The 72,089-nt window shown below is 37.5% G+C and overlaps 1 protein-coding gene and 1 non-coding gene across 3 annotated transcripts; one reads left to right on the forward strand and one right to left on the reverse strand.

The window, feature by feature from the left end:
* The first annotated feature begins 22,689 nt into the window (after window positions 1–22,689).
* LOC141589226 (small nucleolar RNA R71) lies at window positions 22,690–22,796 on the forward strand. The gene has a single exon (XR_012520176.1). It is a non-coding gene; the product is annotated as a small nucleolar RNA R71 (small nucleolar RNA).
* An 8,948-nt stretch (window positions 22,797–31,744) lies between these two features.
* Window positions 31,745–34,253, reverse strand: LOC141658832 (uncharacterized). 2 transcript variants are annotated; one of them, XM_074465619.1, is made up of 4 exons: window positions 33,897–34,253; window positions 33,018–33,319; window positions 32,510–32,632; window positions 31,745–32,425 (listed from the first exon to the last, which is right to left on the reverse strand). In XM_074465619.1, exons 2-4 carry the CDS (start codon window positions 33,054–33,056, stop codon window positions 31,895–31,897), a joined length of 693 nt encoding a protein of 230 aa, XP_074321720.1. In that variant the 5' UTR covers window positions 33,057–33,319; window positions 33,897–34,253; the 3' UTR covers window positions 31,745–31,894. The 2 variants fall into 2 exon arrangements, with proteins under 2 accessions (XP_074321720.1, XP_074321721.1); XM_074465620.1 differs by lacking the exon at window positions 33,897–34,253 and adding an exon at window positions 33,608–33,623.
* Between the last annotated feature and the right edge of the window lie 37,836 nt (window positions 34,254–72,089).

Here is a 72,089-nt window from a genome sequence, read left to right on the forward strand (position 1 = left end):
TCATGGTAAAGTGACGGAAGGAATAAGAAGAAGAATCAACCGGAGGCTCTACATACCTTAGCCTCTCCAATAGCCACACTTGGAGGATCCTTGGGGATCCGAAAGAGGGAGCTTCTCCAGAAGAGCCTTCCTTGTCCAAGGCTTGGATAATCTCTCCAAGCACCAACCATGATGGATCTCTACCATACTCCATTTGCTCAATCACATGGATAAGGGTCATGCTCCCATGACATCTTTGCCCCTCCTTCTTCAAGACATCAACAAAGAGGTACACATGGACAAGGCAAAATGCAAGAGCCCTTCTCATAGCCACCTCCGAGACATTAACATCTAATCGGTTTGAAAAGATGTTGATAAGAGCTAACATATCCACACCATGTGGAGCAAGACGAAAGTAGATTTGGCTTGTTGATAAGCCCAACAAGGAACGTTATTTCTCCTTGTAGCACAACCGGGTCGGAGGAACCACCGGAACACAACCCGGCCACCCACCAATGACTCCAACTTCTTCGGCAAGAGGGCAAATTTCGCCTTTCGGGAACACGAAAACATGATGTTTCGAATCCCAAAACCGAGAACATGCTTCAAGAAATGAAGGTTGCACTTTGACTTGACGAAGCACCAACAATTGACCAACTCCCATGCAAGCGAGTTGATAATTTTCGGGAGGCGACAAATCCCGGCACCATTGTCAGAATGCGTTCTCGAAAGCATCCATGAAATATTTTTGTGGAAGAAGAAGAGGTTTTGTAGAGATGTTTTTGTGTTTCAGATGATGAAACAATGAAGCGCAAACGTCCCTATTTATTCAAAATTATCAGCGCATTTTTCAGAAAAAGGGGAGAGCTGGCTTCCAACGCCAGGCTGCTCGCGCCTCTTTGAGGCTTCCCCAGGATTCCCGCGTTTGACTTGTCTCTTTCAACTTGTGCTTTCTCCTGACACCTCAAACCTCCCCCCGGGAAGCTCGCGCCTCTTCGGGATGATTCAGGATATTTTGTGTTTCCTCACACTCACATTTCCTTGTTTTCGCGTTTTACGAAATCCGACACGGTTTTCATGACGCAGCTTTAGACATACGGATTTTTCTTTCTTTTTTTAAGGGGGGAAGGGCTAGTCGCCTCGATCCGCGATGGATCGTTTCCATGTCAGTCGAAATTCCGAAATTGTTTTCGCTTTTTCGCAATTTTCCGGCAAAAATCAAAATCGAAGATTGATAACACGACATCAATTTTCCTCAAAAATTCAAGAACTCACAAATTCGAGTCTTGACCTCAAAAATCAAATATACTCGCAAAAATCCTTTTCTAAAAATTCTTTCCTGACGGTTTGAGTTTGAATTTTTCGAGTCAATTTCAATAATTTCGATGCAATTTAATTCACAACACGAGTTAATTGCTCAAATTTTCAAATCATTTCCTTTTGAATTCCGAACGTGACGATTTGTCACGGAATTTTCAAAGTTCATTTCAAATTTCAATTTTAACTTCAAGTCATCTTGGTTAATTTTGGTTTTCAATCAAATGCTTCTACGTGTTTACATTTATGCGTATGTGCTATCTGTTGCTTGTTTTCTACACTAACGACGCAGGAACTAGTGCAAAGCAAAAAGAGAATCAACAGCCAACAACGCTCCTCCGAAACACAACACAAAAAGCCAAAAATCACAAAATGAAACACAATCAAAAAACACATATATACAAACCGCCTCACGTAAAATATAAATATGTACAGATAAGAGTCCAAGACACGGACAAACTACAACAACTACTCGACGTCTCCTGTCGGACCAGTCCTGGTCTCACTAGGAGTCGCCGCCAACGCAGACACCACCACCTGCTCAGACTCCCTCTCCGGAGAACTCTCCAGCGTCTCCTGCTCCATCACGACGCGAAGCTCCTCCGCCGCAGCCAACTGGGCCCTGAGAGAAGAAATCTCCGCATCTCGGCACCGCATCTCGTCCTCACGACGCCTCAAATCCTGGTCCCGACGAGTGATCCTTAATCCCTGGGCCTCGATCATCGACCTAGCTGCTCCAACTCAGCACGGACCAGAGCAAGCTCCGCCGGATCCGCAGTGCCCTACAAAACACAATAACAGATCCTCAAGATCTAAAAACGTGAAATACAACACCAAACACACAAAAACAGCACACAAAGCGTACCTGAGAAAGTCGAGCCTCCCTCGTAGCTAGGTCACCAGCAAGCGCCCTCCAGCTGTTAGCCATCCGCCACAAGTCCTGGTGACTAACAGTCGTCACCTACAAAACAAAAATGTCCTTCAATACAATGTAAGGCAAGGTATAATTGGAGAAAGTGTTCTAGTCAGGAACTCACCCTCAGAACAATCAACCTCCACTCCATCCCGGCATCGGTCACCTCGGCCGCCGCGGGCTCCGGTAAGCGCAACTGAAGCTCCTCGCCACCCGGCCCCTGAAAAGTGGTCTCCGTCGGGAAAGCTGGGGGCTGACTCCTCATCAGCAGGTCGACTCCTACCATTTGGATCCACATCAAAGATGACAAACCCTCCTATTAAGAGAGGCAATAGAAACAAAAAACAGAGGAAAACATACCTCAATCAGGTACCAAGCAAGCCTCGACAACCGGAAGGTGTCGTAGTCAACGCCCCGCAGCAACAGCTCCTCACCTCCCCGGCCGTGAAGGTGCTCCTCAACCTCGTCAGAAGTCGACTCCTGGAACAACACCCTAGGCGGGTCAACCGGCACGACGAAAGTCTCGGTAAAGCACTGTCGAACTAAACGCTCGCCCAAGTACCAAACCGGCTCAATCGCCGACTCCAAGTATAGAAGCAGGGAGCTGCGATGCCGCAAACGCTCCGTGATGGCAGCCGGTACACCCGTGTAGTACTCTCAAGGCCGCCCAACAAACTGCATTCAAAACAAAGCTATTCAGCTAACTGGGGGCTTCATGAGCTACCTAATCATCCTATCTCTATCTATTTCTATAAAGGAGAAGGGGAAGCGAGCAAGAACTTACATCAGCAACCCGAAGCTTGTTCACGCGATGCCTGCAGTCCGCGTAAGTCGACTTAATCGACTTCTTCCGAGCCACCGTCCAACCCCTCACAGCAGGGTAAGCCGAGGGAACACCGTTTGTAGTCCTCGGACGCAGAGTGGTGAAGTAAGCATACAACCAAGCCTGTAATCAAACACAGCAAACACAAATCAGCCAATTTCCCAAAAATTGCCAAAATCAAAATCAAAATAAAAAAAAAAAAAAAAAAAAACTCGTACCTCAAAGATGAGACCGGGACCAACCAAAGCAGGAGCACTACCCGCTCCCACTGTCTCCGGACGCACCGCCGCGTGCAAGTACTGGGCAAAACTCGCCAAAGCCAGCGTAACCCAGTCAAACCGACCCAAAGTGTCAAGGTCGGTGAGGAGAGGAAGCACCTTGGTCGACAAGCGCTCACCCTTGTCACCAAAGTACGTGGTACCCAGGAAGTACCACAACCACAGCCGCGCCTCCTTCGCGACGGCCTCAACCTCTGCCTCCGGACTCGCCAACGGCGCCAGAGTAGCACCCGCCAACCTCCAGTTGAAGTTGTCCGTCACGTACGAACTCACGATCAAGTACGGAGTGACGTCGGAAGGCTCCGGCAAAGCAGTACCGATCAAAGCAGTGACCGCATGAGAGGACACTCTCTCTGGCGTCTCGGTAAACTCAATGGGCAACTCGCCACAGGGAAGGCCGGACACCATGGCAAAGTCCTCCAAGGTCACGCCAACCTCCTTAAACTCCATGTGGAACGACGACGTCGTATCCGAGTACCGATCCAACATGGCACGGATCAAACACAGGTTCGCCCTAATCGAAGACCTGTGAATGTCCCGCCGGGCGGCCACCAACGGCCCAAAAGCCGACCTCTCTATCAACGCCCTCGTCCCAGCTCGAAGAACGTCGTAGAAACCCAAGCAGGTAGAGAAGCCCGAGAAAGTCCTCATGGTGCCAATCTCCTGAAATTAAAAAAAACAACGTCGGAATGCCTATTCAGGCCCGACACTTTAAATATGATAAAATTCAATCGGGGAACACGACTCACCAAGCCCTCGTGAGCACGGTAAGAGAGGTGTCTGTCCGGTCGAAACAACAACTGGCTGCCGTCAAAACCCTCGGCCCAGTAAGGCGCCGCCCGTAAAAGCAACCTCCGCGGGGCCGTAACTCGCCTGGCTCTCCAACTCGCGACGTCAGCATCGTCCTCGGTTGTCTCCGCTCTCTCCCTCTTATGGCCACGAGACTCAACGTGGTGGGTAAGGCCCATCTCAACGACCCTGGCCATGTTCTGTAACGACCGTCTGGTCGCCCGAAGACGACGCTCTCTCGAAGAAACCCTCCTCCCGGAGGTACCAGCCTCAGACCCAGTCTGAGCTCTCCCAGTGACAGTAGCCCCAACAACGGGCACCTCACACTCCTCGGCGGCCCCTGTGGCCCCAACAGTCTGCTCAGGAGGTCTCTCCTCCTCGGTGACGTCCTCCATAACTACGGCAGGCGTGCTAACTGGAGTGCTAACCGGGCCCGTCCCGAACAACTCCTCTAGAGTCGCAGCAACAGACTCGGTCTGTCCCGAACACTCTCCTACAAATAAAAAACGTCAGCCGAAATTTCGGCATTACGACGGCATGAAATGGATAAATCCAAAAAACACAACCTGCAATACAAAACAAGGGCAATCCCGCCCAAAATCCAACCAAACAAAACCATTCACAACAAACAAACAAAAACGACTCGCCCATTTTTTCAAGCAAAAGACGAGTCAAAACCAACAAAAAAAATGGCATTTCAAGACCCCTACAGGGCCTGCCAACAACCCAAAATACATTCCCTACACAATGGGGTATTTTTCTACGGCTCAAAAAGGTAATTCATACGCTAATTTGAGCCCAAACCGGTCAAAAATTCAAAAACGACCGCAAAAAGGCAGGCGTAATTTTATCACGCCTCAAGGTGACCTAAATTACCAATGAGGTCTATTTCAAGGCAAATTGACTGAATTCAAGCCCAAACAGACGCTTATTTTGGCAGACGTAAGACCGTCACAAAAGGAAAAAATCCAATTTTGCCTACAATACCCAACGAAGGTCCATAAATGGCGAATACGGGTTTTCCCAACTACGATGCAACCTAGTGGGACCCACTACCCAAGCAAATAAACTTGGCGTTGTGAAATGAGACGGTTTCTCTCCTCACTCACGTTTTTCGAGCATAGGGAGTGGGAACGGGGACCAAAATGCAAACTAAAAGCACCCCTATACTCCTAAACAGGTTTCTAACCTAATGCAAGCATCAATTTCACTCGAAATGGGCTAAATCAAAAACGCCCAATTCAATTTTTTAGGGTGAAATACGCCCTAATTCAATCAAGCTAAAGATCAACAAATTTGAATGGATTCAAGAGGAAATATTTACCTTGAGATGACATGGTTGATAATGGCACAAGTGGAAGGTAGTGAAGGTCCTTCAATGGCGATTTTCGCAGGTTTTTAGTCGAAAATTAAGAAGGCGGAATGATGAATGAGATGCAGTCCAACCTCGCGTCTTTTTACAGAAAAAAGGGAAGCCCCTTTGGTTCGCCAGGTGGCTCGCGCCTCAATCAGGCGTCCCTTGCCTTTTCAGCGAATTTTGGGCTTTAGCCCAATTTCCACATAACAAACTTCGAATTTTCATTTGACGATATTGAAAGATCATCATTTTCTCAAATTCACTATTTTCGGAGGCTTTAAACGACGGCACATAAACCGTCACTCCAATAAAATAGTGAAAATTTAAACTCGCTATTTTCAAGCAAACGGCAACCAAAACCGCCAATTTCAAAAATAACAGTGAAACCAAATTCACTATTTCCCTCCAATTTCGGAAATAATAGCGGAGATTCAAAAACCGTCATGCTCAAAATAATAGTTGGAAATTGAATTCCACTATTCTTATCAAATGTCAACGGCGGCACATAAACCGTCACTTCAATCAATAGCGAAGATTCCAAATTCGCTATTTCCATCAAATATCAACGGCGGCACATAAACCGTCACTTCAATCAACAGCGAAGATTCCAAATTCTTTATTTCCATCAAATACCAACGGCGGCACATAAACCGTCACTTCAATTAATAGTGAAAATTCCAAGTTCACTATTCCAGCAGGGGGCTTCCTCGCGGAACCCGCTCATTCCAAAAACAGTGATGATGAAAATCCAAATCCACTGTTTCCACGGCGGCATCGTGAGTTCGCCACTTTCAAGACAAGCCCTTTTAACACGGCTATTCTCATCCAAATTCACTGTTTCCACGGCGGCATCACGAGTTCGCTACTTTCAAGACAAGCCCTTTTGACGCGGCTATTCCCTTGATCCATTAATCGACTACCATTGGTTGGCGAGCCTTTGTCCGCAAACATTCAAGGGCAGATCCCGAAGATGCCTCGGGTACATTTCCTTACCATTGGCTGGCGAGCCTTTGTCCGCAACCTCTCAAGGACAAATCCTGAAAATGCCTCGAGTACATTTCTTTACCATTGGCTGGCAAGCCTTTGTCCGCAAACATCAAGGACAAATCCCTAAGATGCCTCGGGTACATTTCCTTACCATTAGCTGGCGAGCCTTTATCCGCAAAAGTGCAAGGACATAGCCGAAGATGCCTCAGGTATGACTCCTTCCTATGGCTGGCGAGCCTTTGTACGTAGTCTAATGGACTTTAAACGACCCGCACGGACAGTCGACAGACTCTAAACTGTTCCCGACACCAGGTCCTTGACTCGTACACTCGAGTCGCCTCGGCGTCGCCCTTCCCGACGGCAGGTCCTTGGCCCGAATCCTTTCGAGCCGCCTCGACGTCGCTTGGGTTTCCAGATTGTAATCTTCGATTGACCTGGGGCCTCTACTTTGACTTTCGCCCTGTCCAAGCCTCAGCCAAAGTGGGGGCTCTATAGATACCCAGTATCTGCAGAGACTCCAACAAACACCCGATCATTATTGGACTACAACATGTTTTGGTATCGCAGCGTTTGATCGACAGTTTGTGTACAACTTTACGTCGGAAAACTTAAAACGATTTCGAAAATAAAACATTTCAAAACATTTCAAAAATACCTGGAGTGTTTAATGCACGATGACGGGGTCGCAATGACACTAACTAGAGTCAAAACCGACACCGGACCAAAAACCGACTCAAAAGTTCAAATCCCGACTCCGACAACGAGTCAAACCGAGTCAACCACCAAAAACAAAACATTTCAAATCTTCTTCCTTAATTTTTCCCGGATTCTTGTTGGTCAAGTACCAAACATGTGACTACAAAACCTAGGATAGAACAAATCATGATTGCGTTTGTTGTGAAAGTGACAACACAACTCGAAGAACCGCGACGTGGCTCGCGCCTCTTTGAGCAGCCCAAGTGGCCACGTCGCTCAAAACTCACACAACCACTCATTTCCCTATAAATACCCCACAAATGCCACCCATTTGAGAGTTACGCGACTGTCCGCCCCCTCTTTTCTCCCTTAAAATTCTCGACTCGACTTCTTAAGTCACAACCCGACGCGTATTTACGACCTACCAATCGTAAACACGAGCCTTACACATTGTTTGGTACCGTCATCGTGCATTAAATCACTTGACCGACCATTTCGACCACTACACCATCACTAACATTAAAACACTCTTTTTTACTTACCAAAACGGTTTTAAACCGAGTTTTTTCCGGTCAAACGAGTTATTACACTTACGTCGGTCACTCGCCATAACCAAACATGTAAGTATGAGGGTGTAAAAATCCTATTTTATTATGTTTTCATTTGTTTCATGACTACAACATGCTAAAACATGCATAACATGAACCAAAACATGGAATAAACAAGCCAAAACTGATTTTTGGTCTGAGGCAGAAGCCCCTTAGGTCACCAACTGGCCCGCGCCTAAATGGGGTGCTCAGACCAGAGATCAACTGTGTTTGTTTTCGTCATTTCCCTTTAATCCATCTTCATATTTGTAATCGGTTTTCACCATTTCAAGTATTTTTGAACCCTTTTTATTTTATTTCACTTGTTTTAACCATAAAGCATTTTTCACCCTTGGTTCCTCGTACCATGACGGTTAAATCCGTGTTTCGGTGATAATATTTGATTAATGACATTTAAAAAGTATTTTAAAGCCTTTTATTTCATTTCTTTACATTTTCAAACAAACATATTAGTCACCAACACAAAGTCATCCTTGGTTCTACATACCATGCCGGATTTTAACCCGGGTACGATGATGAGTATCGACTAATTACATTCAAATGGACTTAAAACAATTAGTCCATAATTATTTTCAAAACTATTCATGTCAAGTCTGTCAAATCGAACCCGACACCGAATATTGTCAAAATAATGATGATTATTCGAGTCTAGTTCTTCAAATCAACAAATGCGGTCTAAACAGCCCCTTCAAATCAAACCGGGTTCAAATACCCATTTTCAACACGTTTTACAACGTTTTCAAAAAGGTCAGAACACGGCACATAAACCGTGGGCTAACCCGCGCCTAAACAGGCTCACAATTTCTCACTTTCAAAACCAGAGGGAGGCCCCTTGTATCGCCGGCTGGCCCGCGCCTCATATAGCCGTCTGGTACAGGGCCTGTTCCCTTCCAGTATTAGTCTAGAACGATCCCGACTCCGGTTAACCCGGATATAGGACGGATCAGATGACTATTTGGTTATTCAAAACCATATTTGCAAAATGACTTACTAAGACAAATGGATCATGTTATGCACCCTAAACCTAATACGGTAAATGGATGTTTAATTTCCGTCTTGCATGCAAATCAATCATTAATCCAACTCGACATCTTATACTTGATACTTGGATTAAATCAACCGACTTAGAAAGATCTCACATGTTAGGTTTAAATCATTGGATGCGCATTCATGCATTTAAACCGTTTTATCAACTTTTGCATTCAACCAACCAAGATCGATCAGTAGAGGCCACTAACGCGGGCGGGATTGGGTGTCTGATTAAAGGGCTTCCCAATACGTACCTTCACTTCTTACTCAGAAACTTTGGATAGTGGACGACCTTATCCAGGGCGTACGAGAGTCATTCTAGAGATAGGATGCTAAAGAGGGACGATTTCCTTATCTTTAGTACCTATGTCAAACGCTGCTTTGTGCTTCGATTTGACTGAGGTATAAAGTGGATTTCGAACGGGTTCTAGGCATACCACAAATGCTTGGTGGTGACTATGAACATCTCTAATCATTTCGAGACCCTTACCGAGACGAAACCGACCGATCTAAAACGATCCGGTCGAAAGCATTTTTACGCCGCCGAGCGTGGCTTTCAAAAAGACCGCTGTGCGTCCACAGATCGAAGTGGGCTCGCAGGTGGGCCGTGTCTACACTCCCCTATAAAAGCTCCTTCATAATAAGGCTTGATACGTTGACCATTGACTTTTAATCGATTTCCATCTTCGGACGATATCTCAAAATCTCCATATTTCCCAACATTTGTGATCACAAAGGGACCCGTCCATCGTGAATTCAACTTTCCGGGGAAGAGCCGATATCGAGAGTTGAATAGAAGGACTTTGTCTCCTCTGTGCAAGGCCTTTTGCTTGATTCTCTTGTCATGAATTATTTTGGTACGTTCTTTGTAGATCTTTGCATTTTCATAAGAGTGAAGCCGGAATTCCTCCAATTATTTAATTTGCAAGATCCTCTACTCTCCACTTAACTTGAGATCAAGATTGAGGGTTTTGATTGCCCAAAAGGCTTTGTATTTCAATTCAAGTGGCAAGTAACAAGCCTTTCCATAAACTAACTTGTAAGGTGAAGCTCTTATGGGTGTCTTATAGGTCGTCCTATAAGCCCAAAGAGTGTCATCAAGCTTCATGCTCCAATCCTTACGAGTCTTGTTAACAACCTTCTCAAGAATTTGCTTGATTTATCGATTTGAAACTTCGACTTGACCGCTTGTTTGAGGATGGAATCCCAAGCCGGTCATATGTTGAACACCATACTTTGCCAAGAGAGATGTAAGTTTCTTTTCATGGAAATGTGTTCCACCGTCACTAATAATAGCTCTAGAAACTCCGAACCTTCGGGAGATTACTTTCTTTAAGATCTTGGTCACCGTCCTTACATCATCGGTTGGGGTAGCAATTGCTTTTATCCACTTGGACACGTAATCAACGGCAACTAGGATGCACTTGTTACCTTGAGATGATACAAAGGGACCTTGGTAATCGATTCCCCAAATATCAAAGATTTCAACCTCTAAAATGCCTCGTTGTGACATCTCATTCCTCCAAGATATGTTCCGGGTTCTTTGGGAAGGGTCACATTGAAGGATAAACTCTCTAGCATCTTCAAACATGGTGGGCTAATAGAAGCCCAATTGTAGGACTTTGGCAACCATCCTCCTAGCGTCGTGGTATCCTCCATATGGGGATGAGTGGCAACCTTCCAAAACTCCTTGAACTTCTCATTATGGCGCACACTTGCGGTAATGACCATTACTACATGCTTTGTAGAAGATGGGAGCATCCCAAAAGTATATCTTCAATTCGAACAAGAACCTCTTTCGTTGATTGTAGTTCAATTTCGGAGGTAGGACTCCTCCTACAATGTAGTTTGCAAAATCGGCAAACCATGGTGTTTAATGTTTCTTAAGTTGTGTGTGGATGGCCATTAGAACATCATTGGGAAAGGAATCATTGATTGGTGTATCTTCATCATTATTGTCAAACCGAATCCTTGACAAGTGATCCGCTACTACATTCTCGGTTCCTTTCTTATCTCTTATCTCTAAGTCAAATTCATGGAGTAACAATATCCATCTTAAAAAGCGTGACATTGATTATTTCTTCACCAAGAGATATCTAAGAGCACGGTGGTCTGAGAATACTATCACCTTTGATCCATGTAGGTAGGAGCGGAACTTGTCCAAAGCATATATTATAGCAAGAAGTTCATTTTCCGTGGTATCATAGTTGACTTGTGTTGCATCAAGGGTCTTGTTTGCATAGTATAGAGCATGTAAGGTTTTCCCAACTCGTTGGTCAAGAACCGAGCCAATGGTGTAGTTGCTTGCATCACACATTATCTCAAAAGATAGCTCCCAATTGGGCGGTTGAATGATCAGTGCCGAAATTAGAGCCTCCTTGATCCTATCAAAAGCTTCAACACACTCATGAGTAAATTGGAACGGGGCATCCTTAAGCAAAAGTTGAGTGAGGGGTTTTGTAATTTTGGAAATATCTTTTATGAATCGTCGGTAAAACCCCGCATGACCGAGAAAACTCCGCACCCCTTTCACATTCACGGGTGGCGGTAATTTCTCTATCACCTCAACTTTAGCTTTATCTACCTCGATGCCCTTTTCCGAAATCAAATGACCCAAGACAATGCCTTCATTTACCATGAAATGACACTTTTCCCAATTCAAAACAAGGCTAACATCTTCACATTTTTGCAAGACAACAGATAAATTATGCAAACATGATTCAAAGTCTTTCCCATAAACACTAAAATCGTCCATAAAAACTTCCATGGTCTCTAAGTAGCCGGAAAAGACACTCATCATGCAACGTTGAAAAGTAGTGGGAGCATTTCATAGCCCAAAGGGCATTTTCCTATATGAAAATGTCCCGTGAGGGCAAGTGAAGATGGTCTTATGTTGGGCATCCGGGTGTATCGGGATTTGGAAGAATCCCGAGTACCCGGCAAGGTAGCAAAAGATTTTGCTAGAGGCAAGCCTCTCAAGCATTTGATAAATGAATGGAAGGGGGAAATGAGCCTTTATTGTAGCGGAATTTAACTTACGATAATCAATACACATTCGCCAACCGGTGATCTTCCTTGTGGGTATTAGCTCATTCTTGTTGTTTTTCACCACCGTGGTACCTCCTTTCTTGGGTACCACTTGAACGGGGCTAACCCACAAGGAATCCGATATAGGGTAGATGATTCCCGCATCAAGCAATTTCATAACCTCCGCTTTGACAATTTCTTCCATATGGGAGTTTAGTCTTCTTTGTCCTTGGATGGTAGGTCTATGGTCTTCCTCTATATGAATCCTATGTATGCAAAAGTCAGGGATTATTCCCTTAAGGTCATTTAGAGTATAACCTATAGCCTTTTCATGTTCTTTCAACACACCAAGCAAACTTGCCAATTGACTATCATCAAGTTTTTCATTGACAATCATGGGTTTGGTTTTAGACTCATCAAGGTAAGCATACTTCAAATTAGGAGGAATGGGTTTTAAAGATGGAGTTTGTACCTCAACTTCTACCGTTGATGGTTCATTGAGAATACTTTCCACCTCCATTACGCTTTCCTCCTCCATCATACTTTCTACCCTCATTGCTTGTTCCACCTTGATGGGTTGTGATGATTATTTGAGGATGCTATTTATCCTCATGTCTTGATCATAGGTGAGCTCTTTGTTGGCTAGAGCGGCCTCAAGAAGATCTACTTCCAATGCCCAATGTTTACCGTTGGTCTCACTTGCTTCCAAGGCCTCCAATGCTTCCAAAGGGTCTTTGAAGAGAGTAAAATTTGCATGGTCCTCTACACAACAATCTATAAGGTCCATCTTACAATGTAAACTAAGAGAAAACGGTGAGAAATACCTTGAGGAGATGCTCTTCCCAAAGGCAAAGAAAGACACAACTAAAAGCAACAAATAACAACTCAATTAAACACCGTCCCCGGCAACGGCGCCATTTTGATGGACGTGTCGTTGTACGCCCTCAAACAATATTTATAATCTCGATAAACTACCCTTAGTAGAGTGGTAAGTAAAGGTCATATCCCAAGGGACGGGTATTGGATTAAGTTACTGATTGCAAGTAGCTATGTCTTAAGGTGTCACAATATAGTTTGGGTTGAGATGGTTATCTAAACTACTAGACAAGTAAAATTAAACAAGCAAGCAAAGTAAATAAGGATGTAAACAATTGAGGAAAGGCACTAGGGTGTCATGGGTTCATAAGGGAATCATGGAGAGATCACATAAATAAGTTTTATAGATGCAAGCATGTTATTGTTGTAGTGGAATCAAGTTGGTAAGGATCTTACTATTTCTAGGGAAACTTAGGTCTCGAGGCCTAGTGGGTCAAGACTTTACAACACCTACAAGTCGATTTGATTTTCCCTATTCATGGTGAGATAACATCAATGAGTCCTAAGAAGGTTTGGGTCCCAGAGCCGAGTCGATCAAGACTTTACAACACCTACAATCGACTTAGTCCTTCCTAATCAACTTATAAGCAAGGTCTAACAAGTCTTGAGTTGGTTTATATCTTATAAGTCTTGTTGAATGGGTAATAGATTCATGCTAGGTTGTCAATCAAGCAATTCATCAAACATGATATAAGCATAATTTGAACCTATAACAAGCAAGCAATATTATGAACTCATTAAGAAAAGATCTTCCCCATGATTCATTCCCCTAATCCCCAATTAACCCTAGTTAAGGAACTACTCACTCATGACCATGGAAAGCATGCTAGCAATGTTGTCAAACATATTAACAAGCTTGAACATGATGAAAGAGCAAAATACTAAACAAGGATTAAGTAAAGAGTAAGGAAATTGTTGCAACTTAGCATGATCAAAATAGAATGCAAAGAATAATATAAGAAAACTTGATTGATGATGAAGAGTTGTCAATTCTGGAATAATCCCCAATATAATCTTCAAAGTACCCAACTAGATCTAAAATTCTTGAACAATAATTAGGAAATAATTAAGATGTAATTAAGCTAATTGATCTCTAATCTATCCTAATGACTTGGTCCATAATCCCCTAAATACAATGGGGTATTTCTACTAAGTACAAGTATTAGGTTAACTAAGGGCTTAAATGGCGATTAAGTCCCTAAGATGAAGATTAACGCCTTGCAAGTCCCTAAGGAGCCTCACGACCTCCCTATGTTGGATGCTAATACTGCATAGGAAAACGCTCGTCTTGCTTGTGGGACGCTCATTCGGAGCCTCGAGACGCCCGGGTTGTTCTTTAGGACACTCGGGCTGCTTCTCCGGACGCCCGGATCATGGGTCAGCTTGGCTTCCTCTTCTCTTGACTGCCTCAAGATCCATGGGGATCATTGAGGGGTCATGGGGGTCTTCATCATTGCCTATTCTACTTGATTTATTGACTTAGGCCTTTAGTATTGGTCTCCTCTTTGATGCTTGGTCGTTAAGTGAGATCAATTTTGTTAGAAAATCATATTAATCTCATTAATTAACATATTCATATATGTGTCATTTTAATTTAGTCATAAAATTAAAACAAGATCTTATGCATGCAAACATAAATAGAAGTAGAGAAGAAATCATCAATCCTTACTATGATAGTTTCGGATTTTGGGCACAAGTGAGTTCTCCTACTCACTTGTTCTTCAGCTTCCTAATATTGGATGAACAAGGATTCAAGCTTAGAATCCCTCCCAAAGACTTATACCCAAGATAACCTCTTAATGGATTAATATTACTTGATCTAGAATAATAATAATCTTCACTAAAAATTGACCCAAAACTTGTTATTGCTCTCTTGTTTATTCGGCCAAGAGAAGGGGAGAATTGGAGTATTTTTTTATCTTATATTTCTATAAGTTTTATGATGTCTCTTGAATGAATGTTACACTAGCATATATTGTAGTGTAAGAGTAAAAATTAAGCAAAAACCTTTTGCTCTTTCTTATGGAAAAACCGGACATGGGGGGGGAAGCCCAATGCATGCTCTCCTTTTCTTCCCAAGATAAAGCTATGCATGCATGGCTAGGTCTAGATTATTATTATTGTATTTTCCACTTATAATACAACACAATAAAAACTCTAAAAGACCCCCTCCATTTCGGTACACACATAAAATGAATGAGTCCATTTTATTTGTGATCTTATCAATATGTCACATGTGACATATTACATGACATCTTATAAATATAAAATTTATTTTTAACAATTAAAAATAAAATATGTCACTTATTAAAATAACCTAGTAATTCATAATTACTTGTACCGAAAAAGTGTTTCCGAATTATAAACTACAACATTCTGTATTTATAATAATTTATTCATTTTGTTTCGATTGTTTCTGTAAACAATAATTTTATCTAAGTAATAAAAAAAATTTGATTACTTAGACCGTATCTTATTATAATCAAATTACAATAAGACACGTAAATATTACTTCCAAAATCGTCCGTCAATTTTAAGCAATTTAATTAACTCGTATCGACATACGATCAATTAAATAAACAATTAAGAGTGTCACCCTTTAGGTATGACCTAAGGGGATCAACTAGTCACCACCGTCGCACGACAGTAATGTCAAACTCTAGTCAGCCAATCATTACCGATATGTGTGGACCAGTTGACATTAAAATATTACTTCCCACGTGTATTCTTAAATATGAGATTTAAAAATGTGATCATCATGATCGACAGTTGTGATCGCATTATTGTCGGAGGATATTTATTCCAACATTCTCCCACTTGTCCTCGACAACTGCGCGTCACCAATTCTCTTGTCCTATTACTATCTCCTACTCAATGCAAGGTGTCTTTCGGGTCGTACTTGCAAGTGATCATATCGAGAGTGGTTTCCTCGATCTGGAGAATAACTGACTGACCGGAATTATCTACCATAGATAACTTCCGAGCGTGGCCACGCATTTCCAGTTCATTACTCCTCGAGTGGCCCTGAGATATTGTTTTAACCCTGACAAGGGGTGGACAATTTCTATCGCACTATTCCCTTTGACTAGCCACAACCATCATAGCCCAAAATATGCCCATGGGACCCCATTTACGAAGGTCGTAGTAACATAAATCAAAGCTAATCTGAAACTGTGCCGCCTCGGGCGAACAGTCTTTAGTCAAAAGAATCGACTCATTAGAATACTATAGTAGCTCTCGCCACGACCAGGCTATATAAATTTGCCAGAACTCTATAAGCGGTCATTGGCCCGACAAAGTGCTCCTAACAGTCTACCTATGTGATCGACTAGTCATCTCACATGACTCTATGGCACTTGACCTTGCCATCAATCGCATCACACTCTAGTCACTTCGAGACGTCACCTCATACAAGTGACTATGGGCGAATACTATGTTAATTCGTGTTCACTTTAACGGGGTTCAATTGTCACTACAACCCGTTTGGATGTAACAATGTATAAAGAAAATATAAAAGACAAATGTGATTATGAACATGAATAAAAACAACACTTTTTATTTCATTTCAAAATCTAACACAAACTAGGTACACGTTTAAGACCCATGGATACCATATGTCCATTGTGTTTAGCCTGCGATAAAGGCTTGGTGAGCGGATCGGCTATGTTGTCATCCGTCCCAACCTTACATATCGCAATTTCCTTCCTTTCAATGAAATCTCTAATTACATGATATTTTCTAAGTACATGTCTAGATCTATTACTAGACTTTGGCTCCTTAGCTTGGAAGATCGTCCCACTATTATCACAATAGAGAGTGATGGGATCATTGGCGGTAGGTACTACTCTTAGACCTGTTAGAAATCATTATCTCATTAATTTACATATTCATATATGTGATATTTAATTTAGTCATAAAATTAAATCAAGATCTTATGCATGAAAACATAAATAAGATAAAAGAAGAAATCATTGTTCTTACTATATGATTTCGGTTTTATGGGCACCAACAAGATCTCCTTCTTGTTAGTTATTGAGCTTTCCAATAATGGATGAACAAGATTTAAGTTTAGAATCTCTCCCAAAAGCATATACCCAAAAAAATCTCTTAATAACTAATATTATTTTGTACTAGAAATAATATAAGTCTTATTATGAAATTGACACAAAAATTATAATTTTGCTCTTGAAAACCGGTTCAAGAGGGAGTATTTGTGAAGTTTATTTCTCTAGAATTTTCATAAGATGTAGAGAGAATAATAGTAATTTCTTACACTAGAAATTCTATGTAAAAATGAATGAATAATAGAGAGGAAAAACCCTTGCCTTTTCCTCATACAAAACCGGTTGGAGGGGGAAGAGTGCCCTATGCATGGGTTTGTTTTTCTACCCAAGAAGATAGGCATGCAAGGCTAGTCCCTAGAGGTAATAATCATGTTTCTATTTAAATAAAAACACAATATTAAATCCTCATACTCCCTCCATCATTTCGGTATATATAAGATAAAATGGGTTCCATTTTATCTTTGTCAATTTGTCAATTTTGTCACAATGTCACATGTAAAATGTTACATGTTTATGTCCCACATTTATGCATTTTTAACACATTAAAAATCAACATACTAATAAAAATATGTCATATACAAAATCGACTATTAATTCGTAATTACTTGTACCAAAATGGTTTATTGAATTATAAATCACAACGTCTTGTATTTATAATAATTTACTCATTCAATTTTCAAATTTTTATGATTTTTGAAATTTTTCATTTTTTTTGGATTTTTGAATAAGAGTTAAATGTTAGAATTACCATCCCCACACTAATATGGGCATTGTCCTCAATGGCCAAAATGATGGAAATTATGCAAAGATGATGCATGATTTCTACACTAAATGCAATCTACACTAAGTTACACTACATGATGCATGGTTTTTGTTATGACGGAGAGGATAATTTAGATTACCTCCCGTTGTGTATGTATTAACTTCCCCAAACCGAGTGAGACACTATTGCTAATGTCCAAGGATGGGTGTAGTTCATGCACACACTATGCAATGCATGAAACTAATTTGTCATTTTGGATTTTGAAAATGGGAACAATAAAATGAGAACACCTCAATGGTACCGAGGTGTGAGTCCTCTATGGTGCTAGGACTACTCCAACAATGATCAAAATTATAATTAAAACAAAGAGATAAATAGACAAACCATGAGAGGGTAGGAGTCTCCAAGGCTTGCTAATCTTCCATCATGCTATCACCATCACTTTCCTCATTAGAAGTGGCCACATTGCCACTTCCCTTGTCATTTGCTTCTTCACTTTCTTCCTCATCTTGCTCATCATCATCTTCACCATCCTTTACTCCTTCTTCACTTGCTTCTTCATCAATGTTATCATCAACTTCTTCATCATTACCAACAACCTCATTGTCAACCAAAACGACCCTAGATGCACCCGGAAATAGGACTTCTCTATCCGCCCAACTAGGCAAAGGACAAGATGGATCAAGTAGTCCTTTCCTAGCTAAGTGTAGGAGGGGTGGATATTAAGCCAAGTACGCATTTTTCCGATCTTCAAAGGCTTGCTTGTGCATTGCTTGCATGAGAGGAGTCACATAATCATTCCTAGCTTCAACTCCTTTCGGCTTGAACTCTTCATACTCAAAGGGGTAAGGTGGTATGACAATGGAAGAGGAGGAAGTTTCAAGATCACCCTTTTGTTGTTGAATAATATACTCGGCCTCTTTAGAAAGGGGAAGTAGATAATTGGTCCGGTGGACGCTTAGACGACAAATCTTTGAAGGCAAGGTGAACGATCTAGCTTCACTAGTGAGCCATCCATACTTAGTGTCAAGGGGGTTATGGGCAACCCACTTGTACTTGTGTATCATAGTATGCAAATCAACAAGATGACCACCCTCCTTTGCTTTGTACTTGTTATCCTTATTGAAGTTAGGATCAAAGTGCTTAGCTAGGATAGTGACTAGGCCGCCATTGACAATAACGGTAGTGCCCTTCTTCCCACAATTAATGTTGAGCCATCTATCTACCAAGAGCCTCAAAGAATTGTAAGGCTTGGTGTGTACTCTTCCAATGTTCAAAGCCGATTCAAGGAGAATAAAATCAAGTTTGGTATAATGGTTGGTATCTTTCCTTGCAATTATGGTGTTTCCCACGACCTTGTGCCATACTCTTATGCCCGGATGGTGGACCAAAAGAGCACGACTCGCATGAAAGTCCTCAAATTTCCTCCCGGAAATTGCCTCCCAAAGAGGTTCGGGGTCATACTTTCCATAATTCTTAAAATAACGCGGTTCATCACTAAGACCCAAAATTTCACTCAATTCCCTAAAGGAAATGCGTCTACTAACATTAGCTAGACGAAACTCGAGATTCTCCCTATTCTCAACTTTGGTGACTTTAAAGAACTCAAAAATTCCAAGGTAAGGGAGGGGTATGTCAATTCCTTTGTTTCAAACAATTTCTTCAACCCCATGGCATTGAAAAAGGCTCTAGTTTGCTCAAGAACACCTAATTTTTCTAAGGTATCTTCACATATAAATTTGGTGGATTGAATTGACTTTCTAGCAAACTTGACAAAGGTATTTCTATGGGTTTTGGAAATAAAAGTTACCTCCGGATAATGCAAAAGTTGATCGATTTCCGGAGTAGAAGGTGTTGTTGCTCCCATAGAAGGTTGTTGTTGTTGCACTTCCAAGTTTGGTGTTGCTACCACCATAGCCAATGCTTTATTTGTTTGAAGAGTCTTTTGCCTTTGTGAGAGTGCCTTAGCCTTTGGTGCCTTTGTTGCCTTTGTTGCTCCCTTAGTCCTTGCCATTGATGAACTAACCAAGAAAAGAATGAAAAATCTTCACTTTGTAGTTTATCCAAATCGATTTAAAGGTGAAAGGCTTTGCCTTTATGAAATCAAAAATCGACTCAAAGGTTGAAGATTTTGTGCTTGGTTTTGATTTTCATTGAAGAAGGAGTGATTGATTTGTTGTTAGAAGGATGATTTGTTTATTTTTGGTGAATGTTGTTGAGGGATTTTGTTTTTGGGATGGAGAGGGTGAGGGTTTTGATGTTGTGGGTAGTGTTTATGAATGAATGAATGAATGAAGGAAGGAAGGTGGGGGGGATTTTATAAAGACCGAAATTTTCGAACTGCAGGGGCAATTCGTGCGGATTCTGCCCAATCCGTGCTGATTCTGCTCTTTCTGGGTTGTATAAAACTCGCCTAAAGACGGGCGGATTCATAAGAAGACGCTCGGATTTTCTTGATGCGGGACGGGCGGATTAGCCTGAAGACGGACGGATTTCAGTCCAGGAAATTTTGCTTGTTTTCCTCAACTACAAAGACGGACGTCTTTCTTTCAAGACGGGCGGATTCTTCAAGATGGGTGGATTGTTGCTCAGGACGCCCGGATTCAGTCACAGTCAAGAAATTTTCAAAATTCAGCTCAGTTCAGGACGGGCGTCTTTTCTGCAGTACGCTCGGATTACTGAAGACGGGCGGATTCTCCTGAATCCGCTCGGATTCTTCCCATGTGTACTCGGATTCAGTTCCATCCGTGCACAATGCATTTCCCCTACCATTCTTCTATTCTTTCTTCAAATTTTATGTTCTTCATTGTGGGGGCACTACTAGGCATGGATAGCCTAGGCAATTGTCATCCCCACACTAAGGTAAAGCACTACACATCAATTGAAATTGTTAGTCCCTCCCTCACTTCTCTCAAACATGACAATTATCTTGATCAAAGTAAATAAAAATCCAAAGATGACAAAAAATGCAATACAAGAATTTGAAATGTAAGTTAGGGAGTAAGAAATATTTACAAGTGGTGGTTTAGGGAGGACTCCACCAAACTCTCATTCATGATGAGTTGTCAAGGGGGCATGTCCAAGGTGTTGTTGATGTTGCTCAACACCTTGAAAAAGTAATCAAAGGCTTGTTCATTATCATGGTAGAGGTCTTCAATAGACCTTGGCCCTTGTTGTCGGTCTTGATCGATGGCATTACCAATATAGGGATTAAAAATCCCTTCAAATTCGTTGTCCCAAAGATCACAAACTTCATTAAGTTGATCATTGAAAATCTCTTGCTTTGATGGAGACAACTCTCCCAATTTCTTCTCTTGGCCAATGAGGCCATTCTCTTCTTCCTTGATTGATTTTGATGAGCTTTGCAAGCTCTCCTTGTCACAATTTACTTGCTCTTTGAATGGAGCATCTTCAATTTTCTTCTTCCATTGGAGTTCCGATTTTTCCTCTCATCCTTTCGGCTATAATGATCAATCATGAAACATGGTTCATGCAAACGAGGAGCTCTCATAGTCTTGTCAAGATTAAAAGTTATGCTTTCATCTCCCACTTCTAGAGTGAGCTCACCATGTTTCACATCAATCACCGCACCCGCGGTGTGTAGGAAAGGTCTTCCTAGAATAATTGGAATGTTGGAATCTTCCTCCATATCAACAATGACAAAGTCCACCGGGATGAAAAACTTCCCAAATCGCACGGGAACATCTTCCCATATCCCTAATGGTGTCTTCGTCGATCTATCGGCCATTTGGAGTGTGATGTTGGTGCATTTAAGCTCTCTCATCGCCAACCTGTTACTCACCGAGTACGGCATGACACTCACACTAGCCTCTAGATCACATAAGGCTTTGTTGATCGTCGTGTCGCCAATGGTACACGGTATTGAGAAGCTTCCCGGATCCTTTAACTTTGGAGGTGAACTCCCTTGAAGTATTGCACTACTCACCTTAGTGAAGGCGATAGTCTCAAGCTTCCGGATTAACTTCTTCTTTGTGAGGATATCTTTCATGTATTTCGCATAGGCCGGAACGTGATTGATTAATTCCGTGAAAGGAATTGAGACTTTCAAATTATTCACAATTTCCATGAACTTTCCAAGTTGATCATCAAATTTGGGCTTGGCTTGACGACTTGGAAAAGGAAGTCTAACCACAATGGGCTCCTTCTCTTTGACCTTGTCTTCATTTTTCTTTGAACTTTCTTCTTTTGATGATTCTCCACCTTTGGAGCTTTGCACAATTTCTTCCTTTTCACTAGCTTCCACAACTTCATCCTTAACTTGCTTCTTCGATGCTTCATACCTTGTACCACTTCTCAAGTGAATGACACTAACCGTTCCATGTCTAGGGGGATTACTTTGAGGTGGTAATTGCCCCTTTTGTCTTTGTGAGCTTGAAGATGCTAGTTGAGTCAATTGTGTTTCCAACATCTTGGTGTGAGCTAGAATGTTGTTGATGGTGGTTTCCTTTGCTTGGCTATCTTTTTGCATTTGAGTGAAAAATTCTCGTTGATTCTTTTGCATTTGGAGGACCGCTTTTTGGACATCAAAACCTTGGTCATTTTGGTGATTGTATGGATTTTGATTTTGGTAACCTTGGTTTTGATTGTAAAAGGGTCTTTGATTTTGGTTTCTCATGGGTGGTGGAGTGTATGTTGTTTGAGGGTTTTGAACATTTTGGCTTTTGTATGAGAGATTTGGATGGAATTTGGTGTTTTCATTGTAAAAATTGGAATAAGGGGTACCACTCTTGTATGCTTGGAAAGCATTCACTTGTTCATTTGTTCCCCTACATTCACCTTGGTCATGTCCCAAAGTTCCACAATTCTCACATATCCCACTTGGGATTGATGAGGATGCCGTCATGGCATTAACATGATGCTTTGATGATTTTGAGTTTTCTTCAAGTCTAGCCATAGCTTGTTCAAACTTCAAGTTGATTGTGTCAATGTGAGCACTAAGTTGAGCACCCAATTGAGTAACGGAGTCCACTTCATGCTTTCCTCCTCTAGTAGCCTTGCGAGGTCTACTATATTGTGAGTTATGGACCGCCATTTCCTCAATCTTGTTCCATGTTTGATTGTCATCAACTTCGGTGAACATTCCATTCGATCCCATATTGAGAATGTTCCTAGAATCTTCATATAAACCATTCCAAAATTGTTGTACCAAAAACCATTCGCTAAGTCCATGGTGAGGACATGAGCGACAAATTCCCTTGAACCGCTCTCAAGCTTCATACAAAGACTCTTCATCCCTTTGCTTAAAACCCGTAATTTGAGCTCTTAGCATGTTAGTCTTTTCCGGTGGGTAGAATTTTTTGTAGAAAGCTAGAGCCAACTTCTTTCAAGAATCTATTCCGAGGGTGGCCTTGTCAAGGCCCTTCAACCATTACTTCGCGGTGCCGATTAAGGAAAAAGGAAATAAGACCCATCTAATTTGGTCTTGAGTCACGCCCGTTTGAGAGATTGCATCACAATAGTCGCAAAAGGTTTCCATATGAGAATGAGGGTCTTCACTAGGCATCCCCCCAAATTGGCTCCTCTCAACTAATTGGATGAAGGCGGACTTGGCAATAAAATTTCCGGTTAGATGTTGCGGTGTAGGAGTACCATTTGGTAGATTCTCCTCGGTGGGTACGGAGTGTGACGAGAATTTAGGCATTGTAGGTGGATTTTGTGGGGTATTGTGTAATGGGTTCTCCTCTCATTCTATTGCGAAAGGATTGACGAACTCACTAGTGGGTTGAACAACTTCACTAATACCTCTTAAATTCCTCCTAACAAGTCTCCTATTGTTCGTCAAGGTTCTTTCGATTTCACGGTCAAAAGGTAACAAATCACCTTGTAACCTTCTAGACATGCAAAATATCAAACAACTCGAAAAAAATTAGAACAAACCTTGAGGAGTTTTACTTCCCCAAGGCGAAGAAAGACACAACTAATAAGAATAAAAAGAAATTTAAATCAAACAAACACCGTCCCCGGCAACGGCGCCATTTTTGATCGGGTCCGTTTCGTGTTCACAATTAAAGATGTGGTCGTTGGGTCACGGTCAAATCAAAACACAATTTATTACTTCACAAACAACTCTACAAATAGTAAAGAGGCAAGTAAAAGTCGGATCCCAAGGGACGGGAGTTGAAATGAGATTTCTATTGCAACTAGTGGTGTCTAAGGGGTGTCACAAATTGGGTTGATGTAGAAGGTCACTAAACTAAAATAGCAATGAAAATAAACAAGCAAGATGAATTAAAGGGGTGTAAACAATTGATTAAAAACACTAGGGTGTCATGGGGTCATAGGGGAATCATGGGATATGATCATACAAACATGTTCTCAAATTATAAGCAAGCAATTATTGTTGTGATGGATTGAGTTGGGTTATATCTTACAATCCTAGGAAAGTTTGGGTCCCGGAGCCGAATCGATTAGATTGTACAACACCTACAAATCGACTTAATCTTCCCTACTCAACAACATGCATGGTCTAATGAGACTCGAGTTGGGTTATGTCTTACAAGTCTCATTGAAAAGATAGGTGATGGTGGTAAATGCAAGGATTCATAGGCTTAGCATTTCATCAAACATAACATGTGCAAGAGTTGAGATCAAAATAAGTAAGCAAATAAAACATGAAAGCATATTAATTTAAGCATGAATCATTCCCCATGTTGGTTTCCCCTAATCACCCATTTAACCCTAGCTAAGAGACTACTCACTCATTATCATGTTGATCATGCTAGCAAGGTTGTCAATCATACCAACAATATGAAACATGATGAATAAATGAAAGTAATTAACAATAATTAAAAAGGGATTAAGAGATTATACCTACTAATGATTCCAATAATAAAGCAAAGATAAAAGAAGTACTTGAATGCTTGATTGAGAGGTTGTCAATCTCCCAATAATAACCCAAATAATCTTCAATTACCCAAAATAAAGGATGAACAAAAGAGAGATTAAGGAAATAAAACTTGTATTAGAACTTGATTAATTGTTGATTACAAAACTAAAGAGAGATTTGATTGATATTAACTACTCTAATTATTGATAAGAAGAACATGCTCCTCTAATTAGACTAATGGGGTATTTATAGTGGAAATTAGGGAGGATGCATTAGGGTTAACTAAGGGCTAAACTAGTAATTACACTTTTTAGATTGAGCAAGGAGGAGCAGGTATTTTTCGAAGGAAGGGCTTCTTTCTTTGTAGCTTGGAGAAGAGGAAATCACGTTTGTCTTTGGAATCCGGGCGGAATAAGGTCGGGACGGGCGGATTGGTGATGGGGTCCGAGTGGATTCGAGGGAATCCGGGCGGATTGTGGAGGTGGAATCCGAGCGGATTAGAGCAAAGCCGCACGGATTGTGCAGCTGTGGGACGGCCGGATTGGGGACAATCCGCACGGATTGTCACTCAGCAAGTCATCTTCTTCTTTTCTTCCCTTTTCTTCATAAATTCCTTGGGGATTTCCTTGGGGACTCAAGGATCCTTTCTCAACATTGCTCTTCTACTATAATATGTACAAAGGCCTTCTAATCTTGTCTCTCCTTGATGCTTGGTCATTGAATTCGATCAATTTAGTCTCGTTTTGCCATGAATATGCAAGATTCTTACTCCTTTCCTACCAAGGGATCAAAATCTCAAAGAATATGCAAAACAAAGGACTAAAGATAATAAATGACCCAAATATGCACTAAAAAGCATGGGAACAAGGCTAATTCGGGGGCTAAATATGCGCTAATTATGGTCACATCAGTTACCTAACCACTTCTTAACAGAAGACAACATTGGAATGTCATTTCCAATGAGTAGTATGTCATCGACATACAAGATTAGGAACACAACATTGCTCCCACTGAATTTCATGTATAAACATGGTTCCTCAACCCTTCGAGTGAAACCATTCTCTTTTATCACATGATCGAATCGATGATTCCAATTTCTAGATGCTTGCTTAAAACCATAAATGGATCTCTTAAGTTTGCACACTTTGTTAGGATTTTTAGGATCGACAAAACCTTCGGGTTGTATCATGTACACCTCCTTTTCTAAATGCCCATTTAGAAAAGCGGTTTTGACATCCATTTGCCATATTTCATAATCATGAAATGCGGCAATCGCTAACAAAATCCCTATGGATCTTAGCATGGCTACGGGGGCGAAGGTTTCATCATAATTAAGACCTTGTACTTGGGTAAATCCTTTTGCCACTAGCCTAGCTTTGTAGACATCATCATGTCCTTCTATGCCATTCTTGACCTTGAAAATCCATTTGCATTGAAGAGGTCTTGCCCCTTTAGGCAAATCCACCAAGTTCCAAACTTGGTTTTCATGCATAGAATCCATCTCGGACTTCATGGCTTTAAGCCATAAGGAGGAATTTGGACTAGAGATTGCGGCCTTGTAGGTGGCGGGCTCGTCACTTTCTAAAAGCAACACATCGAGTGTTCCATCTTCTTTGATAAGTCCCACATATCGATCGGGATGGCGAATAACTCGACCCGTTCTTCTAAGTGGAGGAGGGACAACCGTGCTAGACGACGAAGGAACATCTTCTGGCGTCTCTAACTCGGTTTGTGGCTCTTGAACTTCATCAAGTTCAAAATTTCTCCCACTCTGTCTCTTAGAAATAAATTCTCTTTCCAAGAAGACAGCCTCGCAAGACACAAACACTTTGTTTTCTTGAGGTTTGTAGAAGTAGTATCCTCGAGAGGTCGAGGGGTAACCAACAAAGATTCATTTTTCGGATCTTGGGGCAAGCTTGTTGTCGGTCTTTGCCTTGACGTAAGCATCACATCCCCAAATCTTCATATAGGATATATTGGGAACCCTTCCCGTCCACATCTCATATGGACTCTTTTCGGTTGTCTTTGTGGGACTATTATTCAAAGATCTAATTGCGGTTTGAATCGCAAATCCCCAAAACGAGTTTGGTAGCTCGGTTTGACTCATCATTGATCGAACCATATCAAGTAGGGTTCTATTTCTCCTTTCGGCAATACCATTGAGTTGTGGTGTTCCGGGTGGAGAAAGTTGTGATATAATACCACAACCTTTCAAGTGTGAATCGAATTCAAGGCTAAGATATTCTCCACCACGATCGGATCGTAGTGCTTTTATCTTTTTGTTCAATTGGTTCTCTACTTCATTTTGAAATGCCTTGAATTTCTCAACAGCTTCACTCTTATGTTTCATTAAATAGACATACCCATGTCTACTCAAGTCGTCGGTGAAGGTTATGAAACAGTCATAATTTCCTCGAGCGGTGATACTCATTGGCCCACACACATCAGTATGTATGAGTCCCAATAGTTCACTAGGTCGTGTTCCTTTACCACTAAAAGGATTACGAGTCATCTTGCCACAAAGGCAATATTCGCATGTTCCATATGATTGATAATCAAATGGTGTGATCACATTAGTCGAAATTAATCTTTTGATGCGATTCTCGTTTATGTGACCTAATCGACAATGCCAAATGAACGATTTATTTGGATCACTTGATTTGATTTTCTTTGATTGAATGTTGTAGATGTCATTAGTCGAATTCGAGGTTTCTAAAATGTAAATGCCATTAATGGAAGGAGCTTGGCCTATGACCAAGTCGTTCCTTGAAATAGTACAACGATTGTTTTTAATGACAAAACAAAAACCGTCAATGTCCAACATAGCGATTGAAATAATGTTTTTAGAAAGTGTAGGCACATAAAAACAATTATGTAAATACAACTCAAATCCATTAGGCAAAGCTAATACATAAGTTCCCTTGGATTCGGCCGCTACTCGAGCTCCATTTCCAAGGAGTAGATCCACATCTCCTTTGCTAAGCCTCTTCACGTCTCTTAACCCCTGTAAATGATTACAAAGGTGAGAACCACAACCGGTATCCAGTACCCATGTCGTAGTGGAAGTATAATTTACATCAATAACATAAATTTCCTTAGGAATTTTACCTTTTGGAACGATACTTCCATCCCTTATATTTCGCATATATACGGGACAATATACGGGACAATTCCTAAGCCAATGTCCCATGCCATATCAATACTGGCACTCATCTTCAACTTGCTTGAAGTTTTTCCCCTTTCTTTCCCTTCTTCTTGAACCTTTTGCCCTTGGAAGCAAGAACTTGATTGCTTGAGCTCCCACTAGTTTTGGCATCTTTCTCTTCCAAAGATAAAGATCCTATAGATTTTATGAGGCGGTCTTCCTGAGACCGGCTCACAAGAGATCTTGTAGTAGTAGGTGGTCTAGAAGAAGTGATGAAGTTTATGTTTCCATCTGAACCTATCCCAAAAGAAAGTTCTCTAGTAGTGTCGAAATCAATATTGAAGCAAACGTCGTCAAAAACATTGTGGCAGGACTTAATAGTTATTGGTGTAGTAGCGTTTGATGGATTCATTGTAATGAACTACAAGTATGGAGGAAAAGGAAATATTAACATTTGTCTTTTTAGTCATACGTGTAAATGAAATTTAAACAAGTTATGAGCATTTATATAATAACCTCTACCCAACTATTATAAATGATTCCAAGATCCAAATTCATATTAACTTGGGCACGGTAGGGCCGATTCATCCCTTATCAATATAACTCAGTGGATTAACTCTTTAATCGATTCTACTTTTAGAACTCTTGATCGATAAAATTACATTAATATTTATCTTTAGCCCGGAACACATGCGACTACGGTCACGAATATTTTCGTTGAGCTCAATCCAAATTTCGATTAAATGTGTCCATGATCCAAATCCACATCAACTTGGGCACGGTAGGGCCGATTCATCCCTTATCAACATGAATTCGGTGGATAGACATTTATCACCCACTTCCCCTACGTATCAAGGTTTGTACCCCGGTAGGGCCGAGCGCACTTCCTCATGAAATAGGTTTTCATGGTTTCTACTTTTTGGTAAGGCTAAATCTCAATTGTTTATTTAAGCGAGAAGTCATGTCAATTTATTATCTATCACGTTTTAAGTGAACTAAAAGCGGTGAACTACGATAATTGTAATTGACACGGTCGATAAACTCGATATAAAAATGCATGTTTAGTTATGGCGATTTAGCGATGCATGCAACATATAATTAAAATGCGAAGCATAACTAAAATCCTAGTATGGCCTTCCTAAAATAGTAAATCTAATAAACTATTACAAATTTGGAAACCAACTCCTTTGGTCCCTTGAACTTCGGTCTTGGCACGCATTTTAAGGCAACATTTTTTTTAATGGATCGCCTTCTTGAGTGGCACCGTCTTCAAGGAACTCCGGAATAATTAAATTACAAAATGAATTACATAATTTCCTATTATACATTTGTAATTAAAATAAAATAAATCTATTAAATTACAAAACGGTGATAGGAGATCACAATAAATTACAACCGAATCGATATTCCCATACATTTCAGGTAATATCAATTAAAACTAAGGCCATACTAAGTAAAATTACATAATTCAAAAATTACATAAAATTATAATATGACAATCATAAATAAAATGCATCATTATAATATGTATTAACATGCTCGATTTTATGCTAAATCGCCTTTAATGAGCTAATATCGTATATTAATCGGTTTTTACGGATTTGCGTGATTTAACCTTTTAAAAATCACAATAATTACATAAATTCATATTTATGTACAAGTTAATTACCCTAACCAACATAGGACTCAAAATTAGTCTTCACTAACATTTTGACAATAATTAACCTAGATTTCTTAATATTGTTCATAAATCAACCTAAAATACAAAATTATGCCATAAACTTCAAATTAAATCATAAAAATCTCAAATAATTTCAAAATTTGAAATTTAAACTCATGAACATTCTGGAAAAATACCATGACACTCATAATGTTCAAAACTTAGGTTAAAAATTACGAAAATTTATCGAGAAAAAACAATGTTGCGGTTTATCGGTTTTATGGTCATAATTTTAACAATTATGACCATAAAAATATGAGAAAAATTATTTTTACCAACTTTTTACTTTTATATCTGAAATATATGATAAAATACAACATGTGACGTTTTTCCTTTAGTCATGAAGTATCTTATAGCATTATTTCTAATTTTAGTCACTATTTATGTGATTTTTCATCAAAAATCCATAAATCATGCATAAAGACTTCATTATAGCCAAATATTTTACACACATCTTGTAAAATTTCATGTGACAACATACTAAATTTTCATGACTAGATTCGAAATATAACTTATATTAACCTATTTTCCCATTTAAATACGATTTTAACTTGAAAAATCCATATTTCGAGCAAAACAACTCATTTTATCATTAACATTTACAGGCCATCAGTAGATAATATATGTGAAAACATATCCAAAAACCACTGAAAAAATAGAATTTTAGCTATTTTTAGTCCAAAAATGACATTTTTATCATAAAAATCACATTTTAATGCCATTATTATATAAAATGAACAATAAAATCCATAAATAAAACAAAATGTCCTAAAAATCACTTAGGACCAGAAACTTTTAACATGCAAGGTTATTTTAAGGTTTATCATCATAAAACCAAATTAATAATTTTGTATGTTAATCATATAACTCGGAAAAAACTATAAACCGATTTGCATGCAAACAACCTAAGGCTCTTGATACCGCTTGTTAGAAAATTATATTAATCTCATTAATTAACATATTCATATATGTGTCATTTTAATTTAGTCATAAAATTAAAATTAGATCTTATGAATGCAAACATAAATAGAAGTAGAGAAGAAATCATCAATCCTTACTATGATAGTTTCAGATTTTGGGCACAAGTGAGTTCTTCTACTCACTTGCTCTTGAGCTTCCTAATATTGGATGAACAAGGATTCAAGCTTAGAATCCCACTCAAAGACTTATACCCAAGATAACCTCTTAATGGATTAATATTACTTGATCTAGAATAATAATAATCTTCACTAAAAATTGACCCAAACCTTGTTATTGTTCTCTTGTTTATTCGGCCAAGAGAAGGGGAGAATTGGAGTATTTTTTTCTCTTATATTTCTATAAGTTTTATGATGTCTCTTGAATGAATGTTACACTAGCATATATTGTAGTGTAAGAGTAAAAATTAAGCAAAAACCTTTTGCTCTTTCTTATGGAAAAACCGGACATGAGGGAGGGGAAAAGCCCTATGCATGCTCTCCTTTTCTTCCCATGATAAAGCTTTGCATGCAAGGCTAGGTCTAGATTATTATTATTGTATTTTTCACTTATAATACAACACAATAAAAACTCTAAAAGACCCCCTCCATTTCGGTACACACATAAAATGGATGAGTCAATTTTATTTGTGATCTTGTCAATATGTCACATGTGACATATTACATGACATCTTATAAATATAAAATGTATTTTTAACAATTAAAAATAAAATATGTCACTTATTAAAATAACCTAGTAATTCGTAATTACTTGTACCGAAAAAGTGTTTCCGAATTATAAACTACAACATTCTCTATTTATAATAATTTATTCATTCCGTTTCTATTGTTTCCGTAAACAATAATTTCATCTAAGTAATAAAACAATTAGATTACTTAGACCGTATCTTATTATAATTAAATTACAATAAGACACGTAAATATTACTTCCAAAATCGTCCGTAAATTTTAAGCAATTTAATTAACTCCTATCGACATACGATCAATTAAATAAACAATTAAGAGTGTCACCCTTTAGGTATGACCTAAGGGCACTACAAGAAACACGCGTTTTTGAGACCGCCTGTAGCGGTTTCAAATGTAGGAAAAGCGGTCTCAAAAGCGCTTTTGCGACCGATTTTTTATTTTTGAGACCGACATAAGACGGTCCGAAAAGCTGGTAACAAATTCATTTTTTTGGATCCGGTTTGCTAGTGGTCTCAAATTAGCCACCAACAAATGTGGTCTCAAAAGCAGTTGACGGTCCCTAATTTGAGACTGTCTTTGGTCTCAATTAGTCTTCATAAAACAATTTTAAAGTGGTGTTGAGACTGTTTTGGCGGTCTCAAAAATGAACCTCCAGTCTCTATTTTACAACCAATTTGCGGTCTCAAAATTTTAATTGTTGGTCTCAACTTTAACAGATTGTTTGAGACCACCAACGGTCTCAATATGTTAAATCGTAGTCCCAAATCTGTGTTTCATGTTCCAGCCGCTGCCTTTTTTTCCCTTACTGACCCTGCATAAAATCAATATCTAGCTACGAACACAAATCGGAAGGCCACCAATAAAATTTCAATCGAAAAAGTCTGATATTATAACTAAACCAAAATAATCCATACACTTAGATACTACATATACTTGGCAACTAATCCATCCGTCAAACATCATATAAGTCTACTAATCGAACACTTAACAGATAGTTAACGTCTAATAACTTCTAACTCACTTGCATTGTAGCACCTCCATTACCACCAAACGGGTCCTCATCGAGGTTACGACGGGGAGTAATGTTGTTGTGGCAACTAAATTGTTGTTGCATTAGTTGAAAATGTTCCTTCATTTTCTTCATCATTTCTTCTTTTTGTGCTTCCAATCTTTGGTCAAAGAGTAAGCGGTCATCTTCACGCGCATTCTTTATTTCTTCATTCGCTTTCTCTAATTGTTCACGCGCCTTCTCTGACTGTTGTACTCGTTCCTCTAATTGCCTCACCACTCCAGGACAATAGGAAGTAGCAGCCATAGATGATGTGCGTTTGTTTCTTGTCGTCTTCTTATAGAACAATTCATCAGCGCACCCAAGTCCGTTTACTTGTCCTTTCTTTCGCCCACCAACAGCTTTCAAAAAGACTGCATCTTTTTTTACATTCTCTGAAACTTGATTATCTCCGTTTTCATTCTCTGTGTCTGCATTCTCTAGCTGTCCGTCTTCATTCTCTCCGGCTTCATTGAGCTTCTCATTATATTTGCCCTACGAAAACGCATATTAATAGGTATATAAGCATAATAAATATAAGGCGATAAATAAATCTCAACAATTTAAAGGCGTACTCACATAAACTTCTTTGTCTTTATTTGATTTTAGTTCTCTTTTTCCAGTTGCAGCATCCACTACGACACTATGAATACGAAAGAACAAATCTGGAGCAGCAGGTAACTTCCCTTGGTTTGCTTTAGTCTGAAAAGTAGTAAACAAATAATTGGCCAGTCATTTATTTGTTAACTATCAGGTCTCAAACACTCTTACAAATCGCAACATCAGCCAGGCAACTTGTTAAGTAGTTGGCCAGTTTTACACTAGAATCAGAGTTGTAAGTCAAATTTAGGTCACCAAGTAAGCTAGTTAATCTAATCTAATTGTCTAATCTATGATAAACATGATTGCACGTGGCCACCAAAATTATTGGGACTCATTTTTGTCCCTGTCCCGTTCGGTCACTCGCTTTTCGCTCATTCATGGACGAAAAAGCCCCTGTTCCATATTCACTTGTGATAAGCAACAACAAATTTAATAAAACGAATTGCAAATATAGGAAGTTCAATAAAAAAAGTCAGGACTTAACCATTTCGAGTGCGGTCTCCAAAGCAGAGATAGAGCCCATATGGTGAGTTGAAGGAATAACGCCATCCTCAGCAGAAGCTTTCTTGTTATTGCTAGCCCTCTCAGACCTCTCTATGAACCCCACTCTTGTCTTCTTTCCTTGAGCTGAGCATACACGATCTCATTTATCCACTTCGGTTTCTTCCCATTAGTCTCAATTTGTTTTCCAGCGTGGCTAACAATTCCTTTGAGGCGCTTTGCAGCATACTCATTATAACCATCTCGTACACGACGATCAAATTCACTCTCCCATTTGAAATAATTCTGCAAGTAACAATATGAGTAAAAATCAGTTTAAGTGTATAAGATGACTTAATGCAACTAATCCAAATTATCAGCCCCAATGTAGCTAATAATACTATTTTTTGGGTAATAACTATAAATAATCATGAAAAGTTAAAGACAAGATGAAACAAGGCTATATGTATGAGTTTGGAGTGCAAACAATTGGAATATATAAGCCTGCTTGTAGCTATAAATGGATAAGGGGATTAGGTGATAAAGTTGAATGGTAATTGTGACTTGTGTGGTATGGCAATTGAAGATACATACGCGAAAGTTATTGAACATTCAACAACCATGTTTTTCAAATTGACTGACTCATAAATATGGTAATGCAATTGAAGATACATACGACCACCTATCTTGGACAGATTCAGGAGTCTCGGTCCAGTTCATGTATGGTGAACGGTAATACTGCCTAATCGACTCACCAATTGCATTTGATACACATCGTCTTCCAAACCTGTACAAAAAGACAAATTGGAACGATTGAAAATAAACTCAAATAACGTATTAACGAGCTTTGGGCTAATTATAATACATGTACTTAATTTCTTACCAAAAATGGTCAGGGGCGAGAGTGGGCAGTGACTGTGTATCTGTGGTGGATAAAGTACGTATCTCTTCCTCTTGCTCTTGGTCTTCCTCTTGCTCTTGCTCTTGTTGAGTCTCTTGCTCGTCCCGAGTAGGAGTATTAACCTCCATTGAATGAGACAATTCGCGACGAAATGAGACATTGCCATGACCCCTCCCACCGCGGGATCCTCCACCTCCTCGTGATCTACTCCTACCTGCCATTATTATCTAAAAAACAAGAATGCTGAAAATGGTTAAAACTTATGCCTGAACATGAACTCAAATCAAACACTTGATCTTGGCTTTCTACTTTACAGCCATATGTAAGAAGGGATAATGTAGACTGAAGTAGGAGAAAAAAGTATAAGACCGAGTCATTAAATAATAAATATGAACACAACTTGCAAGTCACGAGACTATATTTTTAATTAGATAAAATAGGACATATAGCAGATTATAAAAGAAATGAAAAACATCTTAATAATCATCATCTTCATCTTCATCTTCATCTTCATCTTCATCTTCATCTTCACCTTCACCTTCACCTTCACCTTCACCTTCACCTTCACCTTCATCTTCATATTCATATTCATCTCCCCCCCCCCTCATCCTCCTCCTCCTCCTCCTCCTCCTCCTCCTCCTCATCATCATCATCATCATCATCATCAACAACAACAACAATATCATATTGTACCATTTCTCCTTCCCCATCACTTATTTGTTCATCCTCTGGTTCCCCTTCCCCTTCCCATTCTGTATTCATATCCTTTTCAACACAATCATCTACCGTAGATAATGTCGGAGGATCGTGCATGGACAACTTCTTGAAATACAGAAAGATCCTCACGAATAGGAGCATTAAATTCTGATCTCGGTTTAGTTTTGAATACAGCCCACCATTGGTTTCTATCTTTCTTTGTACTAGGATAATGACCAAAATAAAGTTGTTGAGCCTGATACCCAAACACAAATGGATCATATTTTGGATACTTCTTAGTGTGATTCACTTCTACAAGTTTGTACTGTTCATGTACCTTCATGCCTTTTGCCGAGTTATCCATCCAATTACATTTGAACAAGATCGTTTTGTAAGTTTGTCGTGAACCAACATAAGTCAACTCAATAATTTCATCTAAGATACCGTAATACTCCATACCATCAATAGAATCAACACATACACCGTAATTCATGGTAGTTTTGTGTTTCCCATATTTAAAAGTGTGGAAGTTAAAACCATTAAGAGAAAAACGTTTCCAAGTTGTCACCATACTAGAAGGACCCATCGATAAAGCTTGTAATAAATCATCTTCAGTGTTTGATGTATGAACCTATTTGAAATAAATTATGTTAATATATGAATATTGTGGATATAACTAAATTGTGCGTAAACAATTATTTATATTTAACTCACTTCGTTTTTAAACCATTCCGGAAATTGTTCTTCATATGTACTCCAAATTTCATTGGAACTTAAGTTTGGATGTTGTTCAGAGATGAATTCCTCAAAGTTCCTACGAAATATATCTTAGCATAAAATATCTTTTCTATTCAACATGATATTTGGAAAAGGTAAAAGTGAGTTAACTTACTCTTCATAATCTCCCAGGCTTTCGCAATTACAAAGAACATACAAGTGAGCACGATCATACTCTTTACCATCTAAGTACCTCTTACGACCTTTTGAGGACGGACCTCCTTTGATGGGTTTGAAAAGATCCGGGAGATTTGGCTCAACTTGCTCTTCTATTCCAATTTCCAAATCTCTTATTTTTGTGTCTACATGATCTTCAAAGTATAGAGCACAAAAGTTGGATATCTCTTCGATCAAATAAGCATTGCAAACGGAACCTTCCACCCGAGCTTTACTTTTAACTTTTCTCTTTATATGATTGAGAAACCTAGTATTTTTCAAATTAGTTATATAGTATATAATAGTAAAATTAGTTATATAGATATATAACGTTATTAAAGTTTGTTATATGTGAGTTATACACATTACCTCTCAAATGGATACATCCATCTATATTGAACAGGACCACCGACTTTTGCTTCATATGCCAAGTGGACCGGTAAATGCTCCATTGAATTGAAAAATGAAGGTGGAAAAACTTTCTCTAATTTGCAGAGTATCTCGGCAATGTTATTCTCTAGTCTTTCCATTTCATCAAATTTTATAGTTGAAGCACACAAGTGTCGAAAAAACCGACTTATCTCAGTTATTGCGTTCCATACGTTAACCGGCAACAATCTTTTCAGCGCGACAGGTAGTAAACGCTCCATGAACACGTGACAATCATGACTTTTGAGCCCACGCAACCTAAGGCCTTGTAAATCGACACATCTACTCAAGTCAGATGCATACCGATCTGGAAACTTCAAGTTAGATACCCATTCACACAAGACCCTCTTTTGATCCTTATCTAGAGTGAAAGGAGCTTTTGGCACTTCCCCATTGTTACGAATATTTAAATTTGGCCGATTACAAAATAAAGGTAAGTCTTTTCTTCTATTTGGAGTATCGGATGTTTTTCCTTTTACATCCATCACTGTATGAATTAATTGTTCAAAAAAATTCTTCTCAATGTGCATGACATCCAAGTTATGTCGAATTAACAATGTCGTCCAATAAGGAAGCTCCCAAAAAATGCTTCGCTTGTACCAACCCTTCCTCATCGCCTTCAACTTTTCAATTAATTGAACCCATTTTGCATACTATTATAACATTCCATTGCCATTTTATCCGTCAAATGCTTTCTATTTTACTTTCCTAGTGCATTTCGTATGTTTTCTAGGAAAGAAGGTAATTAGGCGGAAATTCCCGTCTTCCGTGCATATTTAGAAGCTTTTTGACGATATTAGATGAAATAGTATGAATAGGAGATAAGAATTATGGCCAAGGATGTAGGACTAAAGAGTATATAGAAGGATCATAGGGTTAAAAAGCAAGGATGCCGAGAAGGAAGTCAATGTAAGAAGAAATTGCTCGGAACCAAACCAAGAGTTGCTCCTTTGGCTCTGAAAGTATGCTAGATAGAAGGGCGTCGAAAAAACAAGTGAGCTAGGCTTTTGAATCACTCTAATAGGAGTCCTGATGAGAAAATGACGTCCGTTTTACAATCCGAGGTCAAACAAAGAAGCTATCAGCCAATCCGCTCGTCCCGAGACACAAGACGCTCGGATTCCTGGGATACAATCCGCCCGTCTTCCCCTCAAGACGCTCGGATTCCTGAGACACAATCCGCCCGTCTTCCCCTCAAGACGCTCGGATTCACCCAATCCGCCCGTCTTCCCCTCAAGACGCTCGGATTGTAAGACAGAAAGAAAAAAAATAATTACACAGCCCAGATTCCGAGCGTCCCGAGACTGGTGATTCCCTACTCAACAATTAGCATTGTTAAATTACTATTTTACCCTTGCTTAACCTAATGATGCTCTATTATATATACCCCATTTGTAATAATCAAATCATCCAGTTTCCTTAGATTAAATCAAGCTTTCTTAGATTAAATCAATCCTTCCTTAAATTAGATTAGGAGTAGATTAGAATAGATTATCCTTTAATCTTTCCACAAATTACACATTAATATTTCCTTAATTATTGTTCAAGTTTATTATTCAAGTTTATTATTGGGTAATTGAAGATTATTGGGTTATTATTGGAGAATTGACAACTCTTCATCAATCAATCAAGTTTCTTCTATTATTCTTTGCTTTATTATTTGGAATCATCTCAAGTTTGGTATAATTCTTTTACCCTTTACTCTTTATTGTTTGTTTCCTCATTCTCCTATCATGTTTACACTTGTTGTTATGTTTGACACCATTAATGGCATGTTCTCCATGATAATGAGTGAGTAGTCTCTTTAGCTAGGATTAGTGGGTAATTAGGGAAACCAACATGGGGAATGATTCATGCTTAATCTAATATGTTTTCATAATCAAATTGCTTGCTTGTTGTGATGTCAACTTTATGCACATGTTATGTTTGATGAAATGTCAAGCCTATGAATCCTTGCATTTACAACCATCTCTTAGCTACTCAACTTGACTTGTAAGATATAAACCAACTCGAGTCTTGTTAGATCATGCATAGAAGGCGAATAGGAGGAAAGTAAGTCGACTTGTAGGTGTTGTACAATCTAATCGATTCGGCTCCGGGACCCAACTCTTCCTATGAACCGTAAGACATAAACCAACTCGGTTCCTTTACAACATTAATTGCTTGCAACTTTGTAAACATGTTTGTATGATCAACACCATGAATTAGAACTTACAGCAGGTTTTTCAGTCGATCGACTGGCCAGTATGGTCGATCGACTGAGCTGCGACTTCCAGGAGCTTCTGTTCCTGTTCACCCTGGTCGATCGACTGGGTGATGTGGTCGATCGACCACCCTGCGCTGTTGTACCTGTTTTCAATCATTCCCCTGCTGTGTTTGATCGATTTGCGGAGTTGAGGGAGCCTTTTCTCCACTTTATTCTCCGACTCATTTCTGTTTTCTTCCATTTCTTTATTTTATACATAATTTTGCGTTTCATAAATTGTTTTCTCGGTTTTATGCGTGGTACTTTTGTTTGTTCTTTTCAGGTACTTATTGGTAGCACTGCTAGCTACTGAAACCTCCTAGCTCACGCTGGTTTGGGGAGGTTTCCTTTTGCTGTGCTTAAAGTCTTGTGAGTTTCCGAGTTCTTACTTCATGTCATGTTTAGTTAATTTAACGCAAATTCCCATTTTCCTTTTATTTCATTACATAATTTTGCACAATGGGGACATTGTGTGATTTGGTTTGGGGAAGGGTTTTGCGTCGCATTTCATTTGCTTGCATTCACGTTTACATTTTTGTCTAGCATTGTTATTTCATTTTCTCTTATATATACAGAAAAACCAAAAAAATTGAAAAATTCAATAATTTCAAAAAAATGCACGTTTATTTTAGCATATAGGTCGAGTCAGAACGGTAGTATTTCAATGATGACATTGCATTTTCAGCTGGTTTTTTTGCCTAAGCCTTGCTAATTGACATGTTATTAGTAGAATCATATGCATAATCTACGAATTTTCGTTAATTATTTGCTGAACTTGAGAGTTGACTTAGAATTTTGGCAAACTGCATCATATTCTGAGGTTTAGAGCCTATAACTGGTGTTATCCATGACCAGTTTGTTTAGGATTGTGAGTAGTTACTCCTTATAAGACATGTTACACAAATTTGCATAAATATGAACTTAATCTGCTTAATATCTGTATGCATTCGGGTTCGTGGTTAGTTGACACATGTGGAAGAGGTAATCCCATTATTCATTTTTTTCCCATAAGCCTCACACTGCCAGAAATAGCCTTTTTGTCCCGTTACTACATCCTACATTTAGCCTGCCCTTGTCAAGCTAGTAGTTTACATTCTTGGGATTGTTACTTCATTTTTGGTTGCATACGCTCTTTTGAGATGTTGATGGGAAGATGAAAAAGGAAGGAAAGAAAAAAGAAAAAATAGAATTGAAAAAAAAAAGAGAGAAGAAAAATGATTCGAAAAAGGAAAAAAAAGGAAAAAATGAGTGCTATACTGTAGAGGGCGGTCGATCGACTGGCCATCTTGGTCGATCGACCGAAGCCCGAGAAAAGAGAAAATCAAAATCACGTGGTTAGAGTTTTGATCAGTTGGTGATTTTAATCCCATGCTCTATTATCATCTTATGGGGAGTTGATTAATTATGGAGATTGTGAGTTTTGTGCTTGCTATTAGCACCGTTTCGATTAAAATTTTGAGCAAGAAGTTGGAAGTTGTTATGATTTGGTTCCCTTAGTTACTAGCTTGGCTTTTAACTCTGTTTTTATCCAAATTTATCTTAGCCTCTTCTTACCCATACCTCACATATCCATATTTACCTCGGCATGTGTCATGGTCATTTGATTGGTTGGAATGCATAAGTACGATTGTAGAGATTATTTTCATATTATATTGCAGGCATGTTCTTATAGGTCGTAGTTAGGTGAGTGTCATTACAAAATGAATTCTTTCTATCTTTACATATACTCACCTGTATTTATGTGTGATATGAGCGACCCGTGAGAGTCCGATTTGTTAAGTCTCTACAATTGACGGTTCAGTAAGTTTTTAACGACTACATAACTCGTTAGCATGATTCATATTGCTAATTGATTGTTAGTTGTTGCATTAAATTGGTTTAGGCTATTCGGTTTGCATTTCGCTCTGAGATTGAACTCGTTCCATTAGGTTTTAGGATCGAGTCTAGTTCTTGCTTGGGGACAAGCAAGGGTTTGGTTTGGGGAAGTTTGATGCGTGTCATTTATATGATGTTTTACACCCTATTTTACACGCATTTCGGAGCTCATTTATGTAGTTTATGCTACTATTCTCCCCATTTCCGTCTACTTTCGTGTTTTTGTACATTATTACAGAAATGTGAAAAATCCAGCGGAAATCAAGCTAAATCCGTCCTCGAGTACTTTGCATTGCATTTGACGTGAAGTATTTACTCAAGAAATGAACTTGGTGCGCATTTTGATGCCTGAAAGATAATTTTGTGAAGAATTAGAAGCCAAGTACCAACTACTCCAGTCGATCGACTGCCTCCTATGGTCGATCGACTAGAGCATGAAGATCAGAGGCTACTGTTCAGCACAGACCGGTCGATCGACTGCCTTGCATGGTCGATCGACCATCATACAAGCTGATGCGCAAATTAAAGAAATAGAACGAGAATTCCAAAGCCCATTGTATATTAGGTTTAGGAATAAGTGTTATGTTATATTCCTATATAACGTAACCTGATGTTTTCATAAGGGGAATCCAGTTTTATATTCAGTTTTAGTTTATCATTTATAATTAGGGTTCTACAGATTATTGTTCTTTCATTAATAAAGTTTCTATTTGCATTCGGTTTTGATCTTTCCTTTACAATTCCTCTATACGGTATTCTTCTGTTCTAATATTCAGTTTATTGCTTTCTTTCGTAGTATAGAATTGCTAGGTTAGATCTCCCGAAGCCAAATTATTGTTTTATGTTAATTGTTCATTTAATTAATTTAAGTATGAATTCGAATGTTTTAATTGTTAAGTTTACTGCTGTCATTATTTCTAGTATGAGTAGCTAAATACCCTTGTGTTAGGATGTAGGGAATCTGTAGTATAGGCGGCAATAGAATAGGGAGACCTGGAATCGCGCCACGGTCGATCGACTGGGTTCCCGGGTCGATCGACTGGCCACGTGAGTTTTACCTTCGTTTTAATTAATTTAATTCATATGTTTGACGAACCTAGTGCACGCGACTAGTTGAATGTTTAGGAATTGACCGACCCAAGAAAGATCGAAAGATAGAGAAGGGAGATAGCCTACCTAATTAAGACGACTAAATTAATAAGATCGAGAGATGAGTTAAATTAGCCTTTTAAATCACTTTTCAGGACGAAAGTTAGTATTAGTGATATTAGGGACCTGTAGCGAGATCGAAAGATGCTACCTGTTGAGAATGGACCGAGAGGACTTCTTATTTTCCCGTCTCACGTGTTTGGTTTAGACCTACCTAGTATACTGCCGCCGAAACTATAGTGAACCGACCATCTTAGTACCCTTTTAATATTTGATTTCATCCGTTTATTTAGTTTACTGTCTTTTATTGCCTTTAGATATAGACCAAATCAAATCAAACCCCCACTCACTTGTTACTTTAAAGACTAAAATCCGACAATTATTAATTACATCGCCTCCATATGGTTCGACCCTGACTGCCACTAGCTATAGTAGTAGTTTGGATTATAAATATTATTTTTGGTGCACACAACGACAGGCATCAGTATAGTTGCATTATATATATCTCACACGATTCATGTAGTTAGTTTCATATAGACTAGAATTCATGCATAGTTACTAATGACCAATCATATTCTTTTGTACACTCGAAATAGTGTTTAAATCGGTTTGGGGAGGTTTGATCATAGGTGACCATAGTTTACTAGAAAACATGCATCACATAGTATAGTTTAGATTGCATTCATTTGTTATATATCTCATATAGAATTGCATTTAGTTATTAGAGCATGCATTCCTTCATACCATATCATTGCAATTGTACTTTATTTCAAAAAATCAAAAATCCAAAAACATGTATTTCCTTTTTTATTCCTACTCCTACATGTACATTGAGGACAATGTCCAAAATAAAGTAGGAGATGGGAATTTATATTCCAAAAATGCATAAAAATTAGAAAATTTCAAAAAATCACAAAAATATGTCTTTTAATTTCATAAAAACAAAATCCATAAAAATTTGAAAATTTCAAAAACCAAAAACATGTTCTTTAATTTAGTAGTGTAGAATTGTATATACTTGTGCTTTTGTTCTCTTCTCACATAGATACAACACTACATTTGAGGCATTAGCAAGGGAAAATGAAGACCGCTTGGTATGATCGCTCTCATCTCTATTTCCCTTCCATTTCTTCTTCATTATTCATATGAGAAGGATGGGCTTACTTGTCAAGGAGGATGTGGTGTATTTTGTTGTTGCGGTTTGTGTATCTATATGTTGTTAGGAGTTGCATTTAGTTTATATGACATATTAGTTGGTAGAAGCATATGCATTAGGATGTATATATGATAGTTGCATCATGGCACGTAGTTTGCATGTTAGAAAAATTTTGTGAAACCGTCTACTTGGGAATCTTGACAAGTGTATATAAGCCCTAGTAGATGCTTTTTCTTCTTAATACTTTGCTTGTTAGAATACTTGTAAAACACCCTAGGATGTGTCATATTAGTATCCTTTGACCCATGGATTAAGGCCTGGTCAAGAGTACCTTGTGGTGTGATAACTCCTTGGCTACCGTTTATTCTAAGGTGACCCTTGAAACCATGCAACCATCATTCATCCATGTTCTACCATATTTTGTCATCCAAGGGAATGGGCATAGAAAAGAAATTGTTCAAAAATTTGAGTTCAAGAAAAGAAAAGAAATTGAAAAAGTTTGCAAATTGCATCAAAAGAAAAGAGGAGTAACAAAAATGAAAACTCATATGCTTCAAATATAAGGCACCCTCACTACATATGGGGTGACTTTGAAAATGTTCAAAAGAAAATGCAAAGAAAAGTTGAAAGTTGTCAAGTATTAAAATGACAAACATCAAAAGAAATGGCAAAAAGAAAGTGTTCTCAAATGTTATATGCCACAAGAAATTGGGGGGAAAAACAACAACAAAGCAAACTCCCAAATGAAACTCAAATATCTATTGATCCCTTTATCCATCGTATCCATTTTTGTTCATGGTAGAGAGGGGACGACCCTTCTTCTTGTCTAGGCAAGAGGGGGAATTCCGCGATCCTCCAGTGTTTCTAACACCATAGGGAGTCTATTCTTGACAAAAGCATTTAACGATTGAGGACAAATGTACCCTAGCTTGACACAACTTGGAGGTGATTTATTGGTATCCTTGAAGGATTAGTAGTTTGAAGAAATTGCATCTATGAAGGAGTGTGTACCCTTGAATTGCTTCCCTTGTAGATAATTTCCGCCACTTAGATGAGGAAAGTAGCTATTCTTTTGTAGATGCATCCATTACTTGATGTTGTGTGCTTTAATGCTTGGATGTGTCGCCATTTTGGCAAGACCCACATTGCCTTGCAAGAAGGCATCCTACCTCATGGTTGTCTTGTTGTGAGTTGAAGGGGCGGAGTGAGACCTACTAATTGTCTCATATCGGTTATATTATTAGGATAGTTTAAATAAAGGTCTAGTTTTTGTCACCTCTTTACTCGGGACGAGTAAAGGTTCAGTTTGGGGATATTTGATGTGAACATTACTTGCGCACATTTAGTCCCTAAATTGAACCCATTTTGCATACTATTATACCATTCCATAGCCATTTTATCCGTCAAATGCTTTCTATTTTGCTTTCCTAGTGCATTTCGTATGTATTGTAGGAAAGAAGGTAATTAGGTGGAAATTCCCGTCTTCCGTGCATATTTAGAATCTTTTGGACGATATTAGATGGACTAGTATGAAGAGGATACAAGAATGATGGCCAAGGATGTAGGAATAAAGAGTATATAGAAGGATCATAGGGTTAAAAAGCAAGGATGACGAGAAGGAAGTCAATGCAAGACGAAATTGCTCGGAAACAAACCAAGAGTTGCTCCTTTGGCTCTGAAATCATGCTAGATGGAACGGCGTCGAAAAAACAAGTGATCTAGGCTTTTTAATCACTCTAATAGGAGCCCGGATGAGAAAATGACGTCCGTTTTACAATCCGAGGTCAAACAAAGAAGCTGTCCGCCAATCCGCTCGTCCCGAGACACAAGACGCTCGGATTCCTGGGACACAATCCGCCCGTCTTCCCCTCAAGACGCTCGGATTCCTGAGACACAATCCGCCCGTCTTCCCCTCAAGACGCTCGGATTCACCCAATCCGCCCGTCTTCCCCTCAAGACGCTCGGATTGTTAGACCGAAAGAAAAAAATAATTACACAGCCCAGAATTCGAGCGTCCCGAGACCAATCCGCTCGGATTCCCTTACAGCAACTTTCGTGTTCTTCTTGTTCTATGAAGGATGCGCATATTTTTCAAAGACCGGCGAAAAGGAGACCGGAGTCTCTCTTGAGACCGACGATTCCCTACCCAAAAATTAGCATTGTTAAATTACTACTTTACCCTTGCTTAACCTAATGATGCTCTATTATATATACCCCATTTGTAATAATAAAATCATCAAGTTTCCTTAGATTAAATCAAGCTTTCTTAGATTAAATCAATCCTTCCTTAGATTAGATTAGGAGTAGATTAGAATAGATTATCCTTTAATCTTTCCACAAATTACACATTAATCTTTCCTTAACTATTGTTCAAGTTTATTATTCAAGTTTATTATTGGGTAATTAAAGATTATTGGGTTATTATTGGAGAATTGACAACTCTTCATCAATCAATCAAGTTTCTTCTATTATTCTTTGCTTTATTATTTGGAATCATCTCAAGTTTGGTATAATTCTTTTACCCTTTACTCTTTATTGTTTATTTCCTCATTCTCTTATCATGTTTACACTTGTTGTTATGTTTGACACCATTAATGGCATGTTCTCCATGATAATGAGTGAGTAGTCTCTTTAGGTAGGATTAGTGGGTAATTAGGGAAACCAACATGGGGAATGATTCATGCTTAATCTAATATGTTTTCATAATCAAACTGCTTGCTTGTTGTGATGTCAACTTTATGCACATGTTATGTTTGATGAAATGCCATGTGGGAAATAATCTGTATACTTCCCTTAAACTAGAAGGATTATAACGAGTTTAACAATGATGATCAATGGTCATAAACAAAATACATAAACAAAGTATAAAGGATTTAGAATTAACCTTCGGTCCTAGCAAAATTGGCCTAAGAACAATATCAAAATTGATATTCGCCTATTAGTTGCACCCAAGACGATATGAGATATGCCCTTTGATTTATGCTAGAAATCGATCTAAAATTTTCTGTAAAATTTAGTTGTTTTGTGTTTTTCTGATGAGAGAGGAGGCAAGGTCAAAGAAAAATAATTAGGGTAGAAGAATTTTCACCCTTTCTTTCTTATAGTAACCGAAATTAGGAGTCAATTAGGAAGGAATAAATCTCTCCTAATTTTCGGCCTAACTGACCGAAATAAGGAGATTATTCTCCTTATTTTTGGTCTTTCCAAAAATATATAAAATATGTTGAATTGTCATCTAGTGAGGATCGAACCCATGACCTCTTCGTTTGTGTACCCTCACTATTACCACTATGACACATTCATCTTGTTGATATTAAACATAACTGATTATATTTAATTACGAATTAACAGATTAATTCGTCCAAGCTAACATTAAATATATTTAACTAAATATAACTTATTATATTTAATTTACGAATTGTGATTAATTGTCTCAACTTAATATTATTTAATTTTATTAAATAATTATCTCATCAACACATTGACTAACTTTTTAGTCATTTTGGGCATCAATGTGATTATATTTCTATAACCACATTTCTCAAACACATCCTATAGGTGTGACCTTTAGGGACCAGTTGATCACCGCCATCTGTATGATAATAAAGTCGAACTTTCTAGCAAGCCAACCGTTATTAGGTAAACGTTAATCAACTGATTAAATATACGAAGTATACCCTTGTGAACCTGTAAGAGATTTACAAATGTTATCACACTAATTTGTGGAGGACACTAGCTCCAACAAACTCCCACTTGTCCTCACAAGTGTATGTGCGATAACCGATTCTCATATCCTATAAATTTCTCCCACTCAATGTAAAACAATTTGCAAATCCGAATTAACAAAGGTCGTATTTTACAAGCGATCAATATCAAGAGTAGTTTCCCCGACTAGAGAGTAACTTAACTGATAAACGAATCAACATTCGAGCATGGCCATGCATTTCAGTTACAACTCCTCGAGTGACCCTGAGAAATAACTATACCTGATAAGGGTTGGATATTTTCCTCAACTAGAATCCTGCAGATGTAAGCACAGTATGAAATGACCAAGAAAAAATCTACTTAGCCTCCCGATTCTGCGATCGTGAGAAAGAAACCAAAGTCACCCAAAAGCGCCTTAATCTCAAGAGACGGTCGATAGTCAAAAGAATCGACTCTAGGAACACAATGGATGTCCTATCCATGACCTGGCATCGAATGTTATTAAACATTTAGGACTCCATTACGTTGTCACAAAAAATTGTCCTACGAGGTATCGTCATAATCTCGTATCGTGATCGATCGATCAACCGTTTGACTTATGGCTCGTTGAACCCACCATCAATCGATGCACAATATAATAACCGGAGTTATCGGCTCACATTGGCGATTACGGACCAAAACAAATATAATGTAATTGATTCACTCTGTGGTGTTCAATGTTGTCAGTACAATCCACATGAAAAACAAAATATTATATATTAAACGATGAAGTTATAAATAGTATATGAAAAAGATAATGTATCAAATCCATAATCAAGTACTACAACTCAGGAACATGTTTAATTCCCATGGAATTTACATGCCCTACATGCTTATCATAATTCAACGGTTTGGTGAGAGGATCCGCGATGTTATCATCCGTCGCAATCTTGTCAATCACTATCTCTTCTTGCTCCACGTAATCACGGATCAGGCGAGCCTTCTGAAGTACATGTCTAGATTTGTTGCTAGACTTTGGCTCCTTAGCCTGGAAGATGGCACCTCTATTGTCACAATAGATGGTGATCGGGTCATTCGAACTAGGAACTACCGAAAGCCCTTGTAAGAATTGACGCATCCATATCGCTTCCTTTGCTGCCTCCGAAGCGGCATAGTACTCGGATTCAGTAGTAGAATCTGCTACAACACTCTGTTTGGAACTCTTCCAGCTGACCGCAGCACCATTAAGAGTGAAGACGAACCCGGACTGACATTTTGAATCATCTCGATCCGTTTGAAAGATAGCATCTGCGTAACCGGTTGCGCATAGCTTAGTATCGCCTCCAGTGTGTTTCACCTGGAGTCTTTTGGTACCGACTCGTCATACTGAATGCATATGCCACGTCTGGACGTGTGCATATCATGGCATACATGATCGATGCTATTGCAGATGCATAAGGAACACGACTCATGCGCTCTATCCCTTCAGGCGTCGTGGGTGACTGAGACTTGCTCAACTGCATCCCAGTCGTCATAGGAAGGTTCCCCTTCTTGGTGTTGGTCATGCTGAACCTCTCAAGAACCTTATCCAAATAAGACTCCTGACTAAGTGATAACGTCCGTCGTGATCTATCTCCGTAGATACGGATTCCCAAAATACGCTGTGCCTCACTCAGATCTTTCATCTGGAAATGGTTCTTCAACCATTCTTTAACCGAAGATAGGAGAGGAATGTCATTCCCAATCAAGAGTATGTCATCGACATATAATATCAAGAATACAATCTTGCTCCCACTCGACTTGATATATAAGCATGGTTCTTCGACCGATCGAGTGAAACCATACTCTTTTATCACTTCGTCGAAACGATGATTCCAACTCCGAGAAGCTTGCTTAAGTCCATAAATGGAACGCTTAAGCTTGCATACTTTCTTAGGATGTTTAGGATCTATGAAACCTTCGGGTTGCACCATGTACAACTCTTCCTCCAAATAACCGTTTAAGAAGGTGGTTTTCACATCCATTTGCCAAATCTCATAATCATGAAATGCGGCAATCGCTAAGATTATCCGAATGGAACGTAACATGACTACAGGTGCAAAAATCTCATCATAATGCAATCCTTGCACTTGAGTGAAACCTTTTGCCACAAGTCGTGCCTTATAGATATCTGGTTGCGCGTCTACAGAATGCTTTATTTTGTAAAGCCATTTGCACTGTAGAGGTTTTACCTTATTAGGTATATCAACTAGATCCCATACGTTATTCTCATACATGAAGTCCATCTCGGATTGCATGGCTTCGAGCCATAGCTTTGAGTCAGAACAGGCCATAGCACCTTTATAGGTTGCGGGTTCATTACTTTCTAGAAGTAAAACATCATTCTCCTCGACCATACCAATGTATCTGTCCGGAGGATGAGAGTCTCTACCCGACCTCCTAGGTTCCTCAGGAATATTAACCGTATCATCGTTGGAGGTACATGACTTCCTCCATCTGTTCCTCGGTTGTTGGTTCCTGGAATCTCCGATGCGGCTCGAAGGTTCTATTACTCGACTTGTTCTCGAGAAATTCTTTCTCTAAGAACGTCACACTAGCCGCAACAAAAACTCGATGTTCGGTAGGCGAATAGAAGTAATGACCAAATGTTCCTTTTGGATAACCTATAAAGTATGTCTTGACCGATCGCGGGCCCAGCTTATACTCGTGTCTCCACTTGACATAAGCCTCGCAGCCCCAAACCCGAATAAAGGACAAGTTAGGGACCGTTCCCTTCCACATTTCATATGGAGTCTTGTCGACAGCATTAGACGGACTTCGGTTAAGTATAAGAGCGGCTGATAAAAGAGCATAACCCCGTAATGAATCAGGCACTACCGTGTGACTCATCATGGATCGAACCATATCAAGTAAGGTTCGATTTCTCCGTTCGGACACACCATTCAATTGAGGTGTTCCAGGTGGAGTTAACTGCAAAACGATTCCACGATCTTTCGGTGTTGATCAAACTCATTTGAAAGATATTCGCCACCCCGATCTGAACGAAGTGCTTTAATCTTTCTACCCAGTTGGTTCTGTACCCTATTCTGGTATTCCTTGAATTTCTCAAAGGACTCACTTTTATGCTTCATTAAGTAGACATATCCGTATCTACTCAAATCGTCCGTGAAAGTGATAAAATATCTATAGCCATCTCTAGCGGTAATTGACATAGGTCTACATACGTCCGTATGTATGAGTCCTAATAGGTCACTAGCGCGCATTCCAACACCTTTGAAGGAAATTCGAGTCATCTTCCCAATTAGACATGATTCACACGTGCCATATGTAGAAAATCCGAATGCGGGAATAGTGCCATTATCGACGAGTTTCTTCACGTGTTTCTCATTTATGTGTCTCATTCGACAATGCCATAGATAGGTTTGATCTTTGTTACCAACCTTTAATTTCTTATTATTCATTTGTAATACTTTCGTGGTTTGATCTAAGATATAAATTCCATTCATGAAAACTGCTTTGCCATAAATCATTTCATTAAAAGAGAAAATACAACTATTATCCTTTATTGAAAATGTAAAACCGTCTTTAGCAAGTACGGAAACAGAAATAATATTCTTAGATAAACTGGATACATAGTAACAGTTATTTAAAGATAACTCAAAACCACTAGGGAGTTGGATTACATATGTTCCCTTCGAGGCAGCAGCAACTCGTGCTCCATTCCCGACTCGCAGGTCCACAACACCTTTTTCGAGAGGTATGATGTTCTTTAGGCCCTGCAAATGATTACACAGATGAGAACCACAACCAGTATCTAGTACCCAAGTTCCGAAACTTGCATGGTTAATCTCAATCATATGAATATAAGATGACATACCAACAGGAACGACGCGGTCTGCCTTGATGTCCTCACGGTAGACGGGACAGTTCCTCCTCCAATGTCTAGTCTTGTGACAATGGTGGCACTCTATGTCACCGCCCTTGCTCTTTGTCTTGCCCTGTGAGCCACTAGTCTCACCAGGCGCACTCTTACCGTTTCCTGGCTTCTTAAACTTTGGCTTACCTACAGCTAGGTCGCCATGAGCCTTGCCCTTACCCTTACCCTTACCTTTGTTGTAAATCGTGAGAACATCCTGCTTCACGCTCCCATTCAATTTCATATCCTTCTCGGTCTGTACGAGAAGGGAGTGTAGCTCATGAGGACTCTTTTTCAAGTCGTTCATATAGTAGTTTGCCCTGAAAAGGGAAAAACATCATGAAGAGAATGAAGCATTCGGTCAATGACAATGCTCTCACTGATCTTACAATTCAGTGCCTCCAGCTTCTCGACATTCTCAATCATGTGAAGAATGTGTGGGCTAACTGGTTGGCCCTTCTGGAGTTTCGCATCAAAGAAGCGACAGGCATGCTCATATGTAACGATTCTCGGTGCCTTTGAGAACTCGTTAGTGAGTGTGGTGAAAATCTTGTTTGCACCTTGGGCAATGAAGCGTCTCTGCAAATTGGTTTCCATTGCAAATATGAGTACGTTCTTTATCGCACCCGCTTCCATAACGAAATCACAATAAGCGAGTGACTCGTTGGCTCCTGCATTTGGGCCTGGGTTGACCGGTATTGGCTCACTTAAATACCTGAGCTTACCGTCAGCAATGGCAGCATTCCGTAGTGCCGCCTCCCAGTCCGCAAAATTGGACCCATCATTCTTGATCGAGTGGGTGATTCATTTGGTCCATGAACATCTTAAGCCAGGACGGACGATCTAGTGTGGCACTAGGCATTGGGATTGCGTTATTTCCAGCCATTTGTTGTAACAGTATTATTGATAATAAACGTGTTCTACACTGCGAAAGAAGAATAAAATAATAAGCATGTGCATCGTTTTTATTTTAAGTCTAATGAACTAATGTCATAACGCGAAGACTCAAAACATTTATACAATTGACCTCCCTCAAGAATTATATAAATGACCCAAAGACTCAATTCTCTGTAAATTGATAAGCTAACCTTTTAGCTAATTCTACTGTTAGAATTCTTGGTCGATAAATTTCTGTAAATTCTATCTATAGTCCATCATAATCACGAGAAACTCTTCGGACTATGATGTTGAGGTAAACTAAGTCAACACAACTACTTACCCAACGTAGAGGGGGTCATATTAGGCCTACCGACGAAGAAGGGATTCATAGATGTTTGCCCTTATAAAGACTAATCTCAATTTCCGTTTTAAAGGAAGATCCCATCAACTTTATTTTAATTCATATTAAGTGAACTATAATCTAGCATGCGAGAATGATTAAACTAAGGTGATGGCTTAAAGACTGTGACATCTGCATGTCCATGAAAACTAACATACAACCTAAATGAGTCAGTTTTCATGCATTTTAGTAGTAGGTGGTTTGGTTTTAGGCGGAAAATGATGCAATTACTAACATGTGAATGAAACGCAATAATAATGAAAAACGTAAAAAAAAAAAAAAAAAAAAAAAAAAAAAAGTAAAAGTCCTAGTGTGGCCTATCCTATCAAAATGAACAATAAATACAAGTTTGGAATCCATCCTTGGACCCGAGAAGCTTGTCTTGATGTTCCATCTTGATCCATGTAGCGGGAGTGAGCTTGAATCTTCATCTTTAGTCTTCTTTGAAATTACAATAAATAAAATTACATAATTGACCTATTTATTACATTCTAATTTCAAAACCCAAAACTAAAATAAAAGAGATTCGAGATCTCATAATTACATAAAAATCATGTTTCCTTCATTACGAAAACATAATTTGACTAAGGCCACACTAAGTATTACAAATTACAACCGATTGCAAAATTAAATACGTAAATAAAATAAAATTCATTCGATTCATTCAACAAAATTAAAAGCATCAACTAAAATAAATTAAACATGCATTACACAATTCTTTAATTATGTTGATTAATTTATACAAACCACCTATTTAAATTAAATTAAGTGACAATTCCGCAATTTAATCACATTAATTTCATTCTTAATCCATATTAAACTTGTAATATGAATTCAATCCGTCAAAATTTTAAACTACTTTAAAATAACTAGATATCTTTAAATTGTGAACCGGTTCACAATAACTAATTGGCCAAAACAAAAAAAAACAAAATCCAATTTTTCTTCCTTTTGGGTCTCGGCAAAAGGAAAACAAATTTTTTTTTTTATTTGTAAACTCAGCTCACGGCTGACAAAAAAAACAGCCAATAATTTTTTTTTTTTCGGAAATAAGGCAAAAACAAGGAAAGAAAAAAACTTTCCTTTTCTTTTCTTTTAGTTTCGGCAAAAAAAAAAAAAACACCCCAAATAACAGTTTTTTTTTTTTTTTTATGAACACTGTTCACGGTGAACAGTACCGAACAGAAAAAAAAAACAACAACGGCAAAAAAAAAAATAAAACAGCCGTCACAAAAAAAAAACTTGCGGCAAAAATTGCCCTAAAACAAAACCGATGAAGAAAATGTTTACAGTTGCCATATAGAACGTGATTTAGCAAGTGAATTAATGAACATGATTAATCTTATAAGCTAAAACTATATAGCAAAAACAAGTTCTTGTCTCATCGACATGATTATTCCATTAACAATTTAATTTAATCTGAATTAAATCAAGGTATCTACAAATTCATTTTATTATCATCTTAACATATTAAAACAATAATTCATATGAATCAAATGGAAATAAATCATCAACAAAGGAAAAACAGGCCGAAAAAAAAATTCTCTCGGCATAAAAAAATTTCAGCCGAAAAACCTAAAATTTTTTTTTTTTTTCGAAATCCCCATTGTTTACATACATATTTTATGAAAATCATAAAAAATAAAATCGTGGCCTAATGCTCTGATACCACTTGTGGGAATAATCTGTATACTTCCCTTAAACTAGAAGGATTATAACGAGTTTAACAATGATGATCAATGGTCATAAACAAAATACATAAACAAAGTATAAAGGATTTAGAATTAACCTTCGGTCCTAGCAAAATTGGCCTAAGAACAATATCAAAATTGATATTCGCCTATTAGTTGCACCCAAGACGATATGAGATATGCCCTTTGATTTATGCTAGAAATCGATCTAAAATTTTCTGTAAAATTTAGTTGTTTTGTGTTTTTCTGATGAGAGAGGAGGCAAGGTCAAAGAAAAAGAATTAGGGTAGAAGAATTTTCACCCTTTCTTTCTTATAGTAGCCGAAATTAGGAGTCAATTAGGAAAGAATAAATCTCTCCTAATTTTCGGCCTAACTGACCGAAATAAGGAGATTATTCTCCTTATTCTTGGTCTTTCCAAAAATATATAAAATATGTTGAATTGTCATCTAGTGAGTATCGAACCCATGACCTCTTGGTTTGTGTACCCTCACTATTACCACTATGACACATTCATCTTGTTGATATTAAACATAACTGATTATATTTAATTACGAATTAACAGATTAATTCGTCCAAGCTAACATTAAATATATTTAACTAAATATAACTTATTATATTTAATTTACGAATTGTGATTAATTGCGTCTCAACTTAATATTATTTAATTTTATTAAATAATTATCTCATCAGCACATTGACTAACTTTTTAGTCATTTTGGGCATCAATGTGATTATATTTCTATAACCACATTTCTCAAACACATCCTATAGGTGTGACCTTTAGGGACCAGTTGATCACCGCCATCTGTATGATAATAACGTCAAACTTTCTAGCAAGCCAACCGTTATTAGGTAACCGTTAATCAACTGATTAAATATACGAAGTATACCCTTGTGAACCTGTAAGAGATTAACAAATGTTATCACACTAATTTGTGGAGGACACTAGCTCCTACATGCCAAGCCTATGAATCCTTGCATTTACAACCATCTCTTATCTACTCAACTAGACTTGTAAGATATAAACCAACTCGAGTCTTGTTAGATCATGCATAGAAGTCGAATAGGAGGAAAGTAAGTCGACTTGTAGGTGTTGTACAATCTAATCGATTCGGCTCTGGGACCCAACTCTTCCTATGAACCGTAAGACATAAGCCAACTCGGTTCCTTTACAACATTAATTGCTTGCAACTTTGTAAACATGTTTGTATGATCAACACCATGAATCCCCTATGACCTCATGACATCCTAGTGCTTTTAATCAATTGTTTACATCCTTCCTTTTATTACTTGCTTTACTTTATTTCTTGCATTAGTCTAGGACACAACTACAAACCCAAACAGATTGTGACACTAGCATAAATTGAGATAGATAGACTTAGAACCCAAAGCACACCGTCCCATGGATCGACCTCGACTTACCCCTAACTAGTTGTATGTTGAGTATTATAAATGTGTTTGATTGGATGTGACCCGACGACATCACCCACATCACTTTCTTACAAAACTATTTATGTCAAGCTTGAAAAACCGAACCCGACATCGAATATTATCAACATAATGATGATTATTCCGAGTCTCGTTCTTCACATTAGCACAAAAGCAGTCTCAATGACCTTTTCGACAAAACTGGTTTGGACCCCCTTTTACAAACGATTTCACAAGCATTTAAAACAACCAGGAGACACCCCTTTGGGTCATCACCTGACTCGCGCCTAAACATGTCTACTGATTTCTAGTTTTCAAATCTGGACAGGCTCCCTTATATCGCCCTATGGCTCGCGCCTCAGTAGGCCGCCTGGTGCTGCTCCTGTTTCCTTTCCAGCACTCGTCTAGGACGATCCTGACTTCGCTAAACCCGAATACAAGATGGATCAGATTGATGAGTCCACGTTTTACACTTTGTATTCACCAAACACTTTTCTAAGAGAAATGGATCACGTTATGCACCATAAGCTGTTGGAATATGTGTCCTCCAACAATAATGCGATCACAATTGTCGATCATAATGATCACATGTTTAAATCTCATTTTAAGAATACATGTGGGATGTAATATTTTTACACTCAACTGGTCCACACATATCGGTAATGATTGGCTGACTAGAGTTTGACATTACTGTCGTGCGACGGTGGTGATCAGTTGATCCCCTTAGGTCATACTTATAGGGAAATACTCTTAATTGATTATTTAATTAATCGTATACCGATACGAGTTAATTAAATTGCTTAAAATTGACGGATGATTTTGTGAGTATAATTAACGTATCTTATTGTAATATGATTAAATAAGACACGGTCTAAGTAATCGAATTGTTTTATTACTTAGATGAAATTATTGTTTACATAAACAATTGAAACAGAATGAATAAATTATTATAAATACAGAATGTTGTAGTTTATAATTCGGAAACACTTTTGGTACAAGTAATTACGAATTACTAGTCGATTTTGTAAATGACATATTTTATGAGTATGTTGATTTTTAATATGTTAAAAATAGATTACATTGTGACATGTCATGTAACATGTTACATGTGACAAAATTGACAAATGACAAAATATAAAATGGACTTTCCATTTTATAAGTGCCGAAAAATTGGAGGGTTTAAGGTGTATATTGTGTTTTTATTTTAAGTGGAAAACACTATTATTACTACCTCATACTAGCCATGCAACCCTATAGCTTTTGAGAAGAGCAACTATTGCATGCATTGGCTACCCAATAAAGCCCCCCCCCCAAAACGGTTTTCTCCAATAGAGCAACCCATATGGTTTTCTATTATTCATTCATTTTTCACCTAACATTTTTTTTTCTACTGTAACAAATGTGTCCATCTCTATCTTTTGTGAAAATCCTAGAGAAATAAAAACTCCATCATCTATTCTCTCTAAACCGAAATACATGAGAGAACAAAATTATTTTTGTGTCATATTTTAAGTAAAACTAATATTGTTACTAGATCTAAATAATATTAGTTTTTATGAGTTTTCCTTGGGTATATGCTTTTGGGAGAGATTCTATACTTGAATCTATGTTCATCCATTATTGGAAAGCTCAAGAACTAACAAGAAGGAGATCTTGTTGGTGCCCATATGATGACCGAAATTTAGATGGTGAGAAATCGATTTTCTTATATTTTCTTATTTAGTTTGCATGCATAAGATCTAAGTTAATTTTATGACTAAATTAATTTGTAACATATAAGAATATGTTAAGTAATGAGATCAGATGTAGATTTCTAACATAAGCCTTGTTGGGAAATGTGTCCTCAACAATATTGCGATCACATGATTTAAATATCATTATTAAATCTCATTTTAAGAATACATGTGGGATGTAATATTTTACAGTCAACTGGTCCACACATATCGGTAATGATTGGCTGACTAGAGTTTGACATTACTGTCGTGCGACGGTGGTGATCAGTTGATCCCCTTAGGTCATACCTATAGGGAAATACTCTTAATTGATTATTTAATTAATCGTATGCCGATACGGGTTAATTAAATTGCTTAAAATTGACGGATGATTTTGTGAGTAAAGTTAACGTGTCTTATTGTAATTCGATTAAATTAGACACGGTCTAAGTAATCAAATTGTTTTATTACTTGGATAAAATTATTGTTTACGAAACAATTGGTATTGAATTAAGATTGAATGAATGATTTATTATAAATACAAGATGCTGTGATTTATAATTGATAAACCATTTTGGTACAAGTAATTACGAATTACTAGTCGATTTTGTATATGACATATTTTATGAGTATGTTGATTTTTAATATGTTAAAAATACATTACATTGTGACATGTCATGTAACATGTTACATGTGACAAAATTGACAAATGACAAAATAAAATGGACCATCTATTTTATATTGAATGTACCGAAATAATGGAGGGAGTGTAAGATATATATTGTGTGTTTATCTTGAGTGGAAAACACAATTATCATATCTAAGTAGTAGCCATGCACACCTAGCTTTTGAGAAGAGCAAAAATAAAAGGCATTGGGCATTCTACCCAAGGCCATTTTTTCGGCCACTTTAAGAGAAAAGAAAAGAGTTTTTCTTTTCAATTAATTCATTCATCAATTTTCACATAACATTTTCTAGTGTAAGGAATGTATCTTTCTCTACATCTTGTGAAATCTAGAGAAATAAAACACACATAATCTCCTCTCTTGACCGAAATTTTCAAGAGAACAAAATTATTTTTGTGTCATATTTTAATTTAAACTTATATTTTACTAGTTCATAAATATATAAGTTATTAAGAGATTCCTTGGGTATATGCTTTTGGGAGGGATTCTATATTTGAATCCGTGTTCTTCCATTTGGAGAGCTCAAGAACTAGTAAGTTAGGTGACCTTACTAGTGCCCAAATATCCGAAACATGCAATGTAAGGAACTGATTTCTTCTCTTAACTATTGATGTTTGCATGCACAAGATCCACCATTTAATTTTATGACAAATTAAAATAAAACATATATGAATATGTTGAGTATATAGATCTACTTTTCCTTCAATTGGTATCAGAGCCATGGTTGTTTGCATGCAAATCGGTTAAAAGTTTTTCCGAGTCATAAAGATTAACATATAAAACTTGTATAATTTGTGTTATTATGATATATCACAAAATTAATTTTTGCAAGATAAAGTTTCTGATCCTAAAATGTATTTAGGATATTTTGGTTAATTTATGGATTTTATTGTTCATTTTATATAATATTGGCATTAAAATGTGATTTTTATGATAAAAATGTCATTTTTGGACGAAAATTAGCTAAACTTCGAATTTTCAGGTGGGTTTTGGATTTGTTTTCACATATATTAGTTTTAGATGATCTAGAAATTTTCATAATTTTATGAGTTCTTATGCTCGAAAAATGGATTTTTCATGATTAAAATCGGATTTAGATGAAAAATAGGTTAATATGAGAAATATTTCGAATCTGGTCATAGAAATTTAGTATGTTGTCACATGCAATGTTACAAGATGTGTGTAAAATAATAGGCTATAATGAAATCTTCATGCATGATTTATAGATTTTTGATGAAAAATAGCATAAATAGTGACTTAATTAGTGAAAAATTGCTAAAACATACTTCATGACTAAGGAAAAACGTCACATATTGCATTTTATTATCTTTTTCAGATCTAAAATTGAAAAGTTGATGAATATAATTTTTCTCATGTTTTTATGATTTTTATTGATAAATCCGATAAACCGCAACATTGTTTTTCCGATAACTTTTGAAATTTTTAACCTATGTTTTTGAACATTATGAGTGTCATGGTAATTTTCCAGAATGTTCATGAGTTTAAATTTTGAATTTGGAATTTATTTGAAATTTTTAGTGATTTATTTGAAGTTTATAGCATTTTATTGTAATTTTGAGTCCTTTTATGAACAATATTAAGAAATATGAGTTAATTACGGTCAAATAGTTAGTGGAGACTAATTTTGAGTCCTAAGAAGTTAGGGTAATTAACTTGTGCATAAATATGAATTTATGTAATTTTTGTGATTATAAAATGTTGAATCACGCAAATCCGTAAAAACCGAGTAATATACGATATTGGCTAATTAAAGGCGATTTAGTATAAAATTGGGCATGTTCATACATATTTTAATGCTGCATTTTATTTATGATTGTCATAATTTTATTTATGTAATTTTTGAATTATGTAATTTTTACTTAGTATGGCCTTAGTTTTTAATTGGTATTTCCCGAAATGTATGGGAATATCGATTCGGTTGTAATTTATTGTGATCTCGTATCACCGTTTTGTAATTTAATAGATTTATATTATTTTAGTTACAAGTGTATAATAGGAAATTATGTAATTTGTTATGTAATTTATTTATTTCGGAGTTCCTTGAAGACGGAGTCACTCAAAGAAGACGATTCATAAAGACGGTGTTACCTCGAGATGCATGTCTCAACCGAAGTTCAAGGGACCAATGGAGTTGGTTTCTGAATATGTAATAGATAATTAGATTTTCTATTTTAGGAAGGCCATACTAGGATTTATTTTTATGCTTTGCATTTTATTTATATGTCGCATGCATCGCTAAATCGCCATAACTAAAACATGCATCATCTTTCATCGAGTTTATCGACCGTGTCAATTACAATTATCGTAGTTCACCGCTTTAGTTCACTTAAAATGTGATAGATAATAAATTGACATGACCTCTCGCTAAAACAATCAATTGAGATATAGCCTTACCAAATAGTAGAAACCATGAAAACCTATTTCGCGAGGGAGTGCACTCGGCTCTACCGGGGTACAAACCTTGTTACGTAGGGGAAGTGGGTGATGAATGTTTATCCACCGAATTCATGTTGATAAGGGTTGAATCGGCCCTACCGTGCCCAAGTTGATGTGGATTTGGATCATGGACACATTTATTCGAAATTTGGATTGAGCTCAACGGAAGTATTCGTGACCGTAGTCGCATGTGTTCCGGGCTAAAGATAAATGTTAATGTAATTTTATCGACCAAGAGTTCTAAAAGTAGAATCGATTAAAGTGTTAATCCACCGAGTTATATTAATAAGGGATGAATCGGCCCTACCGTGCCCAAGTTAATATGAATTTGGATCTTGGAATCATTTACCATAGTTGGGTAGAGGTCACTATGTAAATGCTTTACTTGTTATTTACAAGTATTAATAAAACGATAAATGTTAAGTTTTCCACTATTCCGTTATCATATTGTTCTATTTCTTTACTACAATTCATTTACGATATCATTTCGATTTTTATTCAAATCTCCATTAAAACATCGTAACTTAAGACAAATATGAATTTGCTTCTAAAACCTCAAATGAACCATTGCTAAGGATCTCTTGTAAAATGTATAGATTAAAGTTATTCATTATCAAACAGGTTTTTGATTCTTGACTAACACATCTACTTACAATGGATTGTTTTTCATATACTTAATTAAATTAAGTACCTTGAAGCAAAAAATTGTTTTGGTAATTAGTTTTGTCAGAATTCATAATTAACCAAAATAACGCAACCACTTCAATGTAAGTTTTAAGACTAAAACAATTGAATTAAGGAGTAATCTTCATAAGATTCAACTTTGCTTCTCTAAGTAAAGACTCTTTGAAATGAGTGGGAGCATTCTCTTAAACCGTTAAGAAATGGATGAGGTTCAAGAAGTAAAATTAGAATGGAATTGATACAAGGTAATATTAAAAGTAAAGTTGTTAAGAATAGCGATACTAAACCTATCAATCCCGATCAATAAAGTTTCCACTGTCTTAAATGTTGGACACTAGAAAGGAAACTACCCCAAGTTATTGAAGAATCAGCAAGTTAAATGTGGGACATCTAATGGGACCTTCTTCTTTAAATGTTTATTTGATTAAACATAAATTTTGCTAGAACTATTTCGTCGATATTAGAAACCAACGGAGGGTTTCATCATTGTACTTGATACATAGGATGATTAGAATATGACGACTAGCAACAATAATGTCGAGAGATAGAGTAATTGTGTACTCAATCTAGTTTTTTGGATTTAAAGTTGTACTTAATTGTGACTATTAAGTGCATAAACTCTAAATAAGAATATAAACTTGTCAAGATACAAAAGAGGTTTCACTTTTGTGACCCTATGCACCACGATTTGATGTATGGCTGGCCCATTATCAAGGTGATTATATTCTAAACCAAACTAGAATGATATATCATGAAGATGATGCAAGACTCAAATTGGTAATCCAAGATTAAACCTTAGATTCTAGAATGATGAACGCAAAGAGTTATCGAGTACTCTTGAAACCATTAGATTGTTAATGGTATATGCGTATCTTGTATTCAAAGCAAGATGTCTCGTGCCTTTTGGTTGAAAAGGAGATCGAGGATGTAAATCATTGATCCATAATAGGTTGATCATTTTCTTTTACCAACGATTTAAGTTGACGCTAATATGTTCACTTAATAAGGTAAATAGAGAAATCTTTGAAGAAGTTCAAAGTGTTCAAAGAATCACGATTTAGTCGTGATGGGATTATCAAAGTAAAGACTTTGATGTAAGCCAAAGGAAATGTGATTTAGAATCACAAGTTAATCTCTCTTAGCACGCATTATGGAATAATATTTGTGATTGGATAAGAAATCAAACGCTATTCGATATGGTTTGGACTTCTATCAAGTTACTTTGAGTTACTTGATCCTTTTGGGGAATTTATCATTATTGTCTAAATTATTTTCCACTAAATCATATGAGATATGAAATGGTAATGTACCATATTTGTAAGTTTTCACAAGAAACAAATGCTCATTTTCCCCTTTCAATTATCACGAGTACGACCACTTTGCGGCTCGTGAAGCTGTCTTTCTAAAATACAAGTTTATTCTAGAAGACAGAGTGGGAAAAATTATTAAAGAGCTTATAACTTACAAAGAAATTGTTTGATTCAAGTTGATTACTTCAGGAAAGTAATCAACAAATGACTTACATAAGAGTGTTTAAGTCACAACTCAATACAAGGCTTAGAGCCATGAAAATCCGAAATAAAAGGCTTGATTAGTGACAAAGGGTTTTGCACTAATAAAGAGAGATTTCAAAGCAAGATTGGTTGCAAAGGGTTTTGCACTAATTGAAATGCTTAAGTCTATTTGGATCTTCTTAGGGATTGCCTTTTATTATGAGGATATGCATACATCATACAGCAAGTGAATCTAAAACCCACTTCTTCAAAAGAAGGAATGTATTCAATACATGTTATGAGTTTTATAGATTCTTACAATCCTAAGATAATGTGAAACTTAAGAGAGGATCTTAAGTAGGACATCAATGAGTTGGAATCAATGATTTGATCATGGTATAAAAATTTCCCGATAAGTCGAGAAGTTGTGTTTATACATGAAGTTTAGTGGGAGTTACGGAAATTTTAATTAGTCTTATATGTGGATGACATATTGATCATTGCGAATGATATAAGACTTTTGGAGTATTATAATACATCTTTAACATCAAGATTTATGAAGATAAATCCACATGATATTAGCGTCAATAAGAAGTCTTATGTTGATAAGATTCATGACTAGTTCAATTAAATTGAACATATTTGATTGATTTCATTTGCTTCCGCTGCCGAATCAATTAAATGAGTAATGATGTATAACACTTCATATACATTGAGTATGATGAATTGTTTTCAAAATCGAATTTAAGTAATCTTTACCAAGTAAGCAATAAAGATTACCCTTAAGTGCTTGCAGAAGCATTAAGGAAGTAAAGGAAAGTGTTTATGATGCAATTTTGTGTAAGGGCGTTACACAAGTGACAATTGACAATTGAGATTGCGCATGGTTTCCGACAAAACCATAATCAAAACACATTAGGATGGTTAAGATACCATTGTGGCTATGTTAATTAAGAAGTAGATTTTCTAGAATCGTTCTAGGCAATAAAGAACAATGAGAGATATTTATAACGGAAATTGAGTACACTTGCAATCATGGATGTGCAAGAGGGATGGGTCCCATAATCGTGAAAACAAGTGGGAGCTATTCTAAGACTAGAGGGACTATGTCTTGATTGGATCTCGACACGTACTCAGAAAGTTTTGTAATGCAGATGTATACATTACAAAGGAAAACGAGTATGTAGTAAGGTTGAGTAAGGTACAAGAAGTTGATAAAACCTACTAACCAAAGCCTTCTCATAGGCTTAACATGATGAGTCATGTCATTTCAATTGAATTGAAATGAAAAACTACATACAAGATCAAATTAGATTATAAAACATGAAATAGTAATCAGGCATTGACTATTCATATATGATATACACATTTGTCGTTCGAGTTTTTACTTTAAAAACTCCTTTTATACTTTGTTACATTCAAACGGGTTGTAGAGACAACATTGAACCCCGTTAAAGTGAACACGGATTAACATTGTATTCGCCCATAGTCACTTGTATGAGGTGACGTCTGGAAGTGACTAGAGTGTGATGCGATTGATCGCAAGTTCAAGTGTCATAGAGTCATATGAGATGACTAGTCGATCACATAGGCAGACTGTTAGGAACACTTTGTCGGGCCTTATGACCGCTTATAGAGTTCTGGCAATTTATATAGCCTAGTCGTGGCGAGAGCTACTATAGTATTCTAATGAGTCGATTCTTTTGACTAAAGACTGTTCGCTTATGATGGCACAGTTTCAGATTAACTTTGATTTGTGTTACTACGACCTTCGTAAATGGGGTCAAATCGGCATATTTTGGGTTATGATGGATGTGGCTAGTCGAAGGGAATGAGTGCGATAGGAATTGTCCATCCCCTTGTCAGGGTTAAAACAATATCTCAGGGCCACTCGAGGAGTAATGAACTGGAAATGCGTGGCCACACTCGGAAGGTATCCAGAGTGGATAAATCCGGTCAAACATTTATTCTCCAGATCGAGGAAACCACTCTCGATATGATCACTTGCAAGTACGACCTGAAAGACACCTTGCATTGAGTGGGAGATAGTAATAGGACAAGAGAATTGGTGACGCACACTTGTTGAGGACAAGTGGGAGATTGTTGGAAAATGTGTCCTCAACAATAGTGCGATCACATGATTTAAATATCATTATTAAATCTCATTTTAAGAATACATGTGGGATGTAATATTTTACTACCAACCGGTCCACACATATCGGTAATGATTGCCGACTAGAGTTTGACATTCTTTGTCGTGCGGACGGTGGTGATCAGTTGATCCCCTTAGGTCATACCTATAGGGAAATACTCTTAATTGATTATTTAATTAATCGTATGCCGATACGGGTTAATTAAATTGCTTAAAATTGACGGATGATTTTGTCAGTAAAGTTAACGTGTCTTATTGTAATTCGATTAAATTAGACACGGTCTAAGTAATCAAATTATTTTATTACTTGGATAAAATTATTGTTTACGAAACAATTGGTATTGAATTAAGATTGAATGAATGATTTATTATAAATACAAGATGTTGTGATTTATAATTGATAAACCATTTTGGTACAAGTAATTACGAATTACTAGTCGATTTTGTATATGACATATTTTATGTATGTTGATTTTTAATATGTTAAAAATACATTACAATTTCATATGTCAAGTAACATGTCACATATGTTACAATTGACAAATGACAAAATAAAATGGACCATCCATTTTATATTGAATGTACCGAAATAATGGAGGGAGTGTAAGATATATATTGTGTGTTTATCTTGAGTGGAAAACACAATTATCATATCTAAGTAGTAGCCATGCACACCTAGCTTTTGAGAAGAGCAAAAATAAAAGGCATTGGGCATTCTACCCAAGGCCATTTTTTCGGCCACTTTAAGAGAAAAGAAAAGAGTTTTTCTTTTCAATTAATTCATTCATCATTTTTCACATTACATTTTCTAGTGTAAGAAATGTATCTTTCTCTACATCTTGTGAAATCTAGAGAAATAAAACACACATAATCTCCTCTCTTGACCGAAATTTTCAAGAGAATAAAATTATTTTTGTGTCATATTTTAATTTAAACTTATATTTTACTAGTTCATAAATATATAAGTTATTAAGAGATTCCTTGGGTATATGCTTTTGGGAGGGATTCTATATTTGAATCCTTGTTCTTCCATTTGGAGAGCTCAGGAACTAGTAAGGTAGGTGACCTTACTAGTGCCCAAATATCCGAAACATGCAATGTAAGGAACCGATTTATTCTCTTAACTATTGATGTTTGCATGCATAAGATCCACCATTTAATTTTATAACAAATTAAAATAAAACATATATGAATATGTTGAGTATATAGATCTACTTTTCCTTCAATCCTAACTCGGTAAATGGATGTTTAATTTCCGTCTTGCATGCAAATCAACATTAAATCCAACTTGACATCAATTAATTGATATTTGAATAAACAACCGACATAACAAATTTCACATGTTAGGTTTAAACTTGTGGATGCGCATTCATGCATTTACCCGTTTTATCAACTTTTGCATTTAACCAACCATGATCGATCATTAGAGGCCTGTAGATACCCAGTATATGTCAAGTCTCCAACAAACACCCGATGATTATTGGATTACAACATGCTTAGGAATAGCAGCGTTTAATCGACAGTTTTGTACAACTATACGTCGGAAAACTTAAAACGATTTCGAAAACAAAACATTTCAAAACTTTTCAAAAGTACCTGGAGTGTTTAATGCATGATGACGGGGTCGCAATGACACTAACTAGAGTCAAAACCGACACCGGACCAAAAACTGAGTCAAAAATTTAAATCCCGACTCCAACAACGAGTCAAACCAAGTCAAACAAAAAACACACAACTTTTCAAGACTTCCATGTTAAGTATTCCCGGAATGCCTCATGGTCAAGTACAAATCATGCCAACCAAAACATAGGATAGAAAAAATCATAATTACAATTGCGTGATAGTGACAAGACACGTCAAAGACCCGCGAAATGGCTCGCGTCTCTTTGAGCAGCCCATGCGGCCACGTCGCTCAAAACGCACGCAACCACCCATTTCTCTATAAATACCCACCTTCATACACCATAACACCTTACGCGAGTGTCCGCCCCCTCATTTCTCCCTTAACATTCTCGACTCGACTTCTCAAGTCACAAACCGACACGTGTTTTCGACCTACCGATTGAAAACACAAGCCTTACAAATTGTTTGGTACCGTGATCGTGCATTAAATCACTTGACTGACCATCTCGACCAACTACACCACCACTAAACTTAAAACACTCTTTTACATTGCTAAAACGGTTTCCAAACCGAGTTTTCCGACCAAACAAGTTGATACACTTTCAACAATCTCTCGTCTTAAGTCTAGCATGTAAGTATGAGGTTGTAAAAATCCTCTTCTATCAGGTTTTTCATCTATTTTATGACTATAACATGCTAAAACATGCATAACATGATCCAATATGGAATAAATGAGCCAAAACCGGATTCTGGCCGGAGACAGGGGGTGCTTGTATAGCAGCAGGGCTCGTGCCTAAATCCCCTCTTAGGCCTTAATCCAACCATGTTTGGTTTCATCTTCCCTTTAATTCATTTCTTTTTTTTAATCGGTTTTTTTACCATTTCAAATCATTTCTTTCATGTTAAACTTTTAACCATAAAACATTTTCACCCTTGGTTCCTAATACCATAGCGGTTTAATTCGTGTTTCGGTGATAATATTTGGTTAAATACATTTCAAATGGTATTTTAAAACCTTTTATTACATTTCATTACATTTTCAAAACAAATGCATTAGTCATAAATACCAAATCATCCTTGGTTCTACATACCATGTCGGATTTTAACCCGAGTACGATGATAAACATTGACTAATCACAAACAAATGAACTTAAAACAATTAGTTCATAATCATTTTCAAAACTATTCATGTCAAGGTTGAAAAACCGAACCCGACATCAAATATTGTCAAAATAATGATAATTATTCTGTCTCGTTCTTCATATCAACACAAAAGCGGTCTAAACGACCTTTTCAAACCAAGATGGGTTCAAACACCCTCTTTTCAAACCATTTTACAAACCTTTTAATGGTCAGAAGACGTCCCTTCAACCGTCTATTGACCCGCGCCTAAACAGGCTAATCGTTTTCCCATTTTCAAACCAGGACAGGTCTGTTTGCATCGCCTGATGGCTCGCGCCTATATAGGCTGCCTGATGCAGACCCTGTTTCCTTCTAGCACTTGTCTACGACGATCCCGACTTTGTCTAACCTGAATACATGACGGATCAGATGACAAATATGTCCATTTTACATTGTATTTGCAAAACGCCTTACTAAGACAAATGGATCACGTTATGCACCATAAATCTAACTCGGTAAATGGATGTTTAATTTCCGTCTTGCATGCAAATTAAGATTAAATCCAACTTGACATCAAATACTTGATACTTGGATAAAACAACCGACATAGAAAGCTCACATGTTAGGTTCAAACTTGTGGATGAGCTGTTAGTTATTAAGCCTAAATAAATACTCATCTTATGATATCAAAATTACAAATTAATTTTGTTTAGTCTAAATCTACATGCATGCAAAAGAAAATATAAGAAGATGGTATTAGACCATCTTAAGACAAAACTTCCTTACATTGGTTAAGGCAAGTTTTGGGCACTACAAAGGTCTCCTACCTTTGTAGTTCTTGAGCTATGCAACTAAGGATGATCCTCCAAGAACACCAATTACCAATATAGGTAATCTCCTTTGGTGGCACCCAAGATTAACCCAAAAACTACTAGAATACTAACTAGGTAATTTTAGTAGTAACATTGTATTATGTAATATTATTACACTAATAATATTATATCATGTATATTATTATATGTGAATTATATTTTATTTTATGATTAAGAATTAATCAAGCTTTGATGAAGAAAATGAAGGAAAACAATTCCTCTTCTTCTCTTTGAAATTCCGGCCAAAAGAAGGTATTTAGAGGTTTTTAGGTCTTAAAATTCATCGCATGTAAATGAGTAAGGTGGGGTATTATAGTGGTTTCAAATGTAAACAAATGATGGGAACATCCCATGTGATTACACCACCAAATGTTTGACAAAAAAGGGTCTCTTATGACCTCTTGTATTTCGGTCCAAATGGACCTTATTTAGTCCATTTCGATTTCCGACATTTGTCCCACAAATGCTTATAAGTCTTATATTTGATTATCTTACGTAATTAAATATAAATTTAATTATTTAACGGTTAAATAATACAAATTAACCACTAATGACTACTTAACTATTAAGTAATCATGAGACCATTTTATCAACATACAATGTGTTAATACTTCCCCATTTAGCTAATTTTACAACCTCTTGTTAATTTAAATAGCTAATAACCTTTACTCAATACTTAATACACAACGTATAAATTTAATTAATTAACTATTAATTATTAAATTTCGATTAACATTTATTAATTAATTATCGAATAATTAAATAATAAATCCCCTTGGCCCGAGTTCGTAACTCGTCATCAAATAATACATTCACTTGACTTATTAAAAATCAATTAATACAAGGATTTAATTAATTTGAGTTTCATACAAATAATTAGTTTTTCCATTTGGGCATCATCCTATAGGTGTGACCTAAAGGGATCAGCTGATCACCGCCGTCACACGACAGTAATGTCAAACTCTAGTCAGCCAATCATTACCGATTAACGATGACCAGCTGACAAAAAAAAAAAACATAAATCCCTGATATTCCTTTTACGAGATTTAATATGTAAACGCACTTATTGTGGAGGACACTACTCCAACAATCTCCCACTTGTCTAACACAAGTGTGCGTTACCAATTCTCATGTCCAATAATATCTCCCACTCAATGCAAGATGTCTTTCAGGTCGTACTTGCATGTTATCATATCATAAAGTGGTTTCCGCGATCAGGAGAATGACTGCCTAACCGGATAATCTACTATAGATCTTCATCCGAGCGTGGCCACGCATTTCCAGTCACCTCTCCTCGAGTGGCCTTGAGATAAAATATGACATAAATGGACAATCATGTTGACCTATTTTCTTCGTTCGATACAGATCACAATGACCCAGTAAATGTTCATCGGCCTCCTTTTACGGTGCGACCTAGAACAAAAACCAAAGCCACCGAAAAACCGCACCAACTCAGAAAAATAGTCACCAATCTAAAGAATTGACTCAATGGAATAAATAGAAATCATCGCCACAACATGGCAACAAAAGGACTCTATAAACGGTCACTGTCCGACAAATTGTCTCACAATCTGCCTATGTAATCGACCAGTCATCACTATGACCATATGACAGTCGAACCTGTCATCTATCACCTTACAATCTAGTCACTCCGAGACATCACCTCATTAAGTAACTAGGGACAAAATACAATGTTAATCCAGTTCACTTAATAGGGTTCGACATTGTCTTTACAACCTATTTGGAGAAAACAAAGAATATAAAATTCAGACATAAAACTGAATATAACGATAAATACAATTATCTTATATGGAATAATAAATACAATATTTTGATTATTACATATTATATAATTTACAACAGTTGTGGCATTCGTCACAATCCCATCGAAACTACATGACTATCATGTTAAGCTTGAGACAATGGCTTGGTTAAAGGATCAGCGATGTTGTCAGCTGTCCCAACATTACAAACTATAATTTCTTTCCTTTCTATTAAATCTCTAATTACATGAAATTTCCTAAGTATATGTCTAGACCTGTTACAAGACTTGGACTCTTTTGCTTGAAAAATAGCCCCACTGTTATCACAATACAAAGTGATAGGATCCTCGGCTGTCGGAACTACTTTCAGTCCCTCTAAAAATTACCTAATCCAAACAGCTTCCTTTGCAGCTTCAGAGGCTGCAATGTACTTAGCTTCCGTTGTAGAATCAGCAGTCACGGACTCCTTGAAACTTCTCCAGCAAACCGCCCCTCCGTTCAACAAAAAGACAAAACCAGCCTGGGATTTCAAATCATCCATATCAATTTGGAAACTGGCATCCGTATAACCACTTATACGTAATTCAGATTCTCCTCCAAATACTAAGAATGAATCTTTAGTCCTTCGCAAGTACTTCAGAATATTCTTGACGGCTATCCAGTGACTCTCACCTGGAGTTTTCTGAAAATGACTCATCATACTTAAAGCATACGAGACGTCAGGACGAGAACACATCATAGCATACATGATCGATCCAATAGCGGAAGCATAGGGAATCAATTTCATGCGTTCAATATCCTTAGGTTCAGTAGGACACTGTGACTTACTCAAAGTGATCCCACTGCCCATAGGTAGAAAACCTCTCTCGGAGTTTTTTATATTGAATCGGTCAAGAATCTTATCGATATAGGCTTCTTGACTCAATGCTAATATTCTTTTGGATCTATCCCAATAGATCCGGATACCCAAGATGCGTTGAGCTTCTCCCAAATCTTTCATTTAGAAGTGATTTTCTAACCACTTCTTAACAGAAGTAAGCATATCTACGTCATTCCCAATAAGTAATATGTCGTCCACATAAAGAAGTAAGAAAACAACTTTACTCCCACTAAACTTCATGTATGAACATGGCTCCTCAACACTTCGAGAAAAACCATTCTGTTTAATAACATGATCAAAACGATGATTCCAACTCCTTGACGGTTGCTTAAGATCATAAATGGATCTCTTAAGTTTGCATACTTTGTTAGGATTTTTAGGATCCACAAAACCTTCAGGTTGTGTCATGAACACTTCCTCTTCTAGAAACCCGTTCAGGAAAGAAGTTTTGACGTCCATTTGCCATATCTCATAATCATGAAATGCGGCAATTGCTAACATTATCCGAACAGATCTAAACATAGCAACTGGTGCAAAAGTTTCATTATTGTGTAAACCATGAACCTGGGTGAAACCTTTTGCCACCAATCTTGCTTTGTAGACATCTTTATGTCCATTCATGCCGATTTTAATCTTGAATATCCACTTACACTGAAGAGGTCGAACATCTTTAGGTAAGTCAACCACGTCCCATACCTGATTATCGTACATGGAATCCATTTTGGATTGCATGCCTCGAGCCATAGCTTAGAGTCGGAACTCATAATAGCCGCTTTGTAGGTCTTGGGTTCATCACTTTCCAAAAGTAAAACCTCATAGTCACCATCTTCCTCGATGATACCAAGGTATCTATCAGGCTGGCGACTAACCCTCTCTGACCTCCTAGGTTCAGAAGGAACAATAACCGATTCAGACGTAGAAGTAACATCTTCCTGTATTGTCATATCAGTTTGTGGCTCTTGAACTTCATCAAGTTCAAATTTTCTCCCACTCTGTCTTCTAGAAATAAACGCATTTTTTAGAAAGACAGCTTCACGAGCCACAAACACTTTGTTCTCGCTACTATTGTAGAAGTAATATCCACCAGTTTCCTTAGGGTAGCCTACAAAAATACATTTTTCAGAACGAGGTGCAAGCTTATCGTCAGACTTGCTCTACATATAAGCATCACAACCCCATACTTTCATGTATCGCAGATTCGGGACTTTCCCTTTCCATATCTCATATGGAGTTTTGTTAGTTGCTTTAGTGGGACTTTGATTAAGTGAGCGTATAGCAGATGAAATGGCAAAACCCCAAAATGGCTTAGGTAATTCAGTTTGACTCATCATTGACCGGACCATATCTAATAAAGTTTGATTCCTCCTTTCAGCCACACCATTCAACTGTGGTGTGCCAGGAGGAGTTAACTGGGATACAATACCACAGTCTTTAAGGTGATCTCTAAAGTCATTGCTTAAATACTCTCCACCAGGATCTGATCGTAATTCTTTAATCTTCTTATTTAATTTGTTTTCTACTTCATTCTGAAAATCTCTGAACTTATCAAAAGCATCACTTTTATACGTCATTAAGTAGATATACCCATATCTACTCATGTCATCGGTTAAAGTAATGAAATAGTCATAATTACCTCTAGCAGTGACTGTCATTGGACCACATACATCGGTATGTATTAAACCCAAAAACTCACTAGCTCGAGATCCTTTTCCTAGAAAAGGTGAACGAGTCATCTTGCCAAGAAGACAAGATTCGCATGTACCAAATGATTCAAAATCAAAAGGTTTAATTATACCAGTCGACACTAGTCTTTTAATGTGTTTCTCGTTAATGTGTCCTAATCGACAATGCCATAAATAAGATTGACCGGGATCACCTGTTTTGAGTCTTTTATTATCTAAATGATAAACATCGTTGCAAGTATCTAGAATATAAATACCATTGATTGAAATAGATTCGCTATATACAATCCCATTAAGGGAAAAAGTACAACGTTTGTCTTTAATTACAAAAGAAAAACCTTCTGTGTCTAACACAGATACTGATATATATTATATTTCTAGACAACGTTGGTACAAAATAACAATTATTAAGAAACAACTGAAACCCCAAAGCTAAGTTAAGTACATAAGTTCCCACTGAGACAACAGCTACTTTAGACCTGTTACCCATTCGGAGATCAACATTGTTGGAATATATGTCCACCGACAATAATGCGATCACAATTGTTGATCATATTGATCAAAT

The sequence above is a fragment of the Silene latifolia genome, chromosome 6, assembly GCF_048544455.1.
Source record: "Silene latifolia isolate original U9 population chromosome 6, ASM4854445v1, whole genome shotgun sequence".
Classification (NCBI taxonomy): Eukaryota; Viridiplantae; Streptophyta; class Magnoliopsida; order Caryophyllales; family Caryophyllaceae; genus Silene; species Silene latifolia.

What these genes read in the sequence shown, in the direction of transcription:
- LOC141658832 (XM_074465619.1), bottom strand. Translation starts at nt 33,056, where the DNA reads ATGGGCTCTATCTCTGCTTTGGAGACCGCACTCGAAATG. An exon ending in TGGAGACCGCACTCGAAATG is followed by an intron (nt 32,633 to 33,017) that starts GTTAAGTCCTGA and finishes ACTACTTTTCAG; the next exon opens with ACTAAAGCAAACCAAGGGAA. An exon ending in ATAAAGACAAAGAAGTTTAT is followed by an intron (nt 32,426 to 32,509) that starts GTGAGTACGCCT and finishes GCGTTTTCGTAG; the next exon opens with GGCAAATATAATGAGAAGCT.